At 42.0% G+C, this 70,184-nt stretch overlaps 1 protein-coding gene and 1 non-coding gene across 2 annotated transcripts; both read left to right on the top strand.

Annotated features, from left to right (window-relative positions):
* Nucleotides 1-22,123: 22,123 nt before the first annotated feature.
* Nucleotides 22,124-22,196, top strand: trnar-ccu (transfer RNA arginine (anticodon CCU)). Its single transcript has one exon. It is a non-coding gene; the product is annotated as a tRNA-Arg (tRNA).
* Nucleotides 22,197-29,374: 7,178 nt separating this feature from the next.
* On the top strand, nucleotides 29,375-59,502 carry LOC131472441 (paramyosin-like). Its single transcript, XM_058649623.1, has 5 exons — nucleotides 29,375-31,080; nucleotides 34,179-34,267; nucleotides 44,810-45,006; nucleotides 50,478-50,671; nucleotides 59,316-59,502. The coding sequence occupies exon 1, from the start codon at nucleotides 29,594-29,596 to the stop codon at nucleotides 31,073-31,075; it is 1,482 nt and encodes a 493-aa protein (XP_058505606.1). The 5' UTR covers nucleotides 29,375-29,593; the 3' UTR covers nucleotides 31,076-31,080; nucleotides 34,179-34,267; nucleotides 44,810-45,006; nucleotides 50,478-50,671; nucleotides 59,316-59,502.
* Nucleotides 59,503-70,184: the final 10,682 nt, after the last annotated feature.

Raw genomic sequence — 70,184 nt, 5'->3', positions numbered from 1 at the left:
GAGAGGCTGAGAAAACAGTTGATGTTCATTGTCACACCGTCCTCTCCTCCCTCCCCTGATGGTCCGTCAGCGCGCTCAGGCTCTGCGTGGCGCCGCGTGGCTCCCTCGGGGCCGCGGTGAAGGTCCATCAGCTCCACACAGAACCTGAAGGTCACTAATGGCTTCGAGGTGAACGACAAGTGGATCCTCGTGAGCTGAACAGGGATATTTTTTCACTCTGAATGCAGGGAATGGAGGCTGTTACCAGGCTCATTTCCATCCACTGTTGTGAAGCACTTTTAGGTGTTATTACAAAAGTTGGGGCATTAATACACTTATAATCGCAAATTTTAACACAGATTATGTTGAAAATCAACTCAACCATAAGCCAATGAAGCCTTCAAATGCACTTCCTGAACTCATCCTTGCTTTCAGATTCTGCAAAGTCACATGTCGAGTGTCGGTGTGGTATATCTACACTATAATAACCCTCTATAAAGATGTTTACTGTGCTTTTTTGTGTAATTGTGCTGCATTTGCAACCCTTAAATGTATATATGAGCTTATACACAGTTCACTTATTTAGGTTCAGTTTTATACTGTTCATACACTCTATATTGGTACTTGTTTATTGAGTTATTGTACATTTGACACAAATGCTAAGAACTAAATATTTTATTGTACATAATCTTTATTTTAAACACATATATATACACACACATAATTGTTAGTATGTCATATCTTAGTGTATATATTTTCTGTTCTGTACGCCATGAAAAGCAATTTCCCAAGGTGTAAATAAAGTTTTTGTGATTCTGACACTGCAAAAACAGATATTTTTAAGGAAGTAAAATAAACCTCGTTTCTGGGAAATTGTTTTTGGTTTTTTTGCCTAAAAAGAAAAATAATCCTTGCAAGGCAGGTTTTCTCTTAATACAATATTAAATCCTATTTAAGCTTGAACTACCAGTACCGAGCTAAAACAAAGGTTTGCAATGAAAGGATTTGGTGTGTGTGCAAATACAAGTTATTCTAAGGTATAACTGCAGAAAAGTCAAATTTTTAAGTAACTTTTCACAAGCAAAGGAATGAGGTGACGTAATAAAGGCACATTAACGGTTGGAAGTGTTTGTTTGTTACATTTGAGTTAGCGATCCGAAATGTCTGCTCTGAGCCTCCGTGGTGTGAAAATTGTAGTTTTTATCACTCCTGTCAGCTTCTTGGCCGAGTCTGTCACATCTATCGTGGAAACTGGAACTCACTGGAGTTAAATATTGTTTTTATTGGTTTTATTCTGTTGTTAAAACGCTTTCTTTTGCCTCGCAGAGAATGCGATTTCTTCAATAATTTCACACTTTCTGACACTCCACTCTCCCCACACACACACACACACACACATCGTTTCACAATACAACACAAGCTGCAATTGATTTAAAATCCTAAGCGGCAAAAACGGACAGAAGGGGTCATCTATTATCCTCGCCCACTGTCCGCCGTCACCCCTCCCCTCCCACTCCTCTCCTCGACCCATCTTTGGCGGTCACCCGTTAACGGGAAACTCTGGGGAGCGCCATCGAGCTCCCTGCTCCGCCGGCCGCGCTCCACTTCTCTGAGGCCGGGGGGGCCGGGGCTAATTGGCGGATCCACCAGGGAGCCCTCGACTCCGACCGCCAGACCCTTTTGCAAGCATGTGATCTCAGTGGTGGAGAAGCAGAGCGGGGGGGAAACGGCTGCTGCGGGGTCTTGAGCGACTCCCATGAGAGGAGTGGGTGGCAGAATTAAGGAGAAACTTCTGAAACACGCCAAGCTGTGAAAATGCAGCTTTTCCTGAGACATTTGAATATATTTATAAGTGTGAAGAATAAACAACATTATCTGTGGACGCTCCGTGACCATATTTCTGCCGGGGCTGATGTAAAGCATGGCAGCGTGATGTGATGCACCCACTGCAGTGGTAGATGAGTGGGTTTTAAAGCACAGACTGTGGGTAATTGACAGGCAGAGCTGGACTGCTTTGTGAGCACCTCCTCCTCCTCCACCTCCTCCTCCTCCAGCAGCAGCAGCTTTGTGTTTATCAGGCCGAGCCGATCGATGGTCATCTTAACCCCCGAGAGAGTCAAGGCCAGGAAGGGATGAAAAGTAAAGACTTCTCTTTTGTAGTCGCCGGGCAGCTCTGTCCAGCGCCATCGGCGACGCTCCCGACGGAGCCCGGCTCACAAAAATATGAAAGATGGAAACCATGACAAAGAGCTGGAATAAATCTCTCTCTATTTTTTTTATTCCCTCCCTCCAATGCACCCAGACTTTTTTTTTTTTTTAGAAGATTGCCTTCAAATATTTTGTTTGGCCTCTTTCCCTTCAGTGACCCGTTTGTGTCCGGAGGGAGAAGCGAGCAGAGAAGGAGCTGGAGGAGCGAGGAGGCCGCTGTGACACAGTCGGATTTGATCATGGAGGCCGATGCAAACTAGAAACCACAGTAGAGCTCAGCTGCTGCAGGCTTTGTTGTGATGCTGTGAGTATATATATATATATATATATATATATATATATATATATTTATTTTATCTATCTGACAGTAATATCGTGAAACTGCTCAAAGGTTTCTGCTCTACAGAGAATCCTCTGATAGTTTTTTGGGTGTTGGGAAATCCTCCTGTGTGAAGCTAACACAGTTTTCCACGTTTTCCCATCAGCCTCAGCTGCGCTTTGATGAGTGAAGTGGCTAATGCTAGTGCTAGCTATGCTAACACGCTTGTCACTGCCCGATCTTTCGTCCTGTGCATGTGTGAAGGGTGACAACTTCCGGTTGCTGCTAATAAAATGACTAAAAACATGATATAACATAGTTTTATTCAAACGGAACAAATTGCATTCAGCTAATGCTATCATTTAGCTCATTTAGCTAACATTTACCATGTCAGTAAACATACATGCTGAGTAATGTTAGTAATGCCAATAGGCTAATATCTATGGAATATAAAATGCAAACAAAAGTACGCTATTATTTTCAAAGAATAACTAGTGCAATAAAAATGTAAAATAAATCTGTGGCTAACAGGTTAACACCTTTGTATAATAAAATATTGGAGTATATTAAAATACCTTTTAGTAGTATTGTTAAAAAGAATGAATTTTACTATTGATTAACTTATAATAATTATATACATGTTGTTTTGTTTAGTATACATTATTACACATTATTTTCTCAATAATCATACAACTCTTTGTAACTCTTTCAAACATTGATATAAATTATTTTATATATAATGACAAATAAGAAGACGATACAATAAATATGAGATAATAAACATACACATTTTTCATGCTATCTTTTAGCAAATAAACATGAATAAAGTATGTATATTTATAAAATTAGCACATTCAAATGGATTTATTATGTGAGGAAATGGACTGTACACCTCAGCTATTACACATGCTCACACTTCTAACATAATCAGTTGCTAACACGTTCATGGTATATTTCTTAAATATTTTACAAATATTAACATATAAAACAACTGTGTGGAGCTAACCATTTAGTTATTTATATTCTGAAATAGCAAAACAAAAACAGATTGATGTTAATTATTGAGCTTTAAGGCGCCTAACGACACAAGCATAGATGAATAATATCACCCAAAATGTTTACTTGTTACTTGAGGAATATTATTAGGTTTTTAGGTTTCTCTAAATATCGGAGGAATTTTCACATCTATATATGACTGTTTTCCAGCTTCTGGGCCAAAGAACCACAGAGAGAGACAGTCTTCAGTGAAGACACAAGACAGGAAATCCCCGGGGACGCAGAGCAGTAAAGTTCTGCATTGACACCTAAAAACTCTATTCATTTCACTTCTAGTGTAAATCCATATCTATATATCCAACTGTGAATTAAGCCGTTATGTCTGAAGGCGGAGAGAAGTCAGCAGACCCCCAATTTAAACAGGATGAAGTGTTCTTTTATAAATTCCTTAAGAGCTGAGTTGTTTCGCTGAGTCTGATCTACAGCCCAGTGGCCATCACTACACACACACACACATACACGTTTACCAGGCCATACGGGGACCGTCAGTCTACATCGACCAACAGTGGACTTCTGTTTCTGCTCATTTTAGATAATAAAAATACAACAGAACATTTTATTTTAAGGTATTTTATCATAATATTACATCAAATGTGCTTTCTAAGGGGTTGTTAAGAGGGGACCAGATCCTTTGTTTTTTAGTTATCTTATATTTGATCAACATTTAAGTCTTTTCAAGTCTACCTGTCCTCCAACTGAAACGTAACTATGGGTCGTTTTTGTTCCTGAACCTCTGAATTCTACCCATAGGTAAGTTTTAAGCGCACCAATATGAGTTGATTACTGTTATGCTGTGTTCACACCGGACATGATTTGTCATGCGACAAGTCTACACACAAAGTCAATGCACAGCTGCGATTTTCGTGTCTTCATATTGTGTTTTCACAACACAATGTGGAGCTGGACATAATTTAGTGAGTTTCAAACTTGTAAACTCGGACATACATGTTACTTCTGTTTAAAATACGGCGTCACAAAATGTACAAAATGATCCTGCGGCGAGATAGCTACGCAATCTTTGGCCTACAAAAAGACAGAGCAAAAAGACAGAGCAAGGCAGGAAATTACAGACAATGATTACACTACGTGTAAAAGTCTAATGTGGGAATCAAACCCTGTGTCAATCACACCAAAGTTCAAAGCTTTAACTGCTGGTAGAAACCTCATTGAAGCTACTTGATTACAACACACCTAGGGTAGCTGATTGCTGTAATTTATACTACCACCACTAGGGGGTGCCTATTTAACAACCCACAGTTACAGACAGTTCTTTGGAGGTCAGACTCAGACTGAAGTTTCCCTTCATCATCATTTTAGTATGATTTAAAGCACGAGCAACAGAGGACCTGGAAAATGTCCCCTGTTTGCATAGAGGTCCCCTGTAGGTGAGTGCATAACGACGCCAAGGTCCACTGTAGGAGAGGTTGACGAGCACTCACGCACACACACACACACACACACACGGACACCATAAACACTCAGCAGTTTTCAGCTGAGCTCAGCAGTCGGCGTCCCCGTCGTCTCTCTGATGGACAGAAGGAACTCGTCTCCAGAGAGACAAAGTCGGTTAAATCACCATCTAAAACATATTATTATTCGTCTTTTTTTATTCCTGTTTTATTCCTCTGTAAACTGGATTTACTCCTTTTACTGTTCGTGTCAGTGCTTTTTATTTAGTCTCGTCTTTAGTAACGCACTCTGCACTCTCACTCTCGCTCTCACTCCTCGGGAAAGTGCCGCCGTGCCAGAGGACTTTATTATGTTCAGTGGCTTCTTTTTTGGCTCGCAGGGGGAAACTTTAGTTTGCTCTTCCGAAACTTCTTCACTTCACAAAATCAACATTAATGTTTCACAATGTTTGGTTTCGTTTGAAACACAATCGATACAAATACACACACTTATGAATAATATTTGGATCCATATAATTCTGTTAAACTCAACCTGACTCGAAGCCAAACTGTCTCCTAAAAATTGTGTTTACATAGAAAACAAAAACCCTAAGTTACCATTTTTATTGATGTGCATATCAATGTTTATCAGAGTCTATGATATCTTCAAAATATGTTCACGTACACTCACGCTGCCTCCATCAGTGACTTCAAATGTGTGTAAAAGCAAACTACATGTTAGCAAACAAGCAAATATATTAAATGTTTGCAAAGCATTCATCATAAAATCATCAAAAAATACACATGCGACTGTTTAATGTCAAGAAATAAGTATTTTTGCTCAAATGCTTAATATTTGTTAGCAAATGTTAGCAAATAAAAAGTTAAATGTTAGCAAAAATGCTTATATAGGGTACTACATGTTTGCGTATCATTTATACAAAATACACATGACACTTTTTAATGTTAGCAAATATATAGATGTGCTAAAAGCATATATATTTGTTAGCATGCTAAATGTTAGCCAGTAGCATGCTAACATTTATGAAACAAACACATGCTAACACTTATGACAAATGTTAGTAAACATAAGTAAACATTTGGCTTCATACAAGGACAGGTGTTTACAATCTGATATTATTAGCACGCTAGCATGCAAAAAAGATAAGATCCAGCTCCATATCAGACCCTGTACTACGCTCTCTGCGTGTAAATTACTAATCTTGTAGCCACGCATTACAATATTGTTATTATACATATACATATTCCAATATTGTGGCTGCTGCTCCATAATTGAGCCATCAAGACAGAAGTGGAAGCTTCTCCGTTTTCTCATTCATTCAGAAAAAGAGAAGCAAACACCAGCCTTTTTTATTTCAATATCCTTCTGTAGAGAAGCAGTTTATTTGTGCGCTAACGTTATTTTTGGGATGACACGGTTGTTCCCTGCAGACGGAGGTGAGGTTTATAAAGTATATTAAAGTTTTTCTCCGAGTAGAAATTTTCTTTTTCCACGTCAGGATCAAACAGAGAAGTCTCCTCGTTTCCTCGTTGCAGGATTTTCATGTCGTCTTCCCTGCAGCCTTGTCTTCTTCTTTTGTTTTTTTCTTTCCTGGCAGAGGTTGAGTCTGCGACCTGTTACTCGTCGTTGCAGCAGACGAGGTGAAGCGAAGCTATTCTGCTCCGGGGTTAACACTTCTACTCCACTACATCTCCTCATCTGACTGCACTGCGGCCCTTTGTCCTCGTCTTGTCTGCTTGTCAGGAAGTGGTGGTTTGGGGCTGGTGCCTGCCACCTACTGTGACATGGTCACAAAGCAGAGCAGGGACAAGCACAATTCAGGGGGATTCACACAAAGCGAGGAGGAGTAGGAGGAGAGGACGCTTTTCTCACAGCTGCCTCCGCCGCTATCAGCACTTCTTTGTTGGCGAAGAAAAGCCAGAAAGTTTCCCTTCACTTTATCTGATGGACGGACGTCTGTGCCGGTGTCGCCGGGGTGGGACGAGTCCTCGGGGCAGGACAGGACTGACCCAACCTTCTTTACTCACAGCAGCATCAGCCGTTTGAAGGTCAGGTCGCAGCAGACGCTGACATCATCACCGCGGCTGACGCCCGAGTATTTTCTCGATTAATCGAGTAATCGTTTGGTCCGTAAAATGTAGAAACATATTGGTCAGTGTTTGTCTGAAAATGATTCAGTTTTAAGGATTTCTTTGTTCTGTGGAGCGAAGAAACCTGAAAATAGTCAGATTTAAGAAGCTAAAACCATCAGAAATCTTGTTTTAATCCTGAAAAAAAGCATCAAACCGATATAATTAATAATCAATTATTCAATTGTTTCAGCTCTAGTGGAAACAAAAAAAACAAACCTGGTCTTTCAGGTTCCAAACCCATGGCCAGTGGACCACATGCGGCTCCCACGGTCAATTTCCCACCTGCCACATAAAGTTATAATAAAAAACAACTCAGTATTTCGGATTTTCCTCCAAGTACCAGCACGGGAAGCTTGCGTACCATCGGCGGTACACGCACCGCGGTTTGAGAACCGTGTGTCTCTACTGCCCTCTCTGGTCAAATACCACCCTCAAGTCCAATCAGCACGAGGCTGAGTGTCGGATTTCACTACCAGGCCACGCCCCCCACACTGATCCCTCACTCCCCTTCACTCAGCTCTCAGCCCGCTTTTTTGGCATTGAGGTTTAATTACCCAATGTTTTCAATGGAATGAAATATGAAAATATGATATTTAAGCTTAAGTTCAGGCGGTTTTTGTGGCGCAGGTGGATTTTCCAGCGTCTGCTGGTTGTTGTTTTTCGGTTTTGAGCCTCAGCTGCTGCTCAGATGTGGAATTTTATTATTTATTTTTCCCCATATTTATTTTCTTTTCCTGCGTCAGACTCCTGTGGGAGACGGATCTAACATCCTGTACTGTACGTGCTCGTCGACGCTCAGACACCGCGACATTAAAAAACAAACACAATGACAACAACTTCTTCATGTCGCCCCCCCCCCCACCCCTCCTCTCCTATGTTATGTTTTTCCCTTCTTTTTCCCGCTCCTCCCTCTCCGTTTCATTGATGTCTGCTTTTCAAGAGCACAGGAGCTGCGACTCTGAAGAGCGGCGTCGCCATCTCTTCTCTCCCCGCGCCTCCGCCGCCTCCTCTCCTCCTTCTGCATCGGCACAAAGAACGCTTTCAATTTTTAATGCAGCGAGCTCAGAGAGAAGACGCCCCGACAACAGGGAGAGGAGTCGTCATGATGAATAGCTTTTAAACAGATGAGAGCTTTTACTTTGCTCTAAATCTTCTCTGTGAAAGAGCAGGAAGCTCGGAGCCGTGGAGACAATTTCACAGCGCGTAATTTGACACAAATACGGTGTTTTTCTTGTGTTTTAATGGACACAAACCAAACATGAACAACTGAGTATTTTCTACCTTTACGTAACTCACTGAGTTTGCCGCGGACTCACCTGGGAACCAGGAAATGGTGATCAAAAAATCGCTATTAAAGATGGAAAAAAATGTACTTTAGCCACGTAACAAAACACTCAGCTAACAAATTCTACATTAGCTTAAGTCTACGATACCTTAAGAACATGTTTCACGTCTTTATTTCACTGTTAGAGCGACTTTTCCAACAGGAAACTGAAGTTCGTAGACCGTTAACTCTCCCACACCAAACCCCATAGAGAAAATCAATGATTTAAGCTTGCGGCGCCACATGAGCTGCTGGGCTACTGCTGCCCCGTGTGGTCACTTTGTGTCACTGAGGTCAATCTGAATGATGGATTTTCAATGTCGAAAATTACAAGAGAACTCATCTGAAATGAGTGATGGAGGCAGCAGTGGATCAACAGCTCCTGTGTGCTGTGATGTTTAAATCAGTGATTTTCTCTATGGGGTTTGGTGCGGGAGAGTGAGTGGTCTACGAACTTCAGTTTCCTGTTGGAAAAGTCTGTCTAGCAGTGAGATAAAGACGTGAAACATGTTCTTAAGATATCGTAGACTTGAGCTGACGTAGATCTTATTCAGTTAGTCGTTGGTTGACTTTATATCTAAAATATACGTCATAAAATGGGCTAAATTTCGAGATAGCGTTTCATTTATAAGCCTAATATTGGTTAGAGAATGTTGAAGTCTCTATTTTTTTACTTCTCTGAGGATGTTTAAGACGGCCTGAAGGCTGAATCCTCATCATTTAATCACATATTTATGCATAAGGAGCAGGAAGCGTGTCTCCTGCATCTGTCCGTCTGTCAGTCCTCCTGCAGTTCTCCCAGCAGGCGACAGAGGGCACTCTCCCCACAGGCAGACACACGTCTTTTTCTTCCTCCTCTTCCTCTGAGCAGGAGCTTCACATGACGAAGACGAGCGACTCGAGTACACATGCAGCTCTTTGTTGACAGGAGGAGAGCAGATAAAGGCAGAGACGCTGATTCTCGCGTCGCGTCGCTGAGACTGAGGCGCTCGGGATTAAAAGCTCCCCGAGTTCACGGCGTCTCACTTCTTCCCGGGCTTAGTCTGACTCGCTGCTCACATTTGTTGTCTTTTTGTCTCCTTATCCTTCTTCTCAACCAAAACAGATGATTGAAAAATCTGCGCCGGTGATGAAACTCGGGTACGTTTCATTTACAGGGAAGCAATAAAGTGTGACACACACACAAGTCATGTTTGTGGTGTTTGTGTGTGTCTGGATTAGGGCGGCAGCAACACATCAGTCAAGAGTCAACTGTTGTGTGTTTTAATGACGGATTAATGAGCGACTGAGTCTTGAATACGTGAACATGTTCTGGTTTCTTTGCTTCTTTGCCGACAGTGAAACAAACAATTCATCGATTAGTCGAGAACTTGTTTTAATTGTGTCTGTTTGTGTCACATTTGTGTGTCTGTGTGTGTGGCCTTCACGAGATACTAATGTTATATAGTTTGTGTTTTTTACATTAATAAGGTTTTTATTAATGTATAGTTGCTGTGAGAACGTGTCAGTGTGTGTGTGTGTGTGTGTGTTAGACAAAAGCGACACACACATGAACACGACAAACAAATACGACACACATACAAAGATGACACAACACGAAAGCGACACGCACACAAACACACACGTGAGACACATACAACAAACGCGACACGCACACAAAACACAACTAACACACAATAATGCAACACCCACAAATACGACACACAAAATGCAACTAACACAAAAATGCTATACAACACACAAATACGACACACAAAACACAACTAACACATAAAAACGCAACATGCACACAAAACGCAACTAACACACAAAAATCCAACAAAACACACAAATATGACACACAAAACACAACTAACACATAAAAACGCAACACGCACAGAAAATGCAACTAACACACAAAATGCAACTAAAACACAATAATGCAACACCGACAAATACGACACACAAAATAGAACTAACAAAAAAATGCAACAAGCACACAAAACGCAACTAAAACACAATAATGCAACACCCACAAATACAACTAACACATAAAAACGCAACACGCACACAAAATGTAACTAACACACAAAAGTGTAACACACGCAAATACGACACACAAAATACAACACAACACAAAAATACAACAAAACACACAAATACGACACAAAACACAACTAACATAACACAATACAAAAATGCAACACAAACAAGAGAAGCGTGACACACATAAACACGACAAACAAATACAAAACACATACAAAGATGACATAAAAATGCAACACAAAAGCGACACATACATATGAATGTATTCCACGGTAAATGCAGTAGGTCGATAACAGAATGACACAGTTTCATGTCAGATTATAATCTGGACGTGATTTTAATCTCAAAAAGAACAATGAAGAGAGGACGATCAGAGAGAGATGGAGCGACGTTTAAACACATGAAGACACAGAGAGGACAGAAAATACACAACTGCTGCTTGAAATAAACAAAAGTTGAGCCATAATTTCATTGTCTTTCATTTAATGTTATTCAGGCACGACGGCCTCTCCTCTGCCAGGGAGGCCTGCTGATTGACTTTTAATCAGATTTTAAAAAAGTTCATCCATCCATTAGCCATTAGTCAAACCTCTTATCCTGGGAGAATCACAGGTTTGGAGCCGGTCCAGGCTCACATTAGAGGAGGGGCAGGTTAGAGTCTGGACGGATCTCCAGGCTTTTCATCACGGGAACAACAAAAGTTTCAGAAAAATACAGAAAAACTGTGGTAGTGAAGCATACTGAGTGAGCTGTGAGCGCCCCCTGCTGCCAGGTAAAGAAGATTTAGCCACTTGACCAACGACCATCGCCAAGGTCACGTCTATATCTTTATCTCACTGTGAGACAGACTTTTCCAACAGGAAACTGAAGTTCAAGGGGGCGGTCCAGTTGAAGTAACGCCCCTTCAAGATTTTCAACCTCACCAACCCTGACTAAATGGCTGACACTCACACAAACACTGCTACTATTACTGTTAATTACACTTCTGCCTTATTTGTTTAGTAGTAAATCAGTTGAAATTGTACATTGAGCTACAAGAGCTAACAATGACTAGCGTTGGATACGGTTACATCGAAAGGAAAAAAACTACGAAATACCAACGATACATTTTAGTTTTACTAGTAATAGTAGTACTTTTAATTATATAACAACAGTAATAAAGAAAACAGACTGAATTGAGTCCATTAATCCAACGTTTTAATTGCTTTTTTCTATGTTTTGAATGTTTAACGTACGAAATGTGATTTTCCCAATAATCAAACCGAGTAAATTATTCGGCAAATGACTCAGTGAAAGTCTAAATAATACGCGCGGAACCGATGGTGCGTCAGACGGGGCGCCGACACGTCGGGCGGGAAGTTTCACGAACAGGAAGGAAGTTCTCTTTCAGAGGACGGACAGAGGAGCGTGTGATGATATTCCTCTCTCTCCTTCATGTCTCCTGTAGTCTTTGATTGATTGGTCGAGCGAGTGTTTTGGTGTGATTAGCCGGCGCTAATTAGGATCCATGCTTTGTTGTAAACACCGGGGATTAGCCGCAGACAAACACACCTATCAAACAATTAATACACTAATCAGCTAAAGAGCGCTGCTCCCTTTCACTGCCGTTAGCGCTGCTTAGCAACTATCAACTAAACCTTTTCCAGCTCTCTCTCCTCTTTTTATTCCTCAACTCTTTTTTTTTCTTTTCTCCCTGAAGTCTTTTTCATTTGTGCTTTTCTTTTCTTGTCTTTATGTTTTGTTTTTTTTGCTGCCGTCACTCTCCGCTCTCGCTGAATTGTTTTGGTTTCGACTCCACTGAACTGGTCTCAGGTGAAACCGCCACGCCGACTGCATTTTTCCCAGCTTTTGTATTTAAATCACATTTTCTTTTTTATTTCAGGGGAGAAAAGAAGGGAAAAAAAGCTAATGAGCAGCGGGTGAATTCATTTTGCTTCAGTTCAGAAAACGTGACTCATGCTGGTGCAGGTGGATGTTTTTTTTGAAAGTCTTGTTAAAGTTTGGCATTCACACTTTTATTTTTGCTCAAATGTCTACAGATAAATTAAGCAGTCAAATGTTTCCAGGCCTGAAAAATAAAGTTTTATTGATTTTTATAGACTTTTGCTGAAGGGTAACTGGAGTTTTGCAGCCACAAAACTTAAGATAAGTTATATTTTCTAATGTAGACAATCTGAAGGTTGATATTCTAAGAACATAAATGTTTTAATTATTCAGGGGAGAATGAATATTATGGTATGTGTATGCAGGATCATACATTAAATGTTTCCTGATGTTATAAATGAAGTAAGAAATTTAGAAGCTCATTTTCATATCAACTTCTGTTCAAATTTGGTTCCTCTTGCAGCCTGTAAAGTCGCCCCCTGGTGGCTGATTTTACAGTTTTGCCCATTGTGACGTGGGTGGATTTGTAACAAAATTGCATGGAAACATACTCGGGGGATCACCTACCCGTCGCACAAAATTCAGATTGACCAGCTGACAGGAAGTTGCTCCCAGAAGGACAAACTTGAACCTGCTCGGCCTAAAGTTTAGCGCTCACATTAGCGCACAGACACTTGCAATCAGGAAAAGTGGAGAAACACGTTCAGTTGTGATTTAAAGCTCTAAAACTTTCACCTGCATCATCAGTAACATCATTTACAGCTTCATTCATTCATTCATTACGCAGCAGACAGTGGGTTTGATGATCTGAGGTGACAGGGAGATTCATCAGGCAACAAAATTGTTCATCACTAATGAAAAACAACGGAGAACAATCTGACTTGATTAAAAAATACGGCCCTCCGACTTTAATTTTTCATGCTCGCGGGTTCATTAAGCCTTCGCCTCGTCGTTAGGATAATGATAGAAAAACAATTCTGATTAAAAACAAAGGCTTTTTATCTGATTCTGACTCACAGGTGAAAGGATATTTCTCTCCTCCCGTCGTCGTCTTTATCTTGTTTGTGTCTTCAGAGTGAAGTTCAGAGTCCACTCTTTATGTTCTTCCATGTACACGACGACCGTTCAGCCCTGTTCTGTCGACGAAAACAGCAAATTCAGCAAACACGACTTCTGTCTCGCTCAAACAAACACAAACCATTTATCATTCAAAACTCCCGCCCCTCCCCCCCAGAGCATCCACTTATACAACTCTGGACCTAAACACGTCCCCAATTTCACTTTCCTCGTCTTCTTTCCTTTTCTGCCTCGTCCCGAGAAAAAGAAGAAACAATTCCCCCGTTTCTCCAGCTCGTCTCGTTAGAAGAACAGTTTTCAGTGAGCGCGGAGGAAAGTGAAGGGAAGAGAGAGCAGCAATTTAAATTTCTATTTGGACAAGTTTTATCTTAACTGGAGCAAAAAAATCTGAATTTCTCTTGCATCTGGTCAACAAATTGGACTGAACACTCCAGAGAGGCACTGTAAAAAAAACAGCCCTGTTAGAAATAAACCTAATATTCTTGTGAAGTGATGTCAATTTTCTTGTTTTTAGGAAGAAGAATCTGCCAATGTGGGAGGAAAATTGAGCTAAGCATGAATTCTTAAAAGTATCTCGTCTTCAAATCAGGGTAAAACAGGTGAAAAACCAGACAAAATTGGACAAGACGTAGGGAAATTGTTGAAATCACAAGCAACGTAAGGACTTTTTACTTAAAATGAGTCTCCCTATACTTGAATAAGCTGAATTTTAGAATTTTACCTTTCTTATATTTGCACATACACCAATCTTTGATGCCTATTTTTTTTTTACGGATCCTGCTAACTGTAATCTTGTAATTTAAGGGAAAACCTTGCTTGTCAATATTATTTGTCTATTTCCCAGAAATGAGGCTCTACTTTTCTACTGTCGAGCAAATTCCGGTACAAATCTGATCATTCAGTACGCTGATGACACGATGTTGTTCAGCCCTGATCCAGAACAATTTACAGGGAGGAAGTTGACTGAAAACTGGTCCTGAACATTAAAATAAACCCCAAAGAGATGAAGATTGACATCAGGAAGATAATGGTCTATGCATACTCTGATCTTCCATCAGAGGAACTGCTTCAGGACATGAAGTACCTGGGGGTCCACGTGCTTGAGAACCTCACAATATTTTTGCTTTATTTTTCATTCTAAAATGAAACGCTGATAAATTTGCCCCCTCAGAATCAATGAAGTTGTTCAGGTTCTGGACTTAAAAGTGTTTATCTAGTGTTAATAACGCTGTCACTAATTATTTCTGTCAATGTGTTTGTCTTCTTTTAATCAAATAAAGTCTGTTCTGACTGTGTGTCCTGGCTGAACCTGTGCAGGCGGCTGTTAAAGCATATTACAGTTATATTTTTAGTCTCTCTTTCTGTCTCAGTGTAAACCCACTGATGAATTCTCCAAAGCTTCTGCTGCTTCTTTTGCTTCTTTCTCGCTGCAGCTTTAAAACCCGTACAGAAATCACAATCTGCTGCGGTGATGTCACCGTCACAGACTCCGCATTGGGTTTTAAGTGATTTGACCAAATTTAAAGTGGATACAGTAATTGCCCTGCTGCCACTAGTAGGCGCTCTGTTCTAATTTTAATATTTCCACGTAGACGTCTTCAAGGCAGGAGTGTTATCAATAATAGCAAGTTTGGTTCAGATTGGAGTTTGTGTAGTAGAGCGCCCCCTAGCTCCTACACCGTGTGACGATAAGTGACGCTTTCGGTAACTTTTAATCCTCATCTTGTTGAGAGTAATCCTACAACTTTATCTCACTGTGAGACAGACTTTTCTTACAGGAAACTCAAATCCGTAAACCAGTTATTCCTGTACACCAAACCCCATAGAGAAAATCATTCATTTTAGCTCGGAGGGACACAGGAGCTGCAGGTCTACTGCTGCCTCGTGTGGTCACTTTGTGTCACTGAGGTGAATCTGAACGAAGGATTTTAAATGCAGAAAATTACAAAATAACACATTTGAACTGAGTGATGGAGGCAGCAGTGGATCAACACCGCCTGTGTGCTGTGAGGTTAAATCACTGATTTTCTCTATGGGGTTTGGTGTGGGAGAGTTTACGGTTTACGAAACTTCAGTTTCCTGTTGGAAAAGTCTGTCTAACAGTGAGATAAAGACGTGAACCTGGGCTGTAGATTCCATAAACTTATGTTTACGTACATTTTATTATTTTGTTCAACTTTATTTTTCAAAATAAAAGCATGAGCTGTAACTGTAGAAGCTAAAGAAGCAGCGTTTTCCATTGAAAGAAGTCTCTTTGCTCTCCTTTATATTTACTCTGTCCTTTTCAGTTACACAACAAATACAGAAAAATCAAGAAGAAGAAGGAACAGGCTTTGGGTAAATGTTTTATTTTGACAGAGCAGACAGGTGGGAGGAGGAGGAAGAGGAGACGCCGCGGCGTCTTCTGTGGAGATTTGTCTTTGAGCTCAAACATGAATGACGGCGCACGTCGAGCCAGAGGAGGATTTCATCCATCCCAACTTCTCCTTTTTCTCTAAATGACAACAACGGGCGCTCTCTCCTCCTCCTCCTCCTCCTCCCCGCCGAAGCTCGCCAGCCACATGCTGTACGCTCTCACGGCTACGTTTCCATGGCAACAGTGTCCGAGCCGGGTCCACATGGGGAAAAGCAGTGGGAACAGTGAAGGCGAAATAGAAACTTTTTCTCCAAAAAAAACCCCAAGAACCTGCTGACGGGGGGGAAGTTTCATCGCTATGTTGTTGCCCCGCCCTCCGGCGAGGCGCCACATCGCCATGACAACCACATCCAGTGTGTCTGCCCCCCCCCATCCGCTAATTTCACAAACAGCAGTAATGAATACAGATGATGTAACTGTGGCATCAGGGCCCGGCAGAGCCAGCAGAGTGAGACACACACACACACACACACACACACACAGTTACATCTGCCGCCTCTGTTTGTGTCACACGTCGTTTCTTCGTATTTACATTCGTCCGCTCAAATGTCCGAGTGTGGACTCACGATCTCGGGAGCAAACAATGATGTAATTTGTGACAACAGATGTGTTTGCTGTGCGCTGCTTCCCTGCAAACCTTCGGGGGGGAAAACGAGACACAAAGCAAAGTGTGAATTTTGACATTCTGCCACATTCAGGCTTCATTACAGTCGCTTGAAATCCTCGGATCCCTGTAAACAGTTCACAAATTAGATGGAAAAATAAAATAAAGGCCTGTTTTAGCATCGGCTGATTAAACATTTGCGTTGACAAGCTTCTGAACAGGTGTACCTAATAATTTGGCTGCTAATTCTGCTTTTTCCAAACACATATATATATATGTGATATTTGTATTTGTGCAGTTGTATAAACATGTTGCTTGAAAAAGCTTTTAAATGGATCGTGAAAGTGCTTGAATTTGACCTTGGAAGAGATTTGCAAAGCCTGGAAATAATAAATAAGTAATAAACAACATTTATGAAACAACATAGTTTATTTCAGGTAAAATTCTCCCTGAAAAGTTGGCGGATTCATCCACAGGAGTGTTTTTTTAGGGAGAGGATAATACAACAGTAATAATAATTAGGTTTTTTTTAATTAACTTATTTTTCTCCTTTATTCATTTGAACAAATGTTTATATTCATTTATACACATAATTATACAGAAAAACTTTACTTTTTAATGCACTCACTCTCCCACACCAAACCTCATAGAGAATGATTGATTCCAAAGAGTCCAAATAAAAGTATTTAAAGGTCATTTGAACAGAGTTGAACATTTTAAGTTACAGCATAAACTGTCAGAGTGTCACAGATGGCAAATGGGCTCGACGTGATTTTTCATATCGCACCCAAATCCATAATACTAATGTGCACAGCAGATCACGGCACGGCAAGCTGGGAGAGAAGACGCCGCGGAGAACCCGCGGGTGAAGCCGCCACACGCTGCTGATGTTTCAAATCTAATTATGTCTTTATAAAAACTTGTTCAGAAAAAAGGAACCAATATAACAATATTAGCTTTATATTCAGCGAAACAATTCTACATCACCTTATTTAAAGGTTATTTAATTATAATAAATGAAGAAGAAGAATTTACATGTATTTCTGCCTACATCCCATTGTTTTTCAGATTTTTATTTGTCTCATTGTGATCAAACAAATTTAATAAAGTCACAAAGCTATTATTTATTTTCCTAATCAAGGGACAATATGTGTTTTTACAATCAATACAATCAAAGTAAAACATCAGTCCACATAACTTCATAGTTGCTACATTTACAGAAATGATCAATAAAATTCTGTCGTAGAAATACGGTCATTTAAAAGATTTCAATAATACAATATTATTACACATTTCCCTGAAAACGAGACGAATTTGACTTGATTTTTACAACCAAACGCCGAAAATAAACCATGAAAACAAACAGTCAAACACAGATTTCTGCACACCGGCCTTTAAAAATCCACCAAAGTGAGTTTGAGTCGATGTTTGTCGTGTTTTTTTGTTGCATAATTGAAGCTGCAGAGGACAGAGTCGTCCAAAAGGCAGCCGTGCAATTACCTTTTCTTTCCCCCCGTTTGTTAGAGCGGTGTGATGAAACAGCGTGAAGTGTGTGTCTGTGTGTGTGTGTGTGTGTGTAATGGATCAGTTGTACATGTGTTGCTTCACACAGATGATTATTGCCGTGTTGTTTTCCACGTTCAGGGTTTTTTTGTTTTTTTTTTCAAAAGTGCCAAAAACCCTTTCACGTTCAGCCGTTGATTTCCTCTGTGGTTTCGCTGTTTCAGCTCAATGATCTGCGACTCAGGCTTGTAATTAGGCCACAGCGCCCCCTGCTGTTCCACCACTGTGTTTGTTTACGAGCTGATGAACACATTTAAGCTCAGGTGTCGACGGCGTGTTCATTTTGAAAGCTGCTCCTCTGTCATCGATTAAACTTCCGTTTCTGAAAATGTTGAAAAACTATTTAAATAAACAATAAAAACACCCAAGAAATCTCTTTAAACAGTTGATGTCATTGGCTCCTGTGACTGCATGAGCTCTGCTCTGTGACAAATGACCATGCTACATCCCATAATTACAAAACAAGCAACTCAAAAATAGTTTTATTTTTCTATTTAACTCGTTTTAGTGTGGATTACACTGTTTCTAGGGCTGCAATGACTATTTGATTAATCGATTATTGACAGATTAATAAATTAATTGTCAACTATTTTGTCTTTTTAAAATGTTCTGATTTTTCCAGCTCCTAAAATGTAAACTTTTCCTGGTGTCTTTGCTTATTTTTATTATTATTTTTAACATTTTCTGACATTTAACGCACCAATCTATTACTCAATTAATCATTAGTTGTGGCGCTAACTGTGGATTAAGCCTCTGTATAAGCACAAACTTAGCCAAGCTAACTTGTGTTTGTACTGCTTTAAATGAAGGCTGATGTGCTGCTAAGCTAACTGCTAGGCTAGGATAACCACCTGTAACATACACTGGAAGACTTGGAGACGCAGAGAAAACGAGTCCAGCTCAAAATCCTGCAAACTTATATCACAGTAAGACGTTAAAAAACCAGGAAAAGGCACAAATTTCACCCCAAAACACAAGAGGAGCAAAGACAACGACAGAGAAGCAGCAACATGTGGTGAGCGCTGGTCGCACAGGTTGACAAGGTGACAATAACAGGGGCAGGAAGTGGGTGTGGTCACGAAAAGGGAGGGAAAAAAACAAAAACAAAGACCAGGAACAAGCAGGATGTGGAGGAACAGAGGGGTATTCCAGAAAGCAGGTTCAACACACTCTGAGTCTATCCCTGAACTCTGAGTTGACTTACTCTGAGTCGGGAAACTCTGAGTATCCGGTTCCAGAACAGCTGATCAGAGTTAGTTCAATCAACTCTGAGTATGTTAACCTCGAGGTACGCGCGTGCACAACCACTATAAAAAGCCATCATCAATGGAGCCCCGATACCACGAGTCACCATGACAACCGAGAAAAAAAAAAGATCAACATATTTCAGTGCGAAGGAGTTGGAGATCCTTATGCTGGGCTACGGAGAATATGAGCACATATTTCGCCGCGAATGCAACACAGCTGCAGCAGCGAAGGAGAGAGAGACCGCATGGGAGAAAAATGCTGCCCGAGTCAACGCGTAAGTTTGAATGTACTATTCCATTGACGTAACATTTAACCGTAAGATCATAACATAGTATATAGTTATGAATATAAGTAGGAATGAAATCTGAGTTTCATTTAGGTGCAATCCAACAGGAGAAAAGAGGACTTTGAAGCAGCTCAAAATGAAACATAAAAACATCATTCAAAAAGGTAAGGCATATTTTGCTAGGCTATGATTGCACCTCACTTTGATTTATTTTTTTATTTTTAATTGACTAAGGCTATTAAACGTAACGTAAATATTAATTCAGATTGCAAACATTGAGTTCTGCTCAGCCAACAGAAAGAAGGCAGAGGCCCGAAAAACGGGTGGAGGGCCACCTCCACCACCTCTGTCAGGGGCTGAGGAGCTGGCTCTCAGCCAATACAGGGGTCGCCCTGTGGCTGAAGGCATCCCCGGGGGAAGCTCATCTGAGCCTGTCACCCCCCAGGACACAAGTGCCTACATCAGATGCAAGTATACACTTATGTCTTTTTTTTAAATAAAACTTTTATTTATATATATATATATATATATATATATATATGAGGAGGAGGAGACGCTGTCTGCTGCCACAGGGAGAGATCCGGAGGGTCCTATGTGTCTTAATATTATGTATAGCTACTGGCACTGCTCTACCCATTCATATTCATTTACATTCTTGAGTGTAATTTGGAGTTTGACATGTACACTGAAGTGATGAGCATAGATAATGGACAAACTAGCACATTCTTGTCCTTCCACAGAACATGGCTGGGCATCACCAAGAGGAGGGTCCATCAACTTCTAGAGCACAGCTTGACACAGTGAGATTTTCGGTCAATACCATGTTAAATCTGTATGTAGAACTGCAGGAATTAAATGTCGTCCATATGTTTCCGAGTTGCCGGTAAAAGAGTTGTACAGGGTGCACCTAATGAAAACCATTCAAAAAAACCGAGAAAGAAATGGTGTACCTGGACCGGCAAATCAGAAAAACAGACTTGTAAATTCTATTACTTGAACGCCAGTTGAGGTGGGTGCATTGTCATGGTGAAACAGGTGAATATGTGAAATATGTTAATAGTTGGAACTATATTACAAATCCTGACTGTTGCTTTTGTACTTTTAGAGAATAAAGAAGAACCAAATCACATGTGAATTTGTCTTTTATTTTTAATCAAAACGTCTAATCTGGGTCAGAAGATTCTCTCACGACGTAATGCATTTCTAATAAATACGGCTTCGATGTCGATTGGATTTCTAATGAATGGGCAATCCATGTCTAACTGCTTTCTTCGTGTGGGAGAAGACAGGTAGAAACTCTGGGTTTCTTATAGTAAACCTGCCAGCGAGCAGGTTATGTTCACAGAGTAAGTTACCGCAGTAACAGACCCAGAGTTTAAGTTACCTCTCTTTCTGGAACGGATAACTCAGAGTTTCCCTCATCTCAGGGTTAACAAACTCAGAGTTCTCACATAACCCGCTTTCTGGAATACCCCTCTGAACAAGTGAGTACCAAAATAAACCCCCCACATGATCAACACAGAGTTCTGACACCGTTTTATGAAAGTGTTCGACTGAGAGTTAGCGAGAGTTTTGTTGAGACAGATTAAACATGTTAAATGGAACGTTAGCCACGGCAGTTTAAGATAAATGCTAATCAGTGAAGTTCCAAGCATGACTCGACAAAAACAGTGTGTTTTTGAGTTTTACAGCAAATATAACATCGATATGACATAAAAGTGACACCTTTCACGTCATTAAAATAAAAAAAAATCACCTTTTTTGAAGCTATTTCAGCAGCACTGAAATCAGGTGGAAACTCAAGTTATTAACATGTCGGTGGAGTCCGAAAAACACTGCTTTTTTTATTTTGATGGGATTATTTTGTGACACAAACACACTTACGTACGTGCGAGTGTTTCTGGACTGTTCTCAGACACATGACGAGCCGCTGATCAGATGAAAGGTGTTTACGAGTTCTGGACTGTTTGACACCATTAATGTGAATTTCTCCCAAAAATCGCAAACAAGTGTAAATCTTTTTATAGCTGACAATGAGAGGGAGCTTTGAAGCCGCTGAGGATTTCTGCATCAGCACAACTTGAGATGCTGCTGCTGCTGCTGCTGCTTTTAATCCTCCACATTTGTTTTTCGTTCTTTCTTTAATCCCAGATTGTTGTTTTTTCGTACCCCGTTAATCTATTTCTACGTCACGAGGATGATCGCGGCTCGGGTTTATGACTTTAAAGTCCTCTCCCTGTTCTTATGTGGAGCGCGAGTTCAGCGGATGTCGCGTCGTTGGCTCAGATCAGTCATCTTCGGCAGTAGCTGCTCCTCTTTGCTGATGTTGCCTCCAGCTCTGAGGTTCTTGGCAGCGTTTCTTCTCGTGTCTGTGTTGCCGGTGCTGCGGCTGCCAAACACAAAGACTTCACACACGTCTCTGTTTTCTCTCTCTTTCATTATTCTTTTCAAGGCCACGACGGGCTGATCAGCACTAAGAGAATGTGACAGGTTCTTTTGACGATGTTATCACTTCCACACTTAGCCCCCGTTAAGACCTGGTATTAACCTCAACAAGGGCCAGAACACACGCGCCTGTGCCAAGCACAACAAGCCCCAGTGGCCTAATGGATAAGGCACTGGCCTCCTAAGCCAGGGATTGTGGGTTCGAGTCCCATCTGGGGTGGCTCATTGCTTTTTGGCTGAGTGGAAGACAACTGGGCTTCTAACTAAACGGTTTCCTTCTCAAATCCGGGACGGGTCGACGTTAAGAACCGTTTTATTTGCTTTCCAATCACTGATAGTACCGGGTGTGTTTTTTGGTACCTGCTCTGACGAGGTTCCAGCGACCTGAGCTGATACAGGAACTAAAAACTACACCAGGTACCAGGAACTATCACGGATGGAGAAGCAAACATAGAGTGTTATTTGTGTCTGAGGAGCAATGGGGGGTTGAGTATCATCTTCACAGGCACCCCAGACCTGGAAATCGGTCCCAGGATTTGAGCAGGAGACCCTTCGCTTACAAGCCCAATTCCCTTCCACTCATTGGGTTACCCAATTAAACAATCAGCCAACCCAGATGGGACTAAAACCCACAATCCCTGGTTTAGGAGGCCAGTGTCTTGTCCATTAGGCCACTGGGGTTCCGACCCTCGTCACTGTGAATACGTTTTAGTGGAAAACTAGAACTATATAAAGGAACCTTGAGCCATTAAGACAAAATTAAGAGAGAATTAAAAACTGTGTAATAAAGTAATAATATAGTAAATAAAGCAGCCTGTAGCGAGCACACCAGAGTCACTGGGGACATTTCTGTGTTTCTGCAGCGCTCGCCTTCAAAATAGAAGCCAAACTTGTGCCAAACGTCTTAAAGTTTAACATGCACACACACGTAGAGTGAAGGTTAATGCTTAGTGACAGCCATTTAACTTCGCCTCCTCTCTCACACACACAGACACACACTCTTTTTTTTCCTCTTCTTTCTTTGTGTGTGTGTGTGTGTGTGTGCAGAGAAACACATGACGCTGCAACTCTGCGTTGGCTGAAGTACTCGCTGCTAAAGTAGAGAGGATGCAAATCTGCCACACAAAGCTACTTTCATGTGAGGTCAGTAAACACAGTGGAGAGTGGAGGGAATTACAGTTATCTGTCAAATGCAGATCCTTTGATGGAAGGTCTAAGTGCTCCTCCGATCTGAAGGGGGAAGGAAGGAGAGACGGCGTTTTCAGCAGGAATGCAGATGAGAGCGGCTTAACGGCGGAGATAAAAAACGCCGCGCGCTGATTGGTCCAGATCCGGGCGAACGGAGAAGCCGTCAGCGGCGTTTGTTCTGGCACAGTGAGGCAGAGTTTTTAATGTGCACTCTCAGGTTGGGACTGTTTACTGTAACGTCACATTCGCTGTTTCACTCGCTCTGTCAGTTTAACGGGAGGCGCTCGCCGACCTGAGGATGCTGTTAAAGGAACAGTTCGGTGTTTTCAGCTCAAAGTGACAAAGAATCACCTCATCAAACATACGCGGTGTCTTCAGAACACGTTCACGTCTTAATCTCGCTGTTACGCACACTTTTCCAACAGGAAACTGACGTTCGTAAAGCGTAAACTCTCCCACACCAAACCCCATAGAGAAAATCAGCGATTTTAGCTCGCGGGGACACAGGAGCTGCTGCTCTACTGCTGCCTCGTGTGGTCACTTTGTGTCATTGAGGTCAAGCTGAACGATGGATTTCAAACAGTAAAGTCACAAATTAAGACATTTGAACTTGGTAAAGGAGGCAGCAGTGGATCAACAACTCCTGTGTGCTGTGATGTAAAATCACTGATTTTCTCTATGGGGTTTGGTGTGGGAGAGTTCACGCTTTACGAACTTCAGTTTCCTGTTGGAAAAGTCCGTCTAACAGTGAGATAAAGACGTGAACGTGTTCTTAAAGAGATCGTAGACTAACACCAATGTAGATTTAATTCGCTGAGTCTGGACTAAGTGTTTTTTTTTTCTTCAAAAACCTAAACTATCCCTTGTAAAACTGTACAGTAGATGTAATGAGTAAGATTAATCAAATCCAGGAGCCGCTTCTCCGGGGAACAGTGACCTTTGTTGGCAGCGTATTTTGCAGATTCATGGGAAAACTGCTCAACTAGAAATACACCAAATATAAGGGAATTGATTTGAATTTATCAATGAGGTAAGCACATATTGCTTGATTAGAATTTTTGAAACTAGCCTGTAAATTTTCAGCCACTTTTAGACTAAAATGCTCCGTAAAAACGAGGAAAAGTAGGCGACACACAGCAAAACTGGTGCCATATTTTATAAATTTGTACTTACAAAAAACAAAGAAATGAGTACTTTTCTTGATTAAGCTTAATTTAAGAATGTATCCCTTTATATATGTAAACACACCAGTCTGTGATGGTTTCTGATTTCTGTATTTAACACATTGTTTTGGCGTGTTACTGGTAATTAAACATGAAAGTAAGACCAATTTCTCCAAAAAAAGGCTTATTTAACCGTCTTAAATGACATTTTTTACAGCGTTCAACTGCTTCCCTCTGTCTGCTGCGTGTAAATAAACAGAAAGCATGTGTTCCGTGTGTCAGTCAGCGTTGAGGTTTTATCACAGGTTACAACAATCATCGCTGTGTCTCATAAAAACAACATGTCGCTGCTGTCGTTGTTGTCGTCGTTGTTGTCGCTGCGTTTTCTCGCGTCGTCAGAGTCAAACTCTGCAGAGGACTGAGAACCAGAGGCTGGAACAGATCAGGAGGAGGAACTGAGCTCAGGAAGAGAAACCTTCACGTGGGCGAATCCATCTGCTCACAGCCGTCCCCAAAAAAAAAAATATAGAAATAGAAATAAATAAATTAAACAGCTCAGAAACGACAGACATTAGTCACAAGGAATGAAATTAAAGCGAACGTAATGAGCGTTTCAGAGTCATTAACTCGTCGAGGATTCATTTACAATGAAAAAGAAAAGAATTTTGACTTTAAGAAACTTATTTACTTTTGGCCTCAGAAGACTTTTAGCATTTCTGACTTGTATTGTTGTCTGTGTGTGTGTGTGTGTGTGTGTGTGATGTTGGACGATACAGCGAGATTTTCACACCGCATACGTTCCAAAAAAAAAGTAAAATAAGCTTTGTTTCTGGGAAATAAATTTTTTGGCAGGAAAGTTTTGCACTCGACAAATAATAATCTAATTTTGAGAAACTTTTGTCTCCGTGAGATATAATTATTTTTATAACAAGCTGAAACAATGGTTGCATGAAAGGATTGGCGCGTTGGTGTGAAATTGTAAGGTATAAATTGTCAAAATCAGTTCAGTCAAGAAAATAAGTGTCAGTTTAAGTAACTTATCTCGACCAATGTAAGAGATGTTTAAATTTCCGTCAGTTTTGCCTTGTTATTTTTTTTTTATCAAAAATTTAAATCACATGAGGAAAATTACTGAAAAACTAGAAATATGAGCCTTTCAATCCTTTTAATGTAAAATGTGACTAATAAATTGTCTGTGTGAAAGTCGACATATACACATTAAACAGTCAAAAATGTTATTACTAAAGTGTAGATTCACAAGTAAAAGTTAGCAATTTTGATGTATGCCAAAAACTCAAAATGGCCGAATTTCTGTTTGCCTAAGATTTCATGGCTTATACTGATCAAATACATATGCGTAAAAAATGGTTCCAGGGACTGACTTCAAGGAGCGCTGTTGAGCCGTTTTACCACTCCAATGCTAACAATTACGAAATATGTAAAATGTAATTCAGTTTGGGCAAAGTCATAAGACTTTAGTCACGCCCCCAAAAGTGTGATTCTTTCAGAAAAAGAACAAGACGACAGATTTAAATATGTGGAGGAAACAAAAATGATACTTAGGTGCATTTTTCAATCAAAATTCAATTCAATGACGGAAACCATTGACAACTTTTGATTTTAATGTTCCATGTGACCAAATTACATGACATATACTCGCTTACAGGGGGCGCTGTGAAGCCATTTTGCCATGTTACTAGGTAAAGGAGAACAGAATATGAAAATTTTACATCTGTTCTTTCTTGTAATTTTACGTAAAAGTTTCATGAGTTTGTTTGACATTTTTGGCAGAAGAGCAAGAAAAAAATGACAAAATTAAAGCCAAGTAAGCATAGGAACCAAAATGGCTGACGTCCTGATGGGTTTAGAATGTGGCTCCAAGAGACTTTTTTTGTTTTTACTGACCTGACAAAAGTGCGTACTAAATATGGTAAATCTTCGACCAAGGAGTTGAGAGGGCAAATTCAAGTTGGCGCCGTGGAGTCATGTTGCCATGCTAACGGCTAACAAAAACAGAACATGAAACACATTTTCATCAAGACTTTTCTGCAAACTATCATGAGTTTATTCAGGCCTGTTATATGTGATGCTTCGGGTTGAAAAAGATGACGAAAAAAACCCCAGTTGTTGCCTGGAAAAACAATATTAAAAAGCATATTTTTTTCCACATTCTGCCTTCAGTGAATCTTCTGTGATCCATTGAAAGCGGCACAGACACTGACGCGCGCTCACGTATTCAGATCACAGACGATCTGATTCTTTCACTTCACTCGTGTGCTTTCCAGGGTCTGAGACGTTTGTTGACGGTTTAAGTGAAGATTACAGAGAACAGCTGACGCTGATGAGGTCGAGGAGGGGGTGGTGGAGGAGGAGGAGGAGGTGGGCGGTCCTTAAAAAATCAAGCACAAACAACTTACTCATTTCACAGCAGAATGTTTCCTCCACACACACACACACACACACACTCAGCAGCCTGCTGTGATGTGCGCCGCTCAGAAACAGTCCCTTCGGCAGGAAAAAACAACTGCTATTTATCATAGAGTCTCACCGTAAGTGAGAATAAGCAATTAAAATATGTGGGTCAGAGCTTTCTGAGATAGTGCTTACACCGAGACGCGGCAGAACATTCATCACAGCTGAAGAGGAGGAACGATGAAGAGTGTGAACAGACTGGCAGCAGCTTCTCGTCTTCAATCCTCTGCATTTTTGTACCACTCAAACATCCAGCGTGTGTGTGTGTGTGTGTGATGATAGCGGTGGCTGAAGCTAGGGTTAGCTCTATTTGGACGGACCGGCCTCTGGCCGTGGCTCAGCTAAAGTTAGCTGGATGCTGGATAGAAGTGAACTGTATGATGAGGTCCTGACACTGACGTGAGAGCGCCCCCTCTGCTGAAAACTAGCCTGAGATACAGAAGATTGCCGCTAATCTGTTGCACCAAACGTGAATTTCCGTATCGTGCCACATCATTAGCTTCATACGCGCTGCAAGATACTTCTCGCATACATTCCCGTCTTTAGCGAGAGTAACGGCGTGAATTCCAGAAGTCTGCGTATTTTGGCCAGTAAAGAAGATCGTATTTCTTTTACGCCGCCAACATGGCTGAAGTCATGCGGATTCCTGCGCTCTGTCTTTTCTGGAAAGGACGAAATTCCATCGTACGAACACGGCGTCAATCAGAGAATCAAGTTTACGAAGTTCTCGCCAAAGTTACAATTTTTCAACTCCACAACAAATGACATGGAAACGCGGAGTTGTTGATCCACTGCTGCCTCCATCACTAAGTTCAAATGCGCCCTCTAGAGGTACACACCAGTATTGTACATCGTACACATGTCTACGCATCTATGTTTGACCTTTGATCTCTTTATGTTTCAAACATAAACACGTGGACTTGAACTGTCTCCTGCTGATTATCTAACCTCAGCTTCTCTGTGAGTTTGCGAGTGAGTCGGTGTTCTTCATCCCTCCTCCTCCTCTTTCTTACACAGTTATATATATTTTCACATTAGTTGTGGGAGGCTGATAAAGATGCATTGTCTATTTCTTTTACTTTTTTTTTTTTTAATTCGATGGCATCAGGTTGGTTTGTTTACCAGATATCAGCCTGTGGGAGGATGGCATCTGTTTCTCTTTGACTGCAGAGCTGCAGCGTGTCAGTTTGTTAAAAGCACACACAAAAACCCAACATGGGGTTGGAGAAACAATATATTAAACATCTATAAATAACAGTTCTTAATTGAAGAAGTGTGTGTGTGTGTGTGTGGGAGACGAAAACACAGAGCTAGGTGTGAGTTTGCAGTGATAAAAGAGCCAAAAGTGAAGGAGTTGTACAAGCTGCTGGTTCAGTTTCTGTGTAGGACTCAGGATTGGCTGTTGGTAGAAAATAGAATAGAACAGTCATTGTGTGTATTTTCCGTATTTACTCATGTTTTAATTAATTCATAATCAACCTAAATGAAAAGAATTAGCCTTTATACAAACAAGAGGACCAGGGCGTCAACTGGGTCTGGAACCTGCATTCTGGAAATTTGCGTCAATCACAAGCTTCAAGTCCTTTTTAAAGTGCGGCATGGAGGCCATTTTGTAAAGTCACATAAACCATAAAGAACGTGGCAGAGGGACTAAACAACAAATTCTGCATTCAGAAAGAACGTTTTAATCTTCAATTTGTTACGATTAGTTAAGTTATGATTAGTTATATATAGTAGGAGATCATTTATGACACCATACTTTGATTTTAGTTGAGATGAGGTGGGATAAGAGATGTTAAAATGAGACAAGACCTTACTGGAAGAAGAGGAAGAACCATTTTACTGCAGAGGCCATTATTTGAGAAGAAGGTCATTTCATTACCTTCAACTCCTGACCGTCCAGAGACCCACTTAAATATTATATTACAGCTCAACAACAACAACATAAGATTTCAACCACCAGGTCAGGACGGACCTGGTGGAACAGGTCTGACTTCCTTAACCCATTCCATTGCCCACAAGATTGCCAGCAGCTCAGAGGAAAAACTGACACATGATCTGATATATGAACCAGCTCCTCCAGATTCTAGATCTTTAGGTATAAATCGGAAAATTATTCTGCAGTCCTGAAGTTGTTTAATGTTTAAAGTTCTGCAATCTTCAAGCAGCGATAAGTCCACTGACGATTCAGGAAGAAACCAGAATGGGACTGGAGACCAGACAGATTCAGATTCACTTCTGATCCAGACCCATGAAGCTAGATTTTTTCCTTATATCCTTAACCTTCCAACAATCTTCCTCTCTGCATTTTGCAGCAGCTTCATTTTTTGAGGCCACTCAGCCTGGCCTAGAATTGAACCCCCAATTTCAGAGGTGACTCTTCAAAGTAAGACTGGAACAGATACGTTGGAAAATCTCCAAAATATTCTGGTCTATATGGAAGAATGTAAAGTGACAAAACTTTTCAAGAAAAAGGACTTTGATCTGTGACAGGGGCTTTGATCTGCGTTGAGGAACTTTGAACTGTGTGGAAGGACCTTGCTGAAGAACGTGATTTTAGAACTTTCAACTGTGAAGGCCAGCATTGTGTCTCTTGCTGTACAGCCTACCAGAAATTATTCCAGGAAGACTAAGAACTAAAATAGTCTGGATTATCACTGCGACACAGCAACAACAACTTAATCTATAAAGTCCTCCACTCAGGAGGACATTCATTCATCTTCTACTGCTTTATCCTCCACATGAGGGTAGCGGGGGGGTGCTGGTGCCAATCCCAGCTGACCATTGCCAAAAAATGGCTGACAAGCTCACGGCGGAGAGAAAGAGACAACAGACTCCCATCATGTTGACGAATGAACACCAAGAACAAAATCTGACAGCTGACCTGGACGATATCCAGCGAGACACGACAGGTGACTTCCACGTGGAGAGTGTCCAACAAGAACTGGTGAGCGTCAAAGTTTTACAACAACACTGCAGCATTGAGTATGAAGCTGAAGTTCTGACACTCAGGCAGAAGACTGAAGGCCCTCAGTTTAGACTTGATGAAGAACCCGAGGCCTTCAAAGACACTGGAGCCCAAAAAAGCCTCATAATGAACGACATGAAGCCTGAGCAGAGAGCATTCTGTCAGAAGGTAATGGAGGAGCTTGAGGTGGAGAGGGAGAGCAACTTGAGCCTCAGAGAAGAACTGATGAAAGTCAGAGCTTCACACCAGGAGATGAACCGTATGTATGAAGCTGACCTCAACACACTGAGGCGGCACATTAACTTCCTTCAGCAAGAACTCGAGAAAGAAAAGAAGAGTCATGAAGACACTGTGTCCAAACATCAGCTCTTGCTCCAAAACCTGAGGACTGAGCAGGACACCTTCTGTCAGAGAATAACACAGGAGATCAAACTTGATGTGGAAAACACTGCTGAGGAGAAGATGCTTCTGCTGAGAGCAATGGAGAATCTGAAGTCTCAGCTCGACGATCAGCTGTCACTTAAACCTAACATCTCCACAGAGTTCAAGGTTGAGAGAGAGGACAATCAGCTCCACCAAGACAAGGAGGTGTGTGAGGAGAATGTTCTCCTGATGCATGGACCTGATATAGAGATAGTCGTGGTTGAGTCTCCAGAGAAGAATCGGTTCCAGATTTGTGAGGAGTTGCTACCTAATGTTCTCCTGAAGCAGGAACTTGAGTCTGAGGAGTCTGATATAGAGACAGTTGAGGTCCAGTCTTCAGAGGAGAGTCAGTTCCTGATCCGTGAGCTGGAGTTGAATGAGCAGAAGATGAAGCTCACTGAGGAGACTCAGAAGAATCAGACACTGACCAACGAGCTGGAGACTCTCCGACAAGCCGTCACAAATGCGAGTGTTGAAATGTTCACGATGAAGAACCCGGCTGCCCTGAAGATCCGAGAACTGGAGGACATCGTTGGTGCTGAGCATGAGAAGAGAGAGGCAGCCGAGGCCACTCTAACGAGACAGGTGAAGTTGGTGGTCAAGCTCATCTTTGCTCTGACCGGTGCCCACAACAGTCTAGAAGAGTCCAGATCCCAGTGGGAGCAGGAAAGGTCCCGTCTACTCGCCGAGCACAGGCAGGAAACAGACCGCATTATGGCAATGCTGCGTTTAGAGGAGGAGGGGAGGAGGCGGAGACTGGAGTGGCAGAGAGATATGTTCGCTTTTCTGGAGTCTCTGGGCATAAATGACGACAGCTCTGTGGGACATGGAATAGGAGGCGGAGGCGACGGTTGGGAGAGGACAGGGCGGTCTTCAAATATTTGACCAAGGTGTGTTTCCTGATTATCAATGTGAGCGACATCAATAAACCTCTGACCTTATGTGGCCTTTCTCTACTGAAATTCAGGGTTTCATTTAGTCGTAAAGTTGTTATAGCGTGTAAGAATTAGTGCCATCTAATGGTGAGATTGCAGATGGCAACAGTCAGAGAAGTCCTCAGTTTTCACAAGCCCTTTCTTCGTGGTCACCAAGCACGTCGAGTTGTCCGTCACATTACTTGGGATCCAGAAAATCTTAATCTAGTTGAAAACATCTCACAAGTGTGATGAGTTCATGGCTGCAGAATCACATGGTTCAGCCATCAATGACTTCATCACAGCTGTTTTATACGTGACTTCTTCAGCCGGTAGACTCCAGAGTTGAATGATTGCATCCATTAAAGTAAAGATGAAGGGAAGTTGAAGATGTCAGGACACTGCAGGTGTGGAAAACTGTCCTCTACACCCGTTTCCAAACTCATAAAAAGCATCAGATATATTCATTCTCTCATGTTTTGCGATATATCGGTCAATCTCCGTGGATATAAAGTGACCTCTTTGCCTGCCAACATGCCCACTTTTGTATTAAACACTTATACAAACATTCTTACGTGGTAATCCTTTTCTCCTGGATGTGACAAAAGGTTTTTCCTCTTGATGACGTTTGAGCGAGAGGGAAAAAAAGCTCAGTACATCAACGAAAATGTTGGGATTTTCGTATTTCGTAAATGCGACTTCATCAACAGATCAATCTTCACTCGCTGCTGCTGCTGCTGCTGCTGAAGCGTAATCATCTGCTGCTGCGATGCTGTTATCTCCCTCTGCCCAAAAAGCAGCTCTTTATGTTTGATGATTCACTGACTGTTACCAAGGCACCCATTAGATATTTCATTTTTCTTTTCAATCACACCACTTTCATCCATCCTGTAGTAACCTTCGGCGATGGCAGCAAACAGACAATAAGCTCTGTGTTCTTTTGATTCTTGGCTCCGTCTGCGGAGACGAAGCCTTTAATCAGCTTGGTCCGACTACACATGTCCTCCAATTCCACCACTTTTCATCTCCTGCCTTTGAAATGCAGAACTCGACTAATGGTTTTCACTTGTCACAGGATCAATACATTCCCCTGTTCATCCTGAGAGAATAACATACTATTAATTTGTAGGACTGACGGTCTCGTGACAGCGGTATGTCTACCTTTAAAAAAAAAGAAGGAGAAAAAAGAAGCATTGCAGGATTTGCTGTAAAGCCTGAGTGACAGAGAAACCGTAGAGCTTGAACTTTAAACCTCCCATCTGAGAAAGGTTCCCTCCTCCGCCGTGTAAGCCATGAAGCTGAAAGCGTTAAGTGCAGTGGGATTATTAGCACAGAGGCTCGGATCACACTGGTGTTCGGTGGCAGGCGAAACCTTGTAGCCGAGGACGCTGTGAGGGCAGAGACCTCAGCAGATGTTGTCAAACAGAATATTCACTTTCTCGTTTATTTTTTCTATTTACGTATTTGTGGAAAGGAGAAAAACACATGGCAGCAACAGCTGAGATTACTGAGGTTACTAAACTGTAATTATCTGGTTTTTGGTGATATAGACTCGTGTATCATCTGCATATGTATGAATACAAGATAATGTAAGTTTGGATAATTTGAGCCAAAATAAGTGGCAATAATACATTCCTCAGGAAAATGTTTACTGACATGATAAAGTAAAGGAATGTTGTGTAAAAACAAAATGCTAGACGGCTGCATAGCGTGACGTTGTACCTTGCTACGACATCGAACACAACATAACTTTATTGTGGGCATTTGTCTCGAATTCCATGGATTATTTACACCGATCTCAAGGCAGTGAGGTTTTTCAGTCGCTCCAATAAGCTGACTGTCGTGGGTGGAGAACAGCTCCACCCTGACCGTACCATCTGGTAGGGAAGGGTTCTGAGAAATTGGAACGATATTGGAACTGAGTTTGTAGCCTTGTCCCAAACCTCAACCATCACCGCGACATACATTTTACCTCGAAACTCGAACCAGAAATGAGCTTCTACCTCATTAGGGCCAGGTGTTGGTCTCCATGAGGTCCTACTGGTCCTGACAAGGTCAGCATTGACGCCAGAAAAGCTAACGACTCCAAGAACACACACACACACACATTCTAAAGGCACTGCAGCTAAATGTGGAGGTGAGAGGTGTCATCTGTGGGCGGAGCTCCGGGCAGGTTTTTTTTTTCTTTTCTTTTTTTCGCATTGAGACAGAGGCGTGAGGCATGAATCCATCTGTCAGACAGACAGACCTCCAACGTCTCTTTTAATAGCTCCATCATCAGACGCTGCCAGCAGCTCTAATTGGCAGAACGTGGGAGTTGATGGTATGAAAATGGCTGCCGCGCTCTTCACCTCCGTGACTGCAGCCTGTCAGTTACACAGGGAGGCTAAGTGAACATGGACGAGCGAGGCAGGAAGAGAGTGGGAGGAGAGAGGGAGAGAGAGAGGAGGTGTGAAGTCAGAGCTTTAATTCTGTTTATTAGATTCTTGTGGGTTTGTTTTTTTGATTATTGCTGTGACACTGACAACAATACAAACAATCTGCCACCAATTAAAGCAGCAGCTGGTGATTATTACTTTCTGCTTTTGTCAGTTTGACTCCGAGTGCTTTTCCATCTCAAGGTGTCGAGTGTGTTGCCGTCGTCGTACAAAATCATTTTCATTTTAATGTCATAAATGAATTTCTTGACCCCGGCTGAAATGAAAGTTTGAACAATGTGAACTTCAGTCACTTCATCTCCACATCTGAAACCGAAATGTCTTATCACTGCTGCTGCTTATTACCACCAGTTTGTCTCTCTTGATCTGGACGTTTCTCAATCCTGGTCCTGCAGACCCACTGAGATGTTTTCCCTGCTGCGACACACCTGATTCAAATGGTCAGCTCATTAGCAGAAGCCTGATAACGAGCCATTGATTTGAATCAGGTGTGTCGGAGCAGGGAAACATCTCAGTGGGTCTCCAGGACCAGGATTGAGAAACCCTGCTTTATGGGACCTCCGCTGTCGTTCTCAGCCACCTTTGTCCCACGTCCTCTGCACGGATACCACTTCTCATGAGGATTGCTCTTCTTAGGTCAACTTTTCATCGGGTTGCAGTGGTTAAACTACACATCTGGTCCACATCTAACGCGGACCTCGTTGACCTGGACTCATGTTCTCGAGGTAGGACTAAGTGTATTTTTAATCAACCTTTCTTTCCATGTTAACTTTTTTAAGACTTTTAAGTTTAGTTTTTAAGAGTTACATGAGCGTCTTTGTACTAAGATGAGTCCTAAACAGGGTTCATTTAGATGTGGTGGTTTGTTTCAGTTTGAACTGCTTTTTAAATTTAACGACAGCTGAGCGGATGAAATAGTGTTATTTACTCTGTGTCTTTACTGAACCTCTGCATGGATTTCTGGACGACTCGTCTCCAAATGTGTCTCCAGGTTTGTCGGGTCGTTCTTTACAAAGGTCCACAATGATGAAAAGTTATAGTGTAAACACTGACCGTGTGAAACCCGCGGAATAAAATATAAACCTCAAAGATTCAGTTTCCATCGACTGAGACTAAATTTCATTATGAAACTCTTCCTGTGAAAACCATAAAGTAAAAACCGGCGCTGCAGCAGCAGGGATCAGATAGTGGGTGTGGGGTTTCCATCACTTCAGCCGGTGTCCGCTCTTTATCCGATTATGAACACGGAGCGCCGGGCTGAGTGCTCGCTGCAGGCCACAGCGAGGGGAGCATCAGTCACCGGCCGCCATTAGCCACAGACCTGCCTGTCACATCTCCTCCTTTTAGTGCAATTAGACACACTGTGGCTCCGTGTCCGCGCTGCACTGACGTGCAGTTGCAGAGGTCAGAATGTTGCCTCCAGGCACTTCTGGTTTCCTGTCATTTCGGTGGCGGTGGTGGTGGCGAGGGCACCGACAGCTCGGGCAGCTCATGACGACGACAGCGTCAGAACAGCGGGGACTCTGTTAGCGGCGGCTTCTTCTCCTCCAGCTCAGCACATTCAGGAGGATTTAGTGAGAGTACTGTGTTGAGGGAAGGGTCACATGCTCCGGGTTCCGATACTCCACAGACACTGTGTTTCACAGGTGGACGAAAGCTGCAAATTTGCTTTATAAGTGACTCAAATGACGTTTCCTGGACAAAAATAACTCACAGACTCTGCAGGGGAACAGGACGCCGCGGTATTTTTGTCACCCAAAGTGGGCAAGGTAGTCAGATATTTTTGAGTGTGCATAAAAATTGACCAAATCAAGCAGAGGTGTTGAATTACGTTCACAATAAAAACAACCAAACAATTTTCAAAATCCAGTTTGGTCGTCCGGCAGCTCTACTGGAAGTGTTCCCGCGGGACGGTATGTCTTGGATAATAGGCAAGTCGTCAGTCATTAGCTGTAATTAGTGACAAACAAAGTGTGTGCATTAAAACTAACAATGCAATGCTAAACAATTCAAAGATAATTCAAAGTTCTCAGTTTTTAACCCTTAGGAATCCCGAGTACCAAAACTCTCCTGGCATCTGCATACAACCGCGATTTCACTTCTCTTGGTCTGAAATGCTGCCGCTCACAGGTCCAGTGTGTAAGAATTAGTGACATCTAGTGGTGAGACGGCAGATGGACTCCTCCATTCACTTCCTCTCCCAGGTTTGGCATTTCTTTCTTCTTCTTCATGGGTTCATTCGTCAGGATTCTGTGTTCCAGTTCAAATTTCAAACTTCCTTACTGTCATTGTAATAAAAACAAAAGAGCGTAGCATCTTTTCAGACATATTGTAACACTTGAAGCCTAAAAAATAATGATAATAACATGAATACATAGCATGTAGCATGTACTGGCCATAAAAACATGACGTAAATCAATCCTTTTGCCTAAAATACACTTCAAAGTCTTCTTCTAAAGCTATGAAAACAAACTATTTTTATACACTTATAAAAACATAAAAATGGGAAGCACATTAGGTTTTTTGCCAATAAATCCTCCTAAATGTTACAGATTGGACCTTTAAACACTGCGGTGCATGTAGAACTCAGATGGAGAAAGACTTTAATCCAGCGAGTGGGCAAAGTCATCGACAGCAAAGCTTTCCAAATCAGACAAGGACGAGGCAAAAATCCAAAAACCGAAAATATAAACTGGGTCAGAGAGCGACCGACAAACACGAGGAACAAAACCAGAGAGAGCGACACACATGCAAGGTTTAAACGATGACAATCTGGCAGAGGCATGTACACAGGTTGACCTGGTGAAAACAGCAGGGGCAGACAGTGGGCGTGGCCACGTAAAACAGAGGGAAAAGTCCTGATGTTTCAGGTATAATGCCATAGAAACATGACATAAATCAATCCTTTTGCCTAAAGTACATACAAAAGTCTTCTTCTAAAGCCATGACAACAAAGTATTTTGTACTTCCAGTAATTATACATTTATATAAACATATTTAAGGGTTGTACGTTCATTTTTTTGCCAATAAATCCTCCTAAATGTTACAGATTGGACCTTGAGCGAGACACACACACGGTTTAAACGATGACACTTGTACACAGGTTGACCTGGTGAAAACAGCAGGGACAATAAAGTGGGCGCGGCCAAGGAAAACAGCGGGAAAACTAAACAAAAGAGGAAAAACATGATTCAAACAGAGTCCTGACAGTATTATATATGAACTGTGCGCTAAATGCTAATGTAAAAACTGATAGAAGCAGAGTAAAGAACGAAAGAGTAAATAAAAGTTGACCAAATCAAGAAGAAAGGTTGAATTACGTCAACAGTTAAAAACAAACACCACCCAAAAGAAATGATCAAAATCCAGTTTGGTAGTTTTTCCGCGGTACGGTGTTGTGTCCGTCTTGGATAATAGGCCGGTGGTCCGTCATTGGCTGTAACTGTGTAACGCTGCATTGAGTAGAGCTAGGGGACAGTTTTGTGTGTGAACAGAGGGGGCGCTGTGGAGAGCACAACATAAAGTTTGTGCGATTAAAAACTAAAAACGCCATAAACAAACAATTCAAAAATAATTGAACGATTACAATCTGGCAGAGGCATGTACACAAGTTGACCTGGTGAAAACCACAGGGACAGACAGTGGGCGTGGTCAGGTAAACCGGTGGGAAAAGTAAACAAAAGACCAGGAAAAACACAGTTTTAGACAGGAACTGTGAGCTAAATGCTAATGTTTCTCATAAAAGGAGAATAAAGAAAGTATAAAACCTCATTTATAATGTGAAGGATGGATTACACGGCAGCTTCCTGCTGTAATCATGTGTCTGGAGCGTGGCAGCGAGCCAGAGGGAGCGCCGGATGTCGCCGCTTGTCGGCGGCGCTCCGTCACTCTTGACAAACATGTGCTCCAATTAGAAAAGCCATTAATTTCAATCTCCGCCCGTGATCTCGCCTCGCCTCGCCTCCGCCCGCCGCCGCACGACGGCTGACTTTGCTCATTTTGTGCTTGGACGGCTTTGAGTAATAGAGGTCCAGCATGAAATGTAGAAGGACGTGGTTTTCAAAAGCGTGTACATGTGTTACAGCAGCTTCAGAGTGTCGGCACAGTCTGGATGTAAAAGTGTAAAAGGAGCTTCCCACTCAATCTTTGATTTTCTTCCTCTTAGCTCCAACCTTTGCCACACATGACCATTAGCAGCTTTAAATGCCTGCAGTTTAACAGCTTAAATATTCTGAACTATTACAGTAAACTGCGCCTCTTTATGAATAATTCAATAATAGAGTTAGAATTATACACAGATTACAGTTTAAGGGGCTTTTTATTCCCAGATTAAAGGGACAATCTGTCAGCGTGGAGTGCCCTGGTTCTGGTTTATCTTGTTTTTATTGGTAATTCCACTGCATTCTTCAGTATTAGCGCTTTCTTTTTAAAAGAGAAGAACAGAGTCCGTGCTGTGCGAACACTACGCAACATGGCCACTTAATAAGAGACTCACTTCATAAAATCTATGTCGGTATAAGTCTACGACGTCTTAATAAGATGTTCACGTCTTCATCTCACTGTGAAACAGACTCTTCCAACGGGAAACTGAAGTTTGTAGACAGTAAACTCTCCCACACCAAACCCCATAGAGAAAATCAGTGATTTAAGCTCCACAGCACACAGGAGTTCACAGGAGCTGTTGATCCACCGCTGCCTCCATCACTCAGTTCAACTTTGTTATCTTGTGAATTCGGCTTTTGAAATCCTTTGTTCAGATTGACCTCACTGACACAAAGTGACCACACGAGGCAGCAGAGGACTAGCAGCTCCTGTGTCCCTGCCAGTTAAAATCACTGATTTTCTCCATGGAGTTTGGTGTGGGAGAAACTTCAGTTTCCTGTTTAAAAAAACTCTCTCAGTGAGGTCACATTAGAGTTTATATTTCATGAAATTAGAGTTTTTGTTCAGAGGGAAAAACTAAAGAAGATTGATCACTAATTTACACTAATAACAGAACTGGTCATTTTAATTGTGCTTCATGGACGAACTACCAGACGACCATGACACTAATTAAAAACTGTGGCAACTAATTACTGAACCTAAACATGGACATTCTGCTGCTGAAGGGCTTTACCACATATTTGATCTGTTTATCTTTGCTCTGTCACATTCATTAACCCTGCTCCCACTCTGTGTGTGTGTGTGTGTGGGTGTGTGTGTGTGTGCGGCACGCCCAAGTAAAATTAATTCTACGTTATCGTTCAGTGGATTTAAATTAATTTACTCGCTCATGCTTTGCGTCGTCCGTCCACCTGAAGTGCCGAGAGTCGGATTCTGAGCCTTTCTTTGTCTAAAAGGAGGTGAAGAAACAGATGCTGCTGCTGAAACACGTGGAACAGGCGCTTTTTAAAGAAGAATAAATAAACGAGTAACATTTATACATACATTCATGTTTTAATAGTGTGAGTTTCTTCTGCTTTGAGATATAAGAGAGTTGTTTTTTCATAACATGAAGCTTTTAATACTGGGAAAACACACAGCGGGACAGAGGGGAGGGGTAAGTCACCCTGACACAGGTGAAGCACATGAGGGCAGATTAGGACCTGGGAGTGTTGACTTTTCACCTAACAGTGAGGACAGGTGACAAAATGTGAACAAAGTGAAAAAAATACAATGAAATAACAACAAAATGATCAGAACAGAAGTTTAAAGTGACACCGGAAGGTTTTTTTTGTCTAGATTTAGTGACAGAATCTTGTTGTGTTCTCCACACTGCCCCCCTGTGTTCACACATGTGAACTGGTTGTGCCACAATCACAGACCTACTGCTTGCGTATTATTATCCAATCAACTCACGTGTCAGACGACAGGGGCGTACCTGTGTGAGCACTGAATCCTGTTTTGTGTGTGTGAACAGAGGGGGGCGCTGTTGAGAAGCACAACAGAGTTTAAGAGGAGACGACTTGAGCAGAGTAAGAATGAATCTGGCGCAATAATAACGTGCCACGAAACAAACGATAACCAGTTAAAGCTCCAGTGTTTAACCTCTGTCGCCCCCTTGAGGAATTCTGAGTAATTACAGAAACACTGCTCTCAGCTACAGCGTGTCACGCGTTCACGCGCACGTCTTTTGGTCTGAAATGCTGCTGATTACTTCTCGACATTGTACCGTTTAAGGTCCATTGTGTAAGAATGTGTGACATTGAACGGCGTGTCCACGCTCAGGTGTGTAAGTACGGTGGCCTGCACATACATTCACTCTCCGGTGTTTGACGTTAGTCGTGACAATAGAACAATCAGTGAGCGGCAACGCGTCGCGGAGCAATCAAACCCTCATTTTCCCTCACAATCACTCCCTGGATTATTCTTATTTTTGTCCGCGTGGTGTCTGAATTCAGCTGACGATGATAACAATAATATTAATAATAAGTGATGTGTGTGTGTGTGGCTCAGACTGAGGTCAGAGGTCGAGAGCAGCGTATTACAGTCATTGTTGTGCAGACGATCCCGCCGACCTCAGACGACCTGAGAACAAACTTCCAGCCAAGAAAGTTGGGATTGGACGTTTTGTCTCCAGAGTCGGTCGAGAGTTAATGGGAAAAAGGAAACTGAAGTTTCCGAGAAGTTTAGCAGTTTGACTCAGAGCTTTTCTCTCTGTCTCTGCTGCTGCTGCTGCTGCTGTCTGCGTTCCACACCACGGAGCCTTTTCTTTCCCCTCTTTCATTTTGTTTTTTCTTCAGAGGTTTGGATCCCCGGTGCCTCGTCGTACCTCGTCACCCCCCGGAGAGCAACCCGGGCCCCGGCCCTTATCTTTGAGAGCCACATTTCCCTGAGGGAAATCTCTCTGCCTCCACCTTGGGCTCTGAGCTGAGGTGACGAACAAGTGAAACATGGCCGCCCTTTGTCCGCTCGCCGCTAATCAGCGAGGCAGAGCGTCGCTTCCTCCTGCTTCAGTCCTGCACTCGTCACGCCGACCTGCAATCGCTGACATCACTTCTCCTTTTCCATCCACCGTCTTATTTCCTCCTTCTTGTCCTCCTCTGCCTTCATCCCTCCATCAGGAGAGGACTCACCAACAAAAGTCCTATTAAAAGTGGTAATGAAAAAAAAAAACCTCAGCATTCAGCACTTTTACTTGGAAATGGACTTAAGTGAAAGTCTCAGAAGTTTAAAGAGTTCAGTTTGTCGCTGCAGTTTTCACTTAACTCATCTTCAGTGACTGATACGTGACCACGAGTTTACATAACCGCCGTTTATTCACTTAAATATGAACACTTCATGTTTTTCCCTGGAGAAATAATGAATCAATTAGCCATTGTCCAGTTTTGGCTCAGAATCTCTAATCTGATGAAGTTTTCTTAATAAAACATGTGTAACAACAGTTTTTCTGCACTAGCTTTGATAAACCTTAACAAAGTGGACCTTAACTTCCAGTAAGAAGTGTACAAATGTCACTGCAAGTTTCCCCTTAACTTTTGATTGGGATTTTGTCACCGAGGATTTAAATACCCAGCAGTTACTCACTAATAACATTTTATTAATTCTGAACAATTTCCTCAGCTAAATGCTAGTGATCCCAGGCTAAACTTTAATGCTATGCAGTTTAACAATTTGTTTTTCTGAATCAAAAACTTCTTCATTGAAACAAATCTATGCTGTAGCTTTCTTAATAAAACACATGTAACTACAGTTTTTTCCTGCACTAACTTAGCTAAATGCTAGCTATCGCAGGCTAAACTTTAACAAAATGAGAATTAACTTCCAGTAAGTGTAAAGACTTGTTATATTCACATATAACAACAACCTCATTTATTTTTCCTGAGCTAAATGCATGCTAAACTTCAGCAAAGTCTGCCTTAAGTCTCCCCTTAACTTTTGATCGGGAATCTGTAAATACCCAGCAGTTATTCACTTAAATATGGAAGCTTATTGCATTTTTACTTCAAAAATTAGCTTTTGCTTAATTTTACAGAATCAAAACAATCTTTTCTGAATAAAAAAATTATTTGTGCCGTTGCTTCTTTTTATAATTCTTTTTATACACTAACTTGCTTAGAAGTAGCTGCTGAAATCTGGCGAGCGCAACATAACTTTTAGTGTAGAAATGAAAAATGCTGCAAGTTTTTACGTTACTGTTAATCACAAATATTTAACCATGGGTTTAAATAACCAGCAGTTTTTCAGGAATTACAACGATTCCTCCTCTAGCTTTTTTTAACTTAAAAAAATAAGTTTTTGCTTAATTTTACTGAATCAAAACACATTTTTCTGAATTAAAAAACACATTTGTGTCGTTGTTTCTTTTTAAAATTGTCCGAAACAACTATTTATCCTCTCTAACTTGCTTAGAACGAGCCGAAGGCTGGTGATCGCAGGCTAAACTCCAAATATGATTTTAAACAGAATAAAGTTGATATTAAAGTCATAGTTTGTCCAGTAAAACCTAACGTTTCACTATGTAAAAATGCCACTTCCTTCCATTTTTTTGAGTGTTGCATGATGGGATTGCATGACAGTTTGAATCACCGTGGTCAGTGTAATCTCTGCGGCTCCTCTTCCTCTTCCTCTTCCTCAGTGCGGGTCTCTCTGCTGCTGCTGCTGCTGCTGCAGCTGCTGAATATGTAAAGCTTTATTGAAGCGACGCTCCAGCAATTTCTCTTAATTATTGGAATAATCAGATTGAAGCAAAGGAGAAGCTTCTGTTATTGGATTAGCTGAGACGATCCTGGGAACGCGGCCTCCTTCTCCATCTGCCTCGCTCCGTTCAATCAGCTTTATTGGCAACAAACTTAACAGAACAACAAAGTGCAATACAGATAATTATCAATAATTCAAGCATCGATATTAAAGCGTCACAACGGACAATGGATTCAAGTGAGGAAACACTTCCTGTAGTCGTTTGAAATGTTTAATGAAGAGGAAACGGCCAACGAGACGACATTGATTAAATCATAACCAAGCATATTTAAACACTTAAAAAATACATCGAATGGTAAGAAAAGTTTTTCGACCACACACAAATACATACACATACATAGGGTTTTAATTACAGATATATATTTTTTTAAAAAAGTCTGAAACCAAACCGGACCATGTTTACGTCCACATGACTCGGCACGTACACTGTACAAAAATGCATTTTTGACAAAAGCTGACAACTAAGACTAAGTCTATGATATCTGAGGAACGTGTTCACGTCTTTATCTCACTGTTACACGGACTTTTCCAACAGGAAAGTGAAGTTTGTAAACTGCTAAACTCTCCCACACCAAACCCCATAGAAAACATCAGTGATTTTAGCCGGCGGGGACAAAGGAGCTGCTGGCCCTCTGCTGCCTCGTGTGGTCACTTTGTGTCACTGACGTTAATCAGAACGAAGAATTTCAAAAACAGAATTTAAATAATAAGACATTTGAAGTTAGTGATGGAGGCAGCAGTGGAACAACAACTCCTGTGTGCTGTGATGTAAAATCGCTGATTTTCTCTATGGGGTTTGGTGTGGGGAGAGTGAGTGTGTTTACATTGTGGCTTGTGTTAAACTGAGTGACTTTTAAACACTAACAGTGTCTGAACAGTTCACAGTGACAGCAGCAACATTTAACTGTGTGTATTGATTTGTTCTGGATGAGTGTGTGAGTCAAATATAAAGACTCTGTGATGAAATCAGCTGCGGTTCCTCACGCCGAGGATTCTTGTGACAGAACAAGAGATTTGGATTTCACTCACTCTACACACACATATGTGCATGTGTGTTTTTTTTTTGCCTGTCTCTGTGCGGTTTTCTCGGAATCCTCGGGGCTGAGTGGCCACCAGGGGGCAGTACACAGAATTGATAAGTGGCAGGCGGAGGGGGAGCCGCTCTAATCTCCATCAGTCGTGTAGGCGAGTGCATTACTGCCACTACAAAGCCTATTAACAAACCGCAGGTCATGCATTATTGAACGGATGTTGGGTTGATTCGACCCGTTCAAAGAGACGGAGGGAAGAGAGAGAAAAAGAAAGAAAAAAAAAAGGACAAACATAAATTATGCAGCCGCTCACTTCAGCTCCCCCACCTGAAAATATTGCTTTTGTTTTCGGCACTTAATTGGATTCACAGTCTGGGAGGCATCCTGTGGATGGATGGAGGGAGGGAGGGGGGGAGGATAGAGGGAGGATAGAGGGGTGAGGAGGAGTGCAGGGCAGTGGGATCACATCAGAGCCACTTCAGGGGGAATATTGATCCGCGATACGGATCTAAGAGAGCGATCCGCCGGGAGATCCGTCTGTAAACAAAGGCTCAGAGCTTCACGTCTGAATCACCGATGAGCCGTCGACACCGGCGGCTCAAATCTGCACATCTGTGCTGATACAGGGAGGTGTGTGTGTGTCTGTGTGTGTGTGTGTGTCAAAGAACACATAAAAGAATAAAAAACCCACCACAACTACATCACAGAGGCTCTGCAGCTGCGCCTCGACGACAGGAAACGATGAAAAGGAACTGGAGCTGAAAGCAGTGTTGACTGAGCGCTCACACCACAGCGACAATTAATCAATTATTAATCAATTAATCGCAGTATCAAAGATAATCCTTTATCTGGCCCACATGGGGACATTTGCAGTGTCACAGCAGCGCACGATCACAACAATGTAGAAAAGTAAGGAAATAAGACGAAGAATACGCTTGAATATGTGCTACAAAAGAAAACAAGGCAAACAATAACATCGTATTAACAATAAGAGTGTTTTTTACATCATTAAAACAAGTCGTCTACGTTTTTTGGACTCTTAAGTATACATGCGTACATCGTCTGCATATACGGAAATCCAACGAAAATGAATAAAACGCTATTTAAGTTATTTTATTTGCGGTTTATTGTGTTTGATTGTGTGGCTGTTACACATTTAAAAGTATTATATTGCCTCATGTGAACTTTTATTCCTTTTATTCATTATTCTGTACGTACTTTGGTTCACTGTGGTTGTTTTCGAAGTGCTTTACAGACAAAATGGGTTTGGTTTGGATAAAATAGTGAGAAATAAATAAATAAATAAGGACAGCGAGGTTCTTTAAAGACTAATAATTATTGAAATGAGTCCTTAATTACACTGTAGATCCCTGATTTGTGTTTGAACCGGCTCCCAAATTTGTTACTGGTTCAATTTTCTTCAAGATTTTCTAAGAACGATCCACTTACACGGAAAACAAAAGTAATTTCCCTTCAGTTTCTCCAAATGGATGCAGTACATGAGACAGGAAGTGCTAACATGCTGTTTTTGTTGTTTTCTTCTTGAACCACACATAGACCTGACGGGGTCGCGGAGGTCGAGGCTCGGCGGCCGTAAACAGCTGTTTTTTTTTTCACGTCGGCTTCCGGACTTGACGGAGGATCTGAGGCGAGTCCGCGGCCGCAGCTGATCTCCTCCCATAATGCTTCATTACCAGAGCGCCCACTCTGACCCCGGCGGCCTTTTAGCAGGCAGGCAGAACGAGGCCAGAAAGGTCCGGAAACACACACACACATACACACATTCTGACCGTCATACAGAGATAATAAGCGGTTATTTCAGCGAGGACACTCAGTCAGAGCGACGGGTCAGCAGACGACAGCCGAGAGTCAACCGCCGACTTGTTTCCTGCTTCTGTCTGTGTTTGACAGATAATAGAACGATTTCTGTGTTTGTCTGAGGCAAAATAAATGTTTTTCATAATAGTTGTGGATGAGTTTGTGGAGTGTGAGGAGAACAGCAGCTCGTCAAAAACGAGTTTAATCAGAACCCAAATAACACAAAATACGTCTGGAATGATCTGCTCTGAGTCTTGAAAGTCAATTTTTGTAGCTGTTTCTGCTGTGTGCGCCCCCTGGAGGCAGGCATGCATGTGCTCAAGTGATAAAGTGTCTTTATTTCACCGTTTGACAGACTTTTACGTCAGGAAACTGAAGTTTGTAAACCGTGAACTCTCCCACACCAAACCCCATAGAGAAAACCAGCGATTTTACCGTCATAGCACTGACAGCACACGGGGGTTGTCGATCCACTGCTGCCTCCATCACGACGTTCAAACGTCTTCTTTTTATGAATTCTGTGTTTTAAATCTTAAATTCTGATCCACATCAGTGACACAAAGTGACCACACGAGGCAGCATTAGACCAGCAGCTCCTGTGTCCCCGCGACCTTAAATCACTGATTTTCTCTATGGAGTTTGGTGTGGGAGATTTAAGGGTTTTGGAACTTCGTTTCCTGTTGGAAAAGTCTCTCTAACAGTTTTATTAAGTGGCTAAAATAAGTGTTAAATCAATGTGTCTGTGCTTCATAAACTGTCACTGTAAGATGTCTGTGGGGACGTCTGATTAACAGCGGAGCTGAATTTAACTTGGCGGCGTTTCTTAATTAGTTGTGAAACTCGATGTAGGTTTGGTTTGACCCAAAGTTGGACGAGGCGCCGTTCTCCATCTGTTCCGTATTGATTTCCCTCTCGCTCTTTATTTGGCTCCAGTGTTTGATGTACGACTCTGTTATTTACTCCGACCGACAACATTACATAAGCGATAAATATTTAACAGCTGGAGTCGGAACAAAAGTTCTGACATGTGACACGGGGAGAATGTATCTGTGTTGTCTTTTATTCGCCCGCTCTGCACCTCGTCTCACTCCACTTAATGTATATTTGTTTATACTCGGCGGTGAGATGTGACCTTTGACCCCGCGCGTCTTTCATCCGCGAGCGGTTTTTCAGTTTCAGACACAAACGCGGAGTCACACCGCTGACCGGCGTCTCTCTGGCAGCTGACAGCGCTCCCGCCGCCGCCGCACCGCTCTCATTAAATGTTTGTTTTGCCACCGACCCCGGCCGACCTCGCATGCACGCTGACGCCGTCCTTTATCGTTTATAAACAGCCGCCATCTTTGCTCGTCCTCCTCCATCTTCATGGTAATCGTCGGTGAACCTGAGAGTCAGGTGAAGAGAGTGTGATTCATTAATCGCAGCCACCGCCGCCGCCGCTGCCTTCAGCTTATAATTAGCCGAAGCTTCACTGACTCAAAGTTTGCAGGCGGCACATAAATATTCATATGCATCTCTGAGAAATCAATAGGGCATAACAAAACTTTATGATATTAAAGTATTACAATATTAATGTGTGGGCGAGAACGCTTTAGACAAACTCCCTCCTCCTCCCGCCGCCATTATGCACGCCGCCAGATCAGATTCCATGACCTCTGCCTTCCGACGGGAGCCGCTCTTTGCTTTGGGGAGGAGATAAGCCGCGGATGATCCGCAACAATAAATAAATAAATCTGCAAACAGGCTGAAGAGCCCGCGCGCTCCCTCCCCCCACCGCTCTAATCTTTGCAATTTGCCACAGCTGATAAAATTTTAATGAGGAATAAGCATAATGGGAGCCTCAGAGAGATTACGGTGAACTCGGAGTGAGACGTGTCGGACAGATGAAGACGGAGGGACCGCCGTCGCGGCTTCCTCCACCTTCTCTAAAGATTCTGGTCTGAAGCGCCGCTCTCTCTGCTCCCCGATCACAACCCCGCTAATCTTCAGTCTGAAATCGTAATTGTTAAACTCCACTGCCAATTCACGAGAAGGATTCATATCACTGAACCGCGTAATTATGCAACGCCGTGCAGGATTTTCTCTGAAACAAGTATTACCTGAGTGCATTGATTTTCCACGATGAGTCAGGGAAGTGTAAAAAAAGAACGATGAAGGTACGAGACCCTCAAACATGAACTCGCAACATCTGTTTGGTTCCCCAAAGTGGTTAGATCTATGTCGGCTTAAGTCTACGATAGCCCAAGAACACGTCCAAGACCTGATCTCAGTGTTTTACAACAAGAAACTGAACTTTTATACATCCCACACTCTCCCACACCAAACCCCATTAAGAAAACGAGCGATTTTAGCTCGCGGCGACACAGGAGCTGCTGCTCTACTGCTGCCCCTTGTGGTCAGTTTGTGTCATTAAGGTAAATCTGAAGGAATTATTTTGAACCCAGAATTTATAAAAAGGACACATTTAAAGTTACTAATGGAGGCAGCAGTGGATCAACAGCTCCTGTGTGCTGTGATGTTAAAATCGTTGATTTTCTCTATGGGGTTTGGTGTGGGAGAGTTTATGGTTTACGAACTTCGGTTTCCTGCTGGAAAAGTCTGTGTAACAGTGAGATAAAGAAACTACGGTGGCCAACACTGACCAGAAAGGATGGTAATGCCACAAAATGGCGGTCCCTGACGCACAAAAACGGAACAATTTTCTACTTTAAAGGGATTATACACGTATATAAACATATTTACAGGCAGAAAATTCAGTTTCCTCTGAAATGTTTCCACACTGGAACCTTTTGACGGCGTGTTTGCCATCATTCGGACAAAGCGTTGCATTTTGTGGAGATGGTTCCGCGGTCAGGTGACCCCGGAGCAGGTGATCGTTCAGTTGAATTCATCACGCGTGAGCGTCGCCGCGGCGATCGTTAAATGTCAGCGGGATGATCCATGTTCAATTCTCTCGCGCTCGCATTACGACAGATTTTTACAGAGTGCTTCACGGTTCAGGGTTCAATCTACACTTCATCACTCGCTCGGGAAAACACTCACTCACTCACTCACTCACACTCACTCACTCACTGACCTCTCAGAGCAGCTCATGTGCAGCAGCCTCGGCTGCATTTCTGTGCGTACACATCGCTTCGACCTCCGACCCCGGCCGGCGTTAAATGGACTGCACTCAGATATCGCTCTTCCGCTCTAATCGACCACGCTGCACGCCATTCATCCTCTCACGCATTCACACTGTCACGGGGGGTTTGTGAATGCAAAATTAAAACAGCAACTTTTCCCAGTTTTGCAGATTTGTCGGTAAATCTGTGATATTTAGAGTGTAGAATTAACAAAATTAACAATGAATTCATACGTTCACCTCAGTGGCAGCATTATCTGAGTATGTTTGCTGCTTTATTTGCATGTTAGATATTATTTTTTAAAACCGGAAACAAGTTTGTGCACCGTTCACTCTCTCTGCACCAAACCCCATAGAGAAAATCAGCGTTTTTAGCTCTAGGGGACACAGGAGCTGCTGCTCTACTGCTGCCTCGTGTGGTCACTTTGTGTCACTGAGGTCAATCTGAATGAAGGATTTAAAAGGCCGAAGTCATAAAATAAGACATTTGAACTTAGTGATGGAGACAGCAGTGGATCGACACCTCCTGTGTGCTGTGATGTTAAAATCACTGATTTTCTCTATGGGCTTTGGTGTGGGAGAGTTTAGGTTTCACGAAATTCCGTTTCCTGTTGAAAACCTCCGTCTCACAGTGAGACAAAGACATAAACACGTCATTAACATATTACAGACGTGAGCTGATGCTGATTTTATGAGGCGAGTCTTTGGTGAAGCGGTTTAAAAATCTGTTTTTTCTTGTTTTCTGGCAGCGCCCGTGTTTCCCTCGGTCCTTCTGTACCGACACACTTCATAAAACCTGAACTGTCCCTTTTATGCACTCGTGCTGTCCATGCTGAAATGCCACACACACACACACACACACACAACCCAAAAATCCCTCGCCATCCGTTTGAGCGTCTGCTCTCTTTCTTGTGACCAGAAATAACAACAACGATAAATCCACCAGTAACTGCATCATCTCAGGATTATTATCTCCACCAACAGAAGATATACTGTTCTGTGTGTTTATATATATATACATATATATATATATATATATATATATATATATATACATGTTTATTTAGCGACATTTATTGATTTTGCTCCTCACAGACAAAAAGATTGAATTAAATTTAAAGAAAACAGGTGAAAAATAAGAAACCCTGGCTGACCATCGGAGAGCAGACGTCTGTTTATTTCTATATTGAATCAAACGTCCGTTTCTTCTTACTTACAGATGCCCGCTGGCCTTCTGCGGCAGAGCTGCAGCCAGAACTGATGACGATAATTATCTGCAGATCATTTACTGATGGGGTCATTGTGCTGCTTCTCGCTCGTGTCCTCCTGCTCTCTGAACCACCGCGTCGCGCCATCCGCCGCGGCGTCGTCCGTGACAACCTCACCGGCGGACGCTGACACAGGAGCAGGCGTGTCGGTGTGTTTTCCGAGTGTTTGGATGAAACGCTGTGATTGATTGGCCTCGTCTAACGCGGAGCGCGACAGAAAACACTCGCCGTCTCTCGGCAACAATTACCCCCCCGTCCCTCCACGCCGCCGCCTGTCAGGGCGCTAATTCATCTGTCATCATCCCACTTCTCCCAGTAGAATCGGGCTGACAGCGGGCCCAGTATCAGTCACACGGCATTACGCTCCTGTTGCCTTTCATTAGCTCCACTTTCACCATGAAGGATGTTTGCTCTCAGTTTGAGTTTCAAAACTAACGTTTCTGCTCCGGCTCAAGTTTGCCTTTAGCTTCAAACAGTTTTCCAACTTCTCGGATCAACCGGTGTTTTGTAGACGCGTTGGTACGGACGTTAACAAACATGGCGACCACTGAAGAGGTTCTTTTATTGTACCAGATCTTAAATAGACTTCAACTTCCTGACTTGAGGGAAAAAGGTTTAGATGAAAGCAGTCAAAACTTCCTTCTCCTCTTCGTCATCGCCGAGCGATCTCTGGAGCACGTCGGGGCACCGTGTGCGGCGGGGCACCGTGTGCGGCGGGGCACCGTGTGCGGCGGGGCACCGTGTGCGGCGGAGGCGTGACATGGAAGAGGTGGAATTCCTCTTTGTTGTTTTCCTGAGAGATCGGACCTTTGACTCTCTACTGCCCCCACAGTTTCTGGTGGTTTGGTGTGGGAGAGTTTACCGTTTACAAACTTGGAAAGGTGTGTCTGACAGTGAAATAAAGACGTGACCATGTTCTTAAGATATCGTAGAGCTATTAGTACATCAAACAACCACACTTAAAAGACAAACCCTGAACTATTCCTTTACCAAACTAAACTCCACTTCCTTCCAGAGTCAGAGCTGCTGCAACTGCGGCGGCAGAAACCTCCTCCAGCTCCTGCTGTAATGGGATACACAGCGAGTTCCCTCCGGCAGGTTCCGGGTCGTTCTTCACGGGTTTGTTGTGAACAGACGTTTAAAAACCTTGCCTCCGTCTGCGGCTGCTCTCCTGTGGTCTCGACCCAGCGCTCCTGACCACCGCTGAAGGTGAGATAAACTCAGAGTTTTGCCTTCAGGCTCAGCTACTTGAACTCTCTCACCTGGGGCAGCAGTGCGCTCCTGACCCAGGGGGGGCAATTATCTGTTTTGGAGTTGTGAGTGTGAGCTGCATAACACTTGCATAACATCCTCATTTGATGTATTGTTGAAACTGTACCGCAGCTGCCTCTGGGTATGTGTCAGGTTTTCAGCTTTACTGTCTTTTCCAGCAAAACTAGTGATGTCACGGTTAATCTTTGCCCCCGTGAAATAGAGAAAACAACAGCCCCTGCAGCTGGTTTCACCTACACACATAAACTTTGGCACACATGTCACTCAGGATAACATGTACAAAAAAGTCTCTTGGACCGATCACCTAAACCCAACATGAAGGCGGCCATTTTGGATCAAACTGCCATTTTTGGCCATTTTAACAAACTCCTCCTCGTCGAGCTTTTCTGTAATTAACTTCAAATTTGGTGAGGTCACTCTGGACAAGATAACGATTAAAAGTTGGCAAAAAGCTTCTCAGAATACAACACCATGTAGGCACTAGGTGGCGTCAAAGTTGTGGCTAATTCTGACGATCCTGAAAACCAACCCTACTAGAACATTTAAATTAATCAGCCCCAGCATATGGTTTCACCTACACACATAAACTTTGGCACACATGTCAATCAGGATAACATGTACAAAAAAGTCTCTTGGACCGATCACCTAAACCCAACAGGAAGGCGGCCATTTTGAATCAAACTGCCATTTTTGGCCGTTTCTTGCACATGTGCCATTTTAACAAACTCCTCCTCGTCGAGCTTTTCTGTAATTAACTTCAAATTTGGTGAGGTCACTCTGGACAAGATAAGGATAAAAAGTTGGCAAAAAAGCTTCTCAGAATACAACACCATGTAGGCACTAGGTGGCGCCAAAGTTGTGGCTAATTCTGACGATCCTGAAAACCAACCCTTCTAAAACATTTAAATGAATCAGCCCCAGCATATGGTTTCACCTACATGCATAAACTTTGGCACACATGTCACTCAGGATAACATGTACAAAAAAGTCTCTTGGACTGATTACCTAAACCAAACAGGAAGGCGGCCATTTTGGATCAAACTGTATCAAATCAATACTTGAACAAACTCCTCCTCCGTTATTGACTAGAAATGAATTGCAATTTTTACAAAATAAGCAAATCACAAGAGCCGCTATGTAAATGTTCTTTTATTGTGATTTCAGGTTGCTATATGGAAATGTAAAATGGAAGGTGAGTCGTAAATGTTATAAATAATTCATAAATTTAAGATCTCATCCTCGGATCACTTAATCATTTTGATGGTATCTCACATCTTATTTAAAATCTATAAGACATCAAACACTGACTTCCATCAGAAAAATAGCACATTTCATATAATATTCATGTTTTATTTAAACATGTAAATGTACATATGCTTCAATTGTGTTCATTCTACATTTAAATATCATTTATTACAATAATAACAGATCATTTTCCCCCTTCTCTGCTCTGTGAGACAAAGAAAGGTCAGGCCGTGTTAAAATATTGGTTGTGTGTTTTTAGAAAAAGACTGCACATGCTCAGTGCTGCTGCTGGTTCAAAGAGGTCAGTGCATTATCAGCTATTAGCTAAAGAGCTGCTGGTGACTCACAACATAAAATGGGAATAAACGCAGCTTTAGCTCAGAGGAGCAGGTGCAGTTATTGACCTTTGTGCCTCTTTGTGCCGTCAACATACAAAAACATGAGGCAACACACGCTGAAACACACCGAGGTGTTTTTAAAACCCGATTTTTACTCCTCCTTTTTTCTCCTTCTGTGAAACATATTGAAGAACAACGTGGAACACTTTAAATTCCAGTTTTATTTCCATAAATTACAAGACTATTCCCAGACACAGGGCTGTTATTTTATTTCATAAACAGCCACACATTAACCCGCCTTTGAATATTTAAGACACGAAACAAAGTGATCCATAAATTATCTGTGAATAATAACTCGAGCACATGAACTTCATTTGCAAAAGCAACTTTTTAAAATGAGTCATAAATCATTAACGCCTCCTTGAAGCTTAATTACAAAGCGGAAAATTAAACACTGTTTTATTTTTACATTTTTGTTTAACCTTTACCTGTAACTGTAGTACCTCACAGGCCACCAGGGGGAGCAAATCACTATTTTCACTGTATCTTTTCTTGTGTCTTTACTCCTAATATCGTCTTTTCTCATTTTATTTTGTTCTTTTTTTAGGGCTGAACAAGTTAGAAGGAAAAATACTATATTAGCGATTCTTCTCCCAGATATTGCGATATTTTCCTTCACCAGTTAGCTACAGGCAACTGGACTTGCTTTGAGGGAATCCAGTTGCCGTTAGTTAACTCCTGATCATGACTATATAATATAATATATATGACTTATACAAGACATGTTTGGTCGACTATCGTGACCCAAATCACTAAATCCGTCATGGCAAGAGTAAATTTGTGCGTAACGTAGCGACTCATTTACAGCCACGTCTGTAAATCCTAACATAACTTTGAAAGAAATGACGTCAAAACCTAATTGAATGAACGTTATTTAAAACACACACATACATTTGAACTAAAACGGTTTGTTCAGGGACCCAAAAATATCTGCCACAACCCATGTGTGGGCCCCCGACCCAGTGTTTGTTAAACACTTCCTTTCTGACTCGAATGGAAATCTTCATTTCATTTAGTCATTTCATTGAATTTACTTTAGTTCATCGTGTGTCATGGAAGAGTCGCAGATAGCAAAACAAAGAAAAATAACGTAGCCGTGCTACCGTGTCACACCTCCGCCGTGTATGACGCTCCGCTGCACACGGTGCCCCGCCGCACACGGTGCCCCGCCGTGCTCCAGAGATCGCTCCGCAATGACGAGGAGGAGGAAGATGTTTTGAAAAAGCCGTGGCGCGTATTTCCTGCTCTTCCTTCCACATGTGACTGCTTTCATCTAAACCTTTTTGCCTCGAGTCAGGAAGTTGATTTTTATTTCTTATTTCTTTATTACTCATTGTTTCCTCCGCCTCCTGCCTCACATTGATCTTTCCTTTTTTACTTGATTATTACATAATCCTTTCATATTTATCTTTCCTACCTTACCACCCCGTTTCCACTCCACCTACCTCCTTCTTTCCTTCCTCGCCTCCTCATTTCCTTTCTTTCATTTGTCTTTCCTTCCCTGATTCTTTCATTTAAACCACTTTCTTTGCCTCTTATCTTCTGAATTCTAACCTCATCCTCCTGCCTCCACTTTTCCTTCCCCCTACCTTCTTTGTTTCCTCCATGTATCCTTGTGTCCTATAGTGTGTTTGAAAGAACAGTTCACAGTTTTTTAACCTCACTTTCTCGTTACAGTAACTCCTAATCCAGAGGGTTTTACTATGAAAAGAGCCATTTATGTTCCCTCTCCACCCAAAACACATTTCACCTATAAAATTAAGATAATATCACATATAAGTGTTTTATACAGATTAAATATATACAAAATAATGATAATTTGCTCCATTTATGAAATTTAAGAACTACAAAAAAAAAAAACTGGTGACATTTCTGTGGAGAAAAAAAAACTACTTTGAAATGAAACAGAAATATGTAGACGTAGTACTTTTCATTCTTCCATTGTTTGTGGAAATTAATGAAATTAAAAGTGACGGCTTCTTTGGATCCACATATTTATTTCAAAAAATCTACTTCAAACTCATTTATAATGACACCTCATTTGAACTCAGTAGATTAGGAAGTTCAAATGTGTTATTTTGTGACTTTTGTGTTTGAAATGTTTCACGTCAGTGACACAAAGTGGCCACACGAGGCAGCGTGAGACCAGCAGTGTGTCCTGTGTCTTGAAGAACTAATGAGTGGATGAGCTGCAGGTGAGGAGGAGGAGGAAACCAGGTGAAGAGCATGAGGTGATGACATGGAAGGAAAGTTGCTGAAAAGACAGAGGGAGAAAAACAAAGATTCATGTTGCATCCACACAACACTGTTTTTCCAACATTACAGTGACTGGATTTAAGTTTTCCAGCTAAACTAAATTTTCTGACCTCATTGACAACTTATTTTTCTTAAAACTAGTAAAATTTTATTGAATTTAATGACAATAGACAGTAGATTTAGTTTTATGAATTCTGGTCAAGCAAAATTAGCTCTAATTCTTAAATAATTATTTCAATTAAAACAAGAACATTTCTATCAATTTCATGACATTTTTAAGCAGGATTTCTTTGCTTGTGATAAGAACAACTTTATCAAAATCTGGCCAGTTTTTACCTGTTTTCCCTCATTTCACGGGACATTAAAGGCTGTAGATTAATGAACTAGTTTTAAGAATTCTAGTCAAGCAAAATTTACCCCACTAGCAGATTATTTTACTTTAAGAAGAGAAACAAGAAAAATGTATTAAATGTAAAAAATATTTCGCTTATTTCCAGTTTTAACAGTGTAAATGCAGTAAAATTCACTACTTTTAAGAATTCTAGTAAAGCAAAATTTGCTTATACCATAAGTAGATTATTTTACTTTAAAACAAGAATTGTTTTATCAATTTGTCTAATTTCTGGCCAGTTTTTCAAGAAAAATGTGATTAATGTAAGAATATTTGTCTTATTTCCTGTAGGGCTATTTTTACAGGAGTAACATTTACTATGACACATTAGTATGTGAGCAAATACAAGAAGTCCTAGAGTAAAAATGATTAAATTCAGCTTAATGAAGTCAAGAAAGACTCATTTAAAGTCAACATTTCTTACATGATGTTAATATTTGTTCAGTTTTGTCACATTTTTCAAGCTCAGATTCTTTTACTTTAAAACAAGCTCATTTTTTAATAAATGTAATAACATGTTGGCTTATTTCTCGCGGGGCCTGAGTTTTCAGGCCGTCTGAGGTGAGTGAACGCGCCGCTGACTCCGTCTCCGCCGCGTGAGTAAATGAGCACAAACAGAGAGGCGGCGTGAACGAGCTGCTCCTTCGGCGCGTTGGACGTTAGCGTCGCTTGAAAAATGACAGGAGGGAGTGAAGTGTAATCTGCAGGAAAGACTGGACGCCAGTTTCCTCCTCCTCAGCGTAGCGTTAGCTCATGTCGCTGTCTGCTTTGATGTATTATTGGTCGCTTGGCTCGGCCGCTGCTCGGGGTTCCCCGCCCCCCCCCCCCCCGCAGACAACATGTAATGTGTGTGTGAGAGCAGACAGACAGACAGACAGACAGCAGCTGTAAACATCACAGATTGATCACCCCGCCGCTCTCTCGTCGTGATGCATGTTGTTTTACCGTCCCGCGACACTAGCGCCGCTCTGTCATTAAAGAGAAAACATGTTTCCCATTAAGTGTTTTTTATTTTTTTTCTCGGGGTTGTCAGTGAGAGCAGCTTCTTCTTCTTATCTCACGCCTCTCTGCTGTAATTCCATTAGCGCTGAACTCCGACTTTGTCGGATTAGAGTGACGAATCCTTCCCCGCGGCCGCGGCCCGAGCGCTCGCGCCGGTAATAACAAATCTGGATTTTAATTTCGGGCCCTAACGTGACGCGTCGCTCTCTGTTTTCTGAAAGTGACACTAATTCATGACCGGGCCGCCGTCTGCGAGCTCTTAAGATCGCAGCGGGGAGATGTTTGCAGCGCCCCCCAGGGGGCGGCGGCCTAATCCTCCCTACACACACACAGATGGATCCAGACTCATCACATCACGGGGCGCAGACGTGACCCGCCGTCTGATCCCGACTCGTGTTTTATCGCGAATCCATCGGCTCTGCTTTGTTTCGCTCTGCAGAGAAATTCACCATAACAACGAGGACGTGACGACATGAGCGCACGCGTCAAAAGAAACCTCCTCATTTCCTTCCTTCTTTATTTTCTTTGCTTTTTCTTGCCTCCTACTTCCTGTTTCCTCTGTACTTCCTTTCCTTTGCTGCCTTGTCATTCACTTATTTTCTTTTCTTTGCTTTTCATCTTTTCTTTTCTCGTTTAGTTTCGTTCCCTTGTCCTTTTTCCTTCCGTACACCTGTCGATCATTCTCCTCACATTTTTCCTCTTCCCATTTCCTTATATTCTTTCCTTTTACTTGATTATTTCCCACATTTATTTGTTGTTGTTGATTTTCCTTGCCTACTTCCAGTTTCCTTTATTCATCTTTCCTTTCCCGTTTCCTTTTTCGTGTCTTTCCTCTTTCCTTCCTCCATCGCCCTTCCTCCTTCCTTTCTTCCGTTTCATTCTCTTCTTGTTCCTCCTCTCCTAACGTTCTTTCTCCAACTTATTTTACATGTGGTGTTCCCCTGGGCTCAAGTTTAGGCCCCATACTTTTTGAACCTGAATCTCTTTTACAACTATTTGCGTTGTAGTGACAACAGTTGTTTCCACTAATATGTGTAGCTGCTCAGTAGAACAACCAACAGGAGGCGCCCTCTCTCTGTTTCTCTAAACTGTCCAAATTTGGTCCAAGTATATGATCACTGTCTTGTTCTTAATAATTGATTGATAATAATAATGCATATTTGAGCCTTTAACATCACAGTAAAGTCAAATGAACTCTTTCTTTTATTTATTTATGACATGCTTTTCCAACATTGTCCACTTCTTGTTCTTCCTCCTCCTCTCCTAACTTTCTTTCTCCACCTTATTTTACATGTGGTGTTCCCCAGGGCTCGAGTTTAGGCCCTACACTTTTTTTATCTGAATCATTTTTACCACTATTTTTCCTTTTCTTAGGATTCTTCATGGTGACTGACGGCAGTTGTTTCCACTAATATACATAGCTGTTCAGTAGAACAACCAACAGGAGGCGCCCTCTCTCTCTCTCTCTCTAAACTGACCTTGAACTGTACTTTTATAACCAGCGATTGATCAATAATGATAAATATTTAACGTCACAGTAAAGTCAAATGAACTCTTTTATGACATGTTTTTCTTCCTCAGTCTAAACAATGATTTGTTATCAGCGAGCTCCAACTCACTCACACACACACACACACAGAGCCGCAATAACACGACACAGTAAAAGTTAATGTCACTCGCATCCGCGGGGACGTTCGTCCATCTCCAACAATTATTACTTCTCTTCCTCCCACAGCACAATTACCAGTAAACGCAGTGAAGCATTTGTACTTGTGTTGCCATTAGCTGTTTCCTGCGTCTCTTTCTTTGTCTCTCTCTCTCTCTGTGTTTGCGAGATTGCCTTTGATTACAGAGCTTCATTACATTTCATTACAGCAGCTGCTGCTCTCTACAGTACATTAAAAACTCAAGCAGCCTCAACTTTTCAGGATGTGGGTTATTATCGCCGACTACCGTCGCCGCCGCCACATCTCCATTCACACAAGTTGTCTTTTTTTTTTTCTTTTATTGTTTTTATTGTCAATTACAGAGGCGCGCTCTGTGTGTTAGTTACAGCCTTATGGCCGTTTTAAAGCGCCGTGAATTATGGGCCTAATATTGAAGGAGTTCTGCGAGTTTCCTTCGGAGGGCACTTTCCATCATTCCTGTAAACCGCGGAGAGTCGTCAGAGCTGACAGTAAAAACCGCAGTTACACGCCGTCGCCGTAACGTACGAGTGTTCCCTCCGTGAGGAGAGCGGTGAGAGTGTTTTATCAGAGGCAGATGATTAAAAAAAACATCTGTTTTATCACGTACATGAATCAGGAAATCGGCAACGAGTCTGAATCTGTCGGCTGCTGAACACTAACATGGCGGAGGCGGAGTCAGACCAGAAAACAGACACAGTTTTTAAAATATTTGTGGATATTTCTCCTTAAATTAATAAAGTATCACAAATATTTTTAGAATAAAATCAGACTGATTTTAGACACTTAACAAAAGACTCACATGATTAAGTCTACGATGTCCTCGGAACATGTTCACGTCGTTATCTCACTGTTAAACAGTCTTTTCCAACAGGAAACTGAAGTTTGCAAATCACTCACTCTCCCACACCAAACCCCATAGAGAAAATCAGTGATTTTAACATCACAGCACACAGGAGTTGTCGATCCACTGCTGCCTCCATCACTAAGTTCAAATGTCTTATTATGTAAATTCGGCTTTTGACAATCTTTATTCAGATTGACCTCAGTGACAAAAACTGGCCACACGAGGCAGCGGTAGACCAGCAGCTCCTGTGTTGCCGTGAGCTTAAATCACAGATTTTCTCAATGGGGTTTGGTGTGGGAGAGTTTACGATACACGAGATTACTGAACGCATGTTTTCCTTGTTATCGCTGATTTGTGTGTTACCTCTGAAATTGTGTTAAAATGAGTTGTATGTGCATGTATATTGTCTTTACTGACAATAAGCATAAATAGAGACCTTTTCTAACATATATTTTGTGTTAACACAATGTCATTAATTACACATAAGTGTGAACAATGTAGATATTGTTGTGTATTCCATGTAATAAATGTATAATTATCCGTAAAACAGGTTTTATAGAGGAGCTCACTGAACAGAAATGTAAATTCTTCTCTGCAGTGAAAGTGTAAGGAGTTTAAAAATCCCTGTGTCTGTTTGAATCAGAAACACACGAGAGTCTCTATCTGTCTTTAATCGATGTTTCAGTTCATCTATTTGTCTCTCACTGAGGAGTTTCTTTATCAGCCGCCGGCATCCTGCTTTATTCTCTGCACACAGTGAGCTGCAGACTTATTAGATCAGGGAGCGAGGAGTCGTCGTCGGGGGAAACGAGACGCTGCCGGGGAAACCTGCACGACGACCGGAGTGTGGCTCAGAGGCGACGTGGAAGGGAAAGTACGTGGACAGTGTTGGCGTTTCGTACCGTTGGCGGGGCGTGGGTCCAAATATCGATATATTAATTCACAAATGAAGTCGCGCTAAAGTTAACAGTCCCAGTCAGTTTCACTCGCCGGGCGTACGGTGGCCCTGAAGTGCAAAACACCAGCAAAAATCACAAATGCACGCATACAAACACAAAGGCTATGTATCTGCTAATGTTAGCTAACGCTACTAGTCCCAACCGGTGATACGGGTTACGTCATGAGCTTGCCAACGCTAACATCAATTAGTTTAGATTGATCACTTGTCATCTAAACTAGTTAATGTTAGCGTTAGCGAGCTAATGACCGGTCGGGACTACTTGCGTTAGCTAACGTTAGCAGATACATACCCTTTGTGTTTGTGTGCGTGTGATTTTGCACTTCAGGGCCACCGTACCAAGCGGCAATACTTCATGTCTCCTCACGGTGGCGCTGCTCAAATGAACAAAGGGAAACTTGAGGTGGACGTGACCTGTGGCTGAAGAAAGAGGGCGTTTACCTCAGATTCCCTCGGTGGCGGCTGGTGAAGAAAACTACGTTACACTTTGTTGTGGATAAACTTTTCACGTTAACGTTTAGTTTTCTTCACGTAGACAGATATCGCGATGTATCTCTGTGATTATAGATTATCACAGAATCGTCGTATTGCGATGTTATTGGTACCGTGGACCACATGTCGCGTATCATATCGTAATGTGATTCACGTCACAAACCAAAACCATCCATTAACGAATTCTTGAAACTGACAGAGCATAAATTCACATTTCCTCAGTCTGAAAAAATGCACTAGCCTGGAGTTTTCCATGTTCTTCTTCTTCTTCTTCTTCTTCTTCGTCTGTGTTTTTGCTTCTTCTATTATGTCTGGGTCAAAGCTCAGGCACCTGTGGAACATGTGCAGAGCGTCCAGCACCAAAGGTCTAAAGGTCTCCAAGTTATCGTTCCCCAACGTATTTCATGCAGCCTGCGACTTAATATCAAGCTAAAAAAGTTAAGTTTTTTTATATTTACACAACATTTATGTGAAATACTCTCACAGATATTGTTATTAACCACAGACTTTATTTGAAATGAGAGAAAGAAGAAAGAAAGAGAAAGAAAAAGTTGAGATCATGGCAGACTCTCTCCTCAGCTGAGCAGTTTCGAGAACAATAAAACAAAAATGGCGTCTGAGGATGAGGATGAGATGAAGAGCCTCCGGCCCCTGGAGATGACCTCTGCTCCCCGGAGAGCGGCTCGCCCTCCCCGACCCTCACCTGCCTGCTCTTCAGCTGCCACCGAGGGAATCTGAGGTGGAAACGCTCCGACGAGCCTGTGAAGTCATGCAGGAGGAAGAAGACGAGCTGTCAGAGACTCCCATCATCCTCGCCCAAAAACTGTCTCCCCCGCCCCCCGTGGCTGCTGAGAATCCAGAGGGAGGGGGGGGACAAAAAAAACCTACCCCACGTGAACCTGTTTTACCCTGAAAATCACCTCCCTATTCACGACTTTATCCTGGAAAACAACTTTATAAACAGCACATAAAAATAACTTTACGTACCTCATATGTGGCAGTTTTAAAAAGCACAGCTGAGGTTTCAGGAAGTTGTAAGCGACCCTTGTTTCAGGAACCACCTGGAGTCACTGAGGCTTCGCTTTCAGGGCAAAAAGCAGATTTTTAGCCACTTAATAAAAGGTTAAACTCATAGAAACTTCATCAGACTGAGTCTAGAACATCTTAAGAACACGTTCACGTCTTTATTTCACTGTTAGACACACTTTTCCAACAGGAAACTGAAGTTCGTAAATTGTAAACTCTCCCACACCAAACCCCATAGAGAAAATCAGGGATTTTAGCTCGCGGGGACACAGGAGCTGCTGGTCCTCTGCTGCCTCGTGTGGTCACTTTGTGTCACTGAGGTCAATCTGAACAAAGGATTTCAAAAGCCGAAGTCACTAAATAACATGTGTGAACTTAGTGATGGAGGCAGCAGTGGATCAGCAGCTCCTGTGCGCTGTGGTGTTAAATCGTTGATTTTCTCTATGGGGTTTGGTGTGGGAGAGTTCACGGTTTACCAAACGTCACTTTCCTGTCACAGACGACGCTTTTACAGCAGAATAAAGAGCCAAACTTGTTCTTAACATAATGATTTCAGCCGAGACTTTTTGTTAATTAGCTTCAAATGAGTTTTCCTGTTGTTGTTTCCTGTGTCAGAACCTGAACTATCACTTTATCACTTTAAACAACGACCATTCACAATGCCTGTGAGTTATCGACTAAACGCACAGACAGTGTCAGTGTAGATTGATCCCAAACGGCCCGAACGGCTCAGGAAACCCGATACGACGACGACGACGCACATTTGTCAGTTTTTAATTTTTCCTCGGAGGATATTTTCACGGACACGTGAACGTCCGGGGGCCGGCGATCGATCGCTCGCTTGTTGCAGGGGAGAAATATGCAAATGAGCGTGAAGATATTGATTTCAGGTCACGGTAACATAACGCATGGTCTACGGGAGCGGCGCCGGTGGGCCGGGTCCACCTCATATCACTCTGAGCCGGACTGGATTGAAGTGACCGTGATGTGTTTGCGTTAAAGCGGCGAAAACCCTCTTTGTGACCAATTAGGCTTCAGAGCCGCCTCCTTTATTACTCCATGCCCCACTTAGAGCGCTGAGAAACAATGCTGTCCATTAGCACGAGGGGAATCAATACGCCAGAGATTAATGGGCTTTTTAATAGAGCACAATTATATTCCAATGTGTCTGGATGTAGCCTGCAGCTCTGAGAGGACCACACACACACTCATGACTGTAATTATGTTGGGTGGAGGTCCTCAACTCTCCCGCGTCTGGTCCCGGATCCCGGATCAATAGCGCTCACGTTATCAGGGAATGAATTAAAGGAATGGGTCTGTGGTGGGAAATGAAGCGGTCTCATTAAAACACGGAGAAATAAAAACACAAAGCGTCTTTGCGCCGAGGAGATGGAAGCGGGGAAACGCGGCTACGAGCTAATTAGTGGCGCGCGCGGGGACGGAAGTGCGGCTGTAAGTGGACTCAGAGTGGACTTCCTGCTGCTGGAGGACGCAGAGACGGGTCACGCGAGGCCATGCGAGGCCTCGGTAATGATGAGGGAGGCTTTTGTCTGTGCTTTCTGATGCCGAGTGTGTTTGTGACTGTTTGTCCCAGTTCAACTCTGAGCCGCCTGCTATTTTCTGCTGCTTCTCATCTCAGAGGAAAACACCGTCGCCGCGGTGACTAATGTGTTAGTCAAGCGGCCAGACGGTCATTTTTACAGGCTGAGAGTGGATTTTGAGAAGCACAGGTGATCGTGATAGCATTAGCATCATGCTGCTAGGTGATCGTCGTAACATTAGCATCACCTTACTGAGTAGCATGGCAGCATTGGCTTTATGTTGCTACATGGTCATGGTAGCATTAGCCTTGTGTTGCTAAGTGGTCACAGTAGCTTTATGTTGCTAGGTGATCACGGTAGCATTAGCATCATGTTGGTGAGTAGCATAGTATAGGATGAGCTTCACATTACTGAGTGGTGTGGTAGCATTAGCTTTATATTGCTACGTGGTTATGTTAGCATTAGCTTTATGTTGCTAGGGTGATCGCTACTGAGTGAGCATAGTAGTATTACCTTGTTGCTAGGCGGTCATGGTAGCATTAGCATCATATTACTAAGGGAGCATGGTAGCATTAGCTCTATGTTGCTAAGTGGGTAGGGTAGCATTAGCTTTACATTACTGAGGGAGCATGGTAGCATTAGCCTTATGTTGCTAAGTGGTCATAGTAGCATTTGCTTCGTGTTACTAAGGGAGCATGTTAGCGTTAACTTCAGTTTCATATAACTATTGTTTTATTATTCTGTAAGTTTCAGTGTGTTAGGTTTTTCTTTTACGCTAAACTGTAACACACACACACTTACAGTGAAGTACATGACAATAAATGTGCTAAAGTTGAGTCTTCAGTGAGGACAGTGTGAGACGAGAGGGAGTTAGAAAAAAAAGTGCACACCTCCTTTACTCTGCTGAGGAAAAATAATATCTCTTCAAATAAACACACACTCACACACACACACACTGTCAGAGGGTTGTTATCGGAGGCTCTGTGCTCCAGCAGAGGGCCAGTTATCTCCGAAATTAATGACAGCAATAAGCAGCAGCAGGAAGACGCAGGATGATTAGCAAAAGCAATCAGGCTCTTTATTAGATTTATAGGAACAAAGACACAATTCAGTCTGTAGCAAAAGGAAGAAAAAAAAAAAAGCTACAGGAAGACTAATGACTCGTGTGTCCTCGAGCTTCTGTGACGAACACACACACACACACACAACTGTGAGGGGACGCTCGGCCTCGCCGAACAACCGCCGCCACAGAGTCGCTTTTTACCATGTGAAACAAAAAATGAACCAATGAGGGAAAGTTTCAAAGTGGGAAGAAAAGTGACTGAGCTTAAAGAAGCAGATTTAAACTCCACATGTTTGATCACGATTAAAGAAGCTGGACTTATTATCTTAGTTAATCGTGACGTTTCCAGCAGGAGAACAAAGTGAAGCTAAAACCACGGCACCAGGGTCCGTGTACCGGACGACCAACGGATTCTCGTTTTCAGAAATGTATCCAAAATCGGAAAACTAGCCGTTCCCTGATTATCATTTATGAACAATCACTGAGAAGCTAAAACGACAGGAAGAACAGTCTGACTTTTCCACTTTGCGTAGTTTATTTGGTTGTGAAATGTCGGAAAATTCGGGAATATTACGTCGTAGTTTCTGAGACAAATTCTGGAATATTACATCATAGTTTCAGTGACATATTCTGGAATATTACATCATAGTTTCAGTGACATATTCTGGAATATTACATCGTATTTTCAGGCTCAAATTCTGGACTTTTACATCATACTTTCAAGGACAAATTCTGGAATATTACGTCGTATTTTCAGGATCAAATTCTGGATTATTACATCATAGTTTCCACAACCATTCCGCAAGCAGTGTATTTGGAGGGTTACTTAACTCGTGTACGCAAGTAACACGTTAGCTTTCTCCCAACAACAAAAACAACACTCCTACACTCCTTACTCCTAACAACATAAAAGTAATCTTTGTATTCTAGAGTAACGTGTTACGTTACTCCTAACAACGTAAAAGTAATCTAAGTATTCTTGAGTAACGCGTTACGTTACTCCTAACAATGTAAAAGTAATCTGAGTATTCTATAGTAACGCGTTACGTTACTCCTAACAACGTAAAAGTAATCCGGGTACTCTAGAGTAACGCGTTACGTTACTCCTAACAACGTAAAAGTAATCAGAGTACTCTATAGTAACGCGTTACGTTACTCCTAACAACGTAAAAGTAATCTGAGTATTCTAGAGTAACGCGTTACGTTACTCCTAACAACGTAAAAGTAATCTGAGTACTGTAGAGTAACGCGTTACGTTACTCCTAACAACGTAAAAGTAATCCGGGTACTCTAGAGTAACGCGTTACGTTACTCCTAACAACGTAAAAGTAATCCGAGTACTCTATAGTAACGCGTTACGTTACTCCTAACAACGTAAAAGTAATCCGAGTACTCTAGAGTAACGCGTTACGTTACTCCTAACAACGTAAAAGTAATCTGAGTACTGTAGAGTAACGCGTTACGTTACTCCTAACAACGTAAAAGTAATCAGAGTACTCTAGAGTAACGCGTTACGTTACTCCTAACAACGTAAAAGTAATCTGAGTACTCTAGAGTAACGCGTTACGTTACTCCTAACAACGTAAAAGTAATCTGAGTACTCTAGAGTAACGCGTTACGTTACTCCTAACAACGTAAAAGTAATCTGAGTACTCTAGAGTAACGCGTTACGTTACTCCTAACAACGTAAAAGTAATCTGAGTACTCTAGAGTAACGCGTTACGTTACTCCTAACAACGTAAAAGTAATCTGAGTATTCTAGAGTAGCGCGTTACGTTACTCCTAACAACGTAAAAGTAATCTGAGTATTCTAGAGTAGCGCGTTACGTTACTCCTAACAACGTAAAAGTAATCTGAGTACTGTAGAGTAGCGCGTTACGTTACTCCTAACAACGTAAAAGTAATCTGAGTACTGTAGAGTAGCGCGTTACTTTACTCCTAACAACGTAAAAGTAATCTGAGTACTGTAGAGTAGCGCGTTACTTTACTCCTAACAACGTAAAAGTAATCTGAGTACTCTATAGTAACGCGTTACGTTACTCCTAACAACGTAAAAGTAATCTGAGTATTCTAGAGTAACGCGTTACGTTACTCCTAACAACGTAAAAGTAATCTGAGTACTGTAGAGTAACGCGTTACGTTACTCCTAACAACGTAAAAGTAATCAGAGTACTCTAGAGTAACGCGTTACGTTACTCCTAACAACGTAAAAGTAATCCGGGTACTCTAGAGTAACGCGTTACGTTACTCCTAACAACGTAAAAGTAATCCGAGTACTCTATAGTAACGCGTTACGTTACTCCTAACAACGTAAAAGTAATCCGAGTATTCTAGAGTAACGCGTTACGTTACTCCTAACAACGTAAAAGTAATCTGAGTACTGTAGAGTAACGCGTTACGTTACTCCTAACAACGTAAAAGTAATCCGGGTACTCTAGAGTAACGCGTTACGTTACTCCTAACAACGTAAAAGTAATCTGAGTACTCTATAGTAACGCGTTACGTTACTCCTAACAACGTAAAAGTAATCTGAGTATTCTAGAGTAACGCGTTACGTTACTCCTAACAACGTAAAAGTAATCTGAGTACTGTAGAGTAACGCGTTACGTTACTCCTAACAACGTAAAAGTAATCAGAGTACTCTAGAGTAACGCGTTACGTTACTCCTAACAACGTAAAAGTAATCTGAGTACTCTAGAGTAACGCGTTACGTTACTCCTAACAACGTAAAAGTAATCTGAGTATTCTAGAGTAACGCGTTACGTTACTCCTAACAACGTAAAAGTAATCTGAGTACTCTAGAGTAACGCGTTACGTTACTCCTAACAACGTAAAAGTAATCTGAGTATTCTAGAGTAACGCGTTACGTTACTCCTAACAACGTTAAAGTAATCTGAGTACTGTAGAGTAGCGCGTTACGTTACTCCTAACAACGTAAAAGTAATCTGAGTACTGTAGAGTAGCGCGTTACTTTACTCCTAACAACGTAAAAGTAATCTAAGTATTCTTGAGTAACGCGTTACGTTACTCCTAACAATGTAAAAGTAATCTGAGTATTCTATAGTAACGCGTTACGTTACTCCTAACAACGTAAAAGTAATCCGGGTACTCTAGAGTAACGCGTTACGTTACTCCTAACAACGTAAAAGTAATCAGGGTACTCTAGAGTAACGCGTTACGTTACTCCTAACAACGTAAAAGTAATCTGAGTACTCTAGAGTAACGCGCTACGTTACTCCTAACAACGTTAAAGTAATCTGAGTACTCTAGAGTAACGCGTTACGTTACTCCTAACAACGTAAAAGTAATCAGAGTACTCTAGAGTAACGCGTTACGTTACTCCTAACAACGTAAAAGTAATCTGAGTATTCTAGAGTAACGCGCTACGTTACTCCTAACAACGTTAAAGTAATCTGAGTACTCTAGAGTAACGCGTTACGTTACTCCTAACAACGTAAAAGTAATCTGTGTGTTGGGTTATTGATGCTCAGACGACGGCAGTTCCTCACAGACCTGTGCAGTGTGCAGTCTCAGACTCAGTGAGAGCAGTGAATAACCATTAAAGCCTCGGCAGAGACGGACGGAGCCTGTTGATACTCGCCTCCAATCAGCCGATGTCTGTTTTACAAATGACTCGCCTTCCTCCGCAAAATAATTGGCCGGTTTCAATTAGCAGCTGTCGGCGGACGAGGAGCCGACTCCTGTGGCCGAGCGTCACGCCATCACAGTGCGGCAGGAATTTTAATGATCAAAAATATGTTATCACGGCGTTTGGCGCCGCTGTTTGCTCACGACTGTCACCTCAGAGAAAGCAATTACACAGAGAGTGTGTGTGTGTGTGTGTGTGACATTTAATAATTAAAACATATGTTTTTTAAATGACAGTTTAAATCACTTTTCTTGACCGACACCGTCGCAGTTGTCCAAGGTTATGAGTGATGTTTATTTGCCTTTTAATTCATGTAAAATGTCATTTTTAATGGATTTTATGACTAAACCTGGAATAATTTGACAGAGAAAACAGATTTTTAGAGTGTTTATTCTGATAAAACTTTGTTTTTGTTGAAATGTACAGTATAAGTGGGTCACGGTTCACTGTTTTGTGAATTTTGTTCCAAAATTGCAAATAACTTCGGTCTGTGGCCATCTGCGGCTCATAATAGTGGAGCGGAAACTCATTCTTTAGCGTTTTTAAATGTTATTCATGGCTGTGATTGAGTCCAATTGTCAAGAAAACATGTTTTTGTACGACTGAGCTCGTTTTCAAGGTCCCAAAATACAGATCATGTGTCGTCCTACGTCTGATGAGTCAAAGGTCCCTGAGGACAGATCTGAAGGCAGCGTCAGGACGTCTCTCTTCCCCCGAGACAAACTTTATTTAAAAGACTTAACTTCTTACGTCACTTTTCCATCGTACACTTCTAACACGACTGCCGGCCTCTGATTGGTCCGAGAGCGTCGTCACTGGAGAGACACGAGCGACAACAACGTCCACATCACTGTACATCATCCTGACAACATGAGTGAATGAGTGAGTGAGATGAGCTAAAAACACTTCAAACATCCTGAAAACATGAGTGAGTGAGTGAGTGAGTGAGACGAGCTAAAAACACTTCAAACATCCTGAAAACATGAGTGACTGAGTGAGTGAGTGAGACGAGCTAAAAAGACTTCAAACATCCTGAAAACATGAGTGAGTGAGTGAGTGAGTGAGCGAGTGAGAGGAGCTAAAAAGACTTCAAACATCCTGAAAACATGAGTGAATGAGTGAGTGAGTGAGCGAGAGAGACGAGCTAAAAAGACTTCAAACATCCTGAAAACATGAGTGAGTGAGTGAGTGAATGAGTGAGTGAGATGAGCTAAAAAGACTTCAAACATCCTGAAAACATGAGTGAGTGAGTGAGTGAGTGAGTGAGTGATTGAGTGCATGAATGAGTGAGTGAGACGAGCTAAAAAGACTTCAAACATCCTGAAAACATGAGTGAGTGAGTGAGTGAATGAGTGAGTGAGACGAGCTAAAAAGACTTCAGACATCCTGAAAACATGAGTGAGTGAGTGAGTGAGTGAGACGAGCTAAAAACACTTCAAACATCCTGAAAACATGAGTGACTGAGTGAGTGAGTGAGACGAGCTAAAAAGACTTCAAACATCCTGAAAACATGAGTGAGTGAGTGAGTGAGTGAGCGAGTGAGAGGAGCTAAAAAGACTTCAAACATCCTGAAAACATGAGTGAATGAGTGAGTGAGTGAGCGAGAGAGACGAGCTAAAAAGACTTCAAACATCCTGAAAACATGAGTGAGTGAGTGAGTGAATGAGTGAGTGAGATGAGCTAAAAAGACTTCAAACATCCTGAAAACATGAGTGAGTGAGTGAGTGAGTGAGTGAGTGAGTGATTGAGTGCATGAATGAGTGAGTGAGACGAGCTAAAAAGACTTCAAACATCCTGAAAACATGAGTGAGTGAGTGAGTGAATGAGTGAGTGAGACGAGCTAAAAAGACTTCAGACATCCTGAAAACATGAGTGAGTGAGTGAGTGAGTGATTGAGTGCATGAATGAGTGAGTGAGACAAGTTAAAAAGACTTCAAACATCCTGAAAACATGAGTGAGTGAGTGAGTGAGCGAGCGAGCAAGCGAGTGAATGAGTGAGTGAGTTTGTGAGACAAGTTAAAAAGACTTCAAACATCCTGAAAACATGAGTGAGTGAGTGAGTGAGTGAGTGAATGAGTGGGTGGGTGAATAAGTATTGAATGCGTGAGTGAATGAATGAAGTGAGTGGGTGAGTTATGAGTGAGGGAGTGAGTGAGTAGTGAATGAGTGAGTGAATGAGCGGGTGAGTTATGAATGAAGTAAGTGGGTGAGGGAATGAGTGAGAGAGTGAGTGGGTGAGTTATGAATGAGTGAATGAATGAGTGAGTGAGTGAGTCATGCAGGAAGTACTGAACGGTTCTGTGAACAAATCTTTTGAATCCACTGATTCTAATGAAAACAACTGATTTAAATTTCATGCAGCCGTGCCGTGCCGACTCCGCCCACTCTGAGGCGGAGTCTTGTTTTCCCTCCATGTTCTCTGTTGTCTCGACGACCTGACGACTTGCAGCTGTGTGATTTTCTCCTCTGGTATTTAAAGCCTCTCTCTGTGTCGTCTCAGACATTTTCCTCGTGAGTGCCGGTAATCCCACAGAGATTAGGAATTTAACTTCACTCTGATAAACAAACTGTTACGCACCGCGCTCTAATATTTACACAGTAAAAGTCAAGCTCATGTTATATGCAACTTACAAAATGTTCAAAACTGTTTTTTCTCATCTATTTCTCATCATCATAAGCATCAATATTTTCCATTTATAGATGTGAAAACGCCTGTTTTGTCTGTTACCCGCACATTTCTGGAAATATCTCACTAATTCCAGCATTAATCGTGTAGAAGGTTTAATTTTTTTATGCTAAAATGTGGGTTTAAAACACAAATTTCTGTCTTTTGGGTTCTAATTGTGCAGTTTTTCTGTGACGTGAGAGTTGGCAGTTAATCCGACAGCTCGTCCTGT

The sequence above is a fragment of the Solea solea genome, chromosome 14 (assembly GCF_958295425.1).
Source record: "Solea solea chromosome 14, fSolSol10.1, whole genome shotgun sequence".
In the NCBI taxonomy this organism is placed as follows: domain Eukaryota; kingdom Metazoa; phylum Chordata; class Actinopteri; order Pleuronectiformes; family Soleidae; genus Solea; species Solea solea.
The sequence above is the reverse complement of the archived record's forward strand: the minus strand, read 5'-3'. Positions and strand labels throughout refer to the sequence as shown.

Bases quoted from the DNA above. Each gene is read 5' to 3' on its own strand.
- LOC131472441 (XM_058649623.1), top strand. From the start codon at position 29,594: ATGGCTGACAAGCTCACGGCGGAGAGAAAGAGACAACAGACTCCCATC.